This window comes from Saccostrea cucullata, unplaced genomic scaffold, assembly GCF_032062105.1.
Source record: "Saccostrea cucullata isolate Sc308-1 unplaced genomic scaffold, CSIRO_AGI_Scuc_v1 ctg11932, whole genome shotgun sequence".
NCBI lineage: Eukaryota > Metazoa > Mollusca > Bivalvia > Ostreida > Ostreidae > Saccostrea > Saccostrea cuccullata.
The window spans coordinates 1-64,439 of NW_026935396.1; the positions used below are offsets into that span (position 1 = coordinate 1).

Here is a 64,439-nt window from a genome sequence, read left to right on the forward strand (position 1 = left end):
TTTGTATCCTTGGCGTGGATATTTGGAATCTCAAGACCTCATTATTTTTCTTCTACGGACGGATTGCTGCATTGCACTTCCATTTAATAAAACAGTATAATACACACGTAAAATTGCAACATATGTTCACCACATGTTTTGAGAACCATTTGCTGAACATAAGTTAAACTTATGTTCAACATATGATTTTTCCGCATTATGTTATCATATGTTTAAAACATATGTTGAACATATTGCTCACTCAAAACATATGCATCGTTTATTTGTATTTCCGAGAGATCAATCAGCAGAAACTTTACATTGTAGACTCCATCCGTGCCTTAACATAATTTCAAATCATATGATCATATGATCCAAGGGGCTGGTAAATCAAGAAAAGGTGTATAGAAGTGCTCAAGGTAATTAATTTTTTATGGTAATATATTTCATTTAATAATGCATGTCATTATCATGGCATTGAGACTTTTTAATTCTATAATAATTTTCTATTCATCTTTTCAGAAGCAATGCAGTCACTGTCAGGAAAAGCGAGAATTGTGTTTAAAAAAAACTGAAAAATAAATGCAGGATTAATGTTTACAAATTTGTTCTTTTAATTTCTTATTGTTTTCATAAGAATTTTAAGGACAAGTTTTATATTTAGTTTACATCGCAATCCAAGGAAATACCAATTATTGATATAAAAATGTAAGAAAGAAATAAAATCAACACACAATGTTCATCATATGATCATACAAAACATGAATAACATATTTTAAACGTATAATCAACATATGTCCAGAAACATGCTTTAACCATATGTTGCTCGTTTTATGGCAAACATATGTTTCGGAACATATGTTAAACGTATGTTCAACATATGTTGAACATACGTTGCAATTTTACCTGTATACATAAAATATCTAGCAATATTTCTGTGTCTGGCAGATGAGCATTTCTATTTTCTTTTTCAATGATCGTGACAACAACACGTTAAATAGCGTTCATACCACAACGGCAATTGCGAGAACGGTGAAAGGCTGCTGTGATCACGGTGAGGGAAATTATTGGACGTCATGGGAGACCAATACACCTTAGAAGAGTGTGTAAGAGTACTTAGACGCAATGTGATTTGCTGCAGAAGACCTTATAGAAAGGGCTAAACTTAAACAGAATCACCGACATTACAGATTGCAATGGGCCAGGCAAAATCTAAATCAATGCCAGAATTTGACACTTTTTTCATGAGTCTTGATTTAATGTTAGCAATTTACACGGCAGATGTCGAGTTCACCATCCTTTACAAGAACATGTTTTGACATTTATGTACTTGAACGCAACAGATTGGGGAGGGGGGATGCGTTATTGACTTGGGTGCAATAAACCACCATTTTCGTTTGCAACTGGCCATTTTGAACAAACCCTCACCGCTAGGAGGTACGTGAACAAAATTATTCAGCCTATGTTAGCAACATGATTGCAACAACCTAGACAAGACAATAGGATTATTTAAAAAAAATGAATAAACAGGACAAGACGGCAAGGTTAACTTAAAATTTTCTGCAAACGACCGGAAACAAAGTCTTTGATTGGCCCGCTATGACAAATAAATGTATATATTGAAAGTGTTTCCCCTTATTTGCACTTTCTCTACGTAACTTCATGGATTTCACGGATTTAGTAATTCCGAATTATTGGTTATCCGTAATTTTCTAGACGTTGCATTTGTAACAGTATAATATATATATATTATTATAACAGTAACTTGATCCGAAGGATCGTATCACGTCGAGTTGACAGGCGCGGATCATCAGATCTAATGAGAAGCGAAGCGTCGAGTTTGATCTGATCATCCGCGCCTGTCAACGAGACGTGATACGGCTCTTCGGATCAAGTTACTGTTATTATGATAAATTTATTATATACCCCCTCATACTTAGCAAAATATAGCAAAAGAAAACTTTAGAAATCAACTGCATTAACATTTATCCATAAAACAAAGCATAATAACAAGGGACATTTTAACGCGCAAGAAAAATAACGTCATATTTCTGCGAATTGCGTCATCAGTTTCAGAGAGTGGTGATATGGATTCAGAAAACAACATGTTGGTGATCCGGAAAATCGGATCACGACGTCACGTGATAGCGTAAATTCAACAGTAAAATTGGGTGATATACATTAGGTATATAATAAATTAATGGACCTATGCCCGTAAGAAAGTCAAGTGAGCTGATCCCGCCCCGAATGCCATTTCTTAGAGTTATTCCTAGAGTTATTTGTTTTATTCCTTTTTACTTTTGTATCACTATCATAAAACAGATAAAGCATATTTTTGAGGGTGTTAGCAATATTACAGTTCTCCTCAACCGGAACGTGCGCCTAGGAAAAGAGTCCTTGCCGTGGAGAACTGGAATCTACCTATGTTTTTAAATAAAAATGATAAATAAATGTATATATTGAACATGTTGAAAGCACAAACTAAACGAGTATCGAATGTGTAACAGAATAAATGTAATGGAATATTTTATACACTGTACGGTTAAATTGACCTTTTATTTTTTTTTAGAACTTATATTACAGCTTTGATTATCTTTGCTTTGCTGGAATCTGTGCCATTTTCACATTTTATGGTTATCCCTTAAGAAACACCAAGCCTTTTTTTTCTCCGCCAAAGAATTAATTTCTCGGTGAAATTCTTCCCTTCAAGTGCTAGTTAGAACTCTCTCTCTCTCTCTCTCTCTCTCTCTCTCTCTCTCTCTCTCTCTCTCTCTCTTCATTGATTTTTATATTATATTACTGTAGATTCTTAAATGTGCACGTGGAAATAATTATCGCATAATTTCGCCAGACGCAACAATCGCGATATAAAGATACTCGCTTTTATTTTTATGGTTGTGAAATCTATCTAAAAACCCTTGATCAAACGTTCGCGAATTATTCTTCTCGCGCTTTGAAGTTGAAAATCCCATTCGCGATAAAAGTACTCTAAAAAAATAAGGAAACTACAGTACCTTTGTTCTTGCTTTCACATATAAATGCTTTTAGCTTGTTACAGTCTTCGGGGTATATGTTTAGATCTGTTCTGTTATAATACAAACAGAACATCCCGTCGTCTAAATCCATTGAAGCCGTTCTCACAGGTAAAGAACAATCCAACGATTTGCAGGTCTCAGCAGTATTGCCTTGATTTGAAACTCGTAAAAATCCATTAAACCAGATTCCACTGAAAACAAAAAATAGAAGTGTAAGCCTGAAACTAATAATTTGTAACCGATCACAGTGATATATATTAATTCTGTTTTTGTTTTCTAATCTCATATGGGTTGATATTGGTCCTTTTGTACTACGAAAGTCCATGTCCTAATTGAATCTGGTTTAAAATTAACAAATAAAATCAATAAATATTTTCTAATAATTTTATTACTTCTTTTTGATGATAATCTTCCTATATGTGACGTTAAAGTGCATGCGACATTAAGTAAATGTTTCTATTATGACGTCATCTTAATTATGACGTCATGGTAACGTCAATGTATTGCAATGTTCAAATGATCAGTCTAGATAAACAAGTCAACGTGATTAGAGGTGTTTTTCTTTCTATCTGACTCAACATTTGGTGCCATGACCATTGGGAAAGTATTAGCAAACTAGAAATGGATGTGATCAAGTTAAAGGCACAGCGTTCAGGCCATCGTGGAGTAATTACCAAAATTTTGAGGAGAATTTCTGAAATTGAAGATGAAAATGGAAAAGCTGAAATGATCAAGGTACTGGAGGAGAAGTTGGACACATTAGTGAAAATCAACAGCCAGATTCTACAAGAACTAGAGAAAGAATAAGAAATTCAACTGGAGATCGAAGACTCAGATGAGTACATGTTAGAATTAAGACTGAAATAAGCAGATTTGACAAAGAATGGAAAGGCTTCTGAGAATCTTAATCAATGTACATCTAGGAATTTAAATGTAAATGCTCCACAGTTCATTCCAAGCAGTGAATCAGTAGAACTTAACATAGGAAAACCTACCATTCATAATCATAAACTGCCGAAATTAAACCTGCCAGTTTTTTCGGGAGATTTGCTTGAATGGCAAACATTTTGGGATTGTTTTGAGACAAGCATCCATGGGAACAACAGTTTGTCTAATGTTGAAAAATTTAGTTATTTACGATCGCTGCTATGCGGGGAAGCCCTTCGCTCTGTGTCAGGATTCAGTTTGACCAATACCAACTACAGACAAGCAATAGATGTTTTATTTGAGAGATACGGACAGAATCACAAAATCATTAATGCCCATATCCAGAGTTTGATTGATTTACCCTACCTAAGCCTAGTCCTGGCAGTTTGAGAAACTTCTTTGACAAAATGGAGTGCTTCATTAGAGGATTAGAAGCTCTAGGAACTGATGAAACCACCTATGGGACAATTTTGACTCCAATGATTTACAACAAACTACCAGCAGAAATTCGGAAGAACATTACCCGGGACAAAGGAGATGATCAATGGGAATTGCATTCACTGAGGAGAGCCATCAAGAAGGAGCTATGTGTTCAAGATGCTGGACAGGCTGTGCAATCAAAACAGGAAACACAGGAATTCATTCCAACAGCTAACTTTGTTGCAGTGTCAAGTCATAAAAGGAGCAACAAGCCGCAAAATTATGTGAAGCAATGCTTATTCTGCAACGGAAATCATTCACCAATTAATTGCCATAATGTCAAAGACTACGATAAGAGAATTTCAATCATCAAACAGAAGAAAGTATGCTTCAATTGCTTCGGAAATCACAAAGTAAGTAAATGTAAATCAAATTTCAAATGCAAGAATTGCAAGAAGTCTCATCACACAAGTATCTGCAAAAAATCGCATTTACCTAGAAGTTCCCAAGAGAGAGATGTCACAAAGTCTGAGAGCACACAAGCGAATTAACCAAGTCAACGAGAGCAATCGTTCCAGCTTCATTCTTCAACACAGGTGACAGCCAACACCGAAGTGCTACTGAAAACTGCTGTGACACCAATTTGGTATGGAAATCAAGAAATCAGCTGTAATATATTGCTTGATGAAGGGGCTCAAAATTCATTTATTACAGAGGAGCTAGCACAGAAACTTGATATCAAATCAAATGGATCCGTTACCCTAAGAATTTCAGCATTTGGAGACAAGAATAGTGAAATTAGTCATCTAGAGAAAGCAATGGTACAACTGGAAACACAAACTGGAGACAAAATTCCAATGGAGGTCATCATAATTCCAAAGATTGCAGCTCCAATCTCAAACAGATCACGCGTTAATATCAGAGAACTCTCATACCTTAGAGGATTAAAACTGACACACCCTGTTAGCACAGAGGAACAGTTCCATATTTCAATGCTCATTGGTGCGGATTACTACTGGAACATAGTAGGGGACAAAATCATTAAAGGAAATGGACCCACCGCAGTAGAATCAAAGGTTGGATATCTTATATCTGGACCTATCCACTCAACAGGACTGATGGGGAGTGCTCATGCTAGGATACAATTTGAAAACCAGATTTACGATGTTCCCCCTAGAGGCATATTTGTTTCAACATTTTTGAGAGAGATACAAAAAAATGATGAAGGAATTACTAGCACTGAAAACGATATATTACCAATTCCAAAATCATATCAAGGTGACTCTGATACAAGCATAATAAAGTCAAGGAATCCTCAGAGAGATCCCAGATTTGTACCACAACAGATGGTAGGATTCTGTACTGTTTTACATGAAGTCAGCAATGAGCAGTATGGAGACTTTGAGAGCGATGACAACAGACACCAATATAGTTACAGGATGAGCGACGAACCAAATGAAGTATTAAGACGTAGGGAGAAAAGAGTTCACGTACGAAGAGGCAGGGGAACACACAACAGACTTGTCAACAGAAGGCAATATCACAGAATCCAAAGGACAGGAACTACAAGCAACAAAATCAAACTTTGAGACGTTGTCCAAGTCCGTGATGATTTCATAAAACGCATCGATAAGAAGCTTGCTATAGTGGTGGATCTCATTACTGGTGGAGATGGACTCACAAGATCAGCAGTCTTACGTTTTAGTAATGGAACCATATCCAACCGTCCAATTACGAAATTATATCCCCTTGAGCTAAACGAGTCAGATTCCAAAGTGAGGAGGAGTGAAAGACTTTCCAATTAATTTTTTTTTTGTAAAACACAACGCGAAATATGAACTTTCTATTATTGTAATTGTGATTATTGACATTTTGCGGCCCGGAGTATATTGATGATAATCTTCCTATATGTGACGTTAAAGTGCATGTGACATTAAGTAAATGTTTCTATTATGACGTCATCTTAATTATGACGTAATGGTAACGTCAATGTATTGCAATGTTCAAATGATCAGTCTAGATAAACAAGTCAACGTGATTAGAGGTGTTTTTCTTTCTATCTGACTCAACACTTCTATTCCTTTCGAGAATAGTTATTTTTCCAATGTTTTAGTTTAAGAAGTATTTTATTCATAATATACAAAGAGTACAATATGAATATGGATTGAACAGCAGGCCAAGGGCCTTTATTAGTTCTCTCCATTTCAGATCAAGGTACACATGGTATAATTAAATTACTGTATATATTTTAAGTTCAACAAAACATGTATTGTAAATTAATGATTTGAATAATGATATATTACATTCGAAGCGAAATCGTTGATAGCAGCACTACAGGGAAAACTTCGTGAAGTAATAGCATTCAAGTTATTTCGGAAAACACGATATTGAAGATGGAATCTTGAATCTATTGAATAATAAGGATTTGATTTTAATAGGATTATGTGTATTTTGACATGAAGAATAATTTTGAATAAAACGAAAATGTTCTTTTTTACGAACTAGAATAAAAAATATCGTAGCAAACAATAAAAAAACTTTTCGATATCAAAACTACATTGTTTCTTGGATTGTAAGTAAATTCATGCATTTTATTATGAGACGATTTAAGTCCCATCCTAACCTAAAAATCTGTAAAGGGTAAGGGTATGAATGAAATATAATTGAATTTAATTGAATACTAATATAATACTATTAACATATTCTTGTAAAATTGTATTACCTGTATAGCTCAGTGTAAACCTATAGGGTTTAGCACAGACACATTTTAAACTTAGAAAATATTAATATCATAATCATGTTTAGTTTTTAGCAGTGAAAATAAATTGATATAAAGGTTTATTAAATCAGAATGTATATTATTAGTGACGAAGATTCGGTGACTTTTTAATTGGAAAAAGGACTTTTAGTTCGTAAACAATTATCATCTTGTAAAAACAAATTGGATTTTGTTGTTGTTCGAATGCACTATAATTTGGTAGATCATTTTGTAATGAAATTGATCCGAATAGACCAATCAAGTCCATCGATAGTAAGTAATACAATTTGAACGGAAATACAATGGTATTATTAAGAGTTTTGACTAAGAGCAATAAAATTGGGAACTCTGAAGTAAATAAGTAAGAGAGCTTAAGGCTAGAACTCCTGTGGCGCAGAGATGGGGACTGAGCCCATAAATATCAATAACATCTATTTACCTACATTTGAGGGTGGTGCCATGTTGGGGTTCATAGGTCAACGGACAGGCATACGGACAAAGCGTAGGTGATTAGTGATGGTGAATTAGCCATTGAAATGTATTATAATACCCGGGATCATGGATACCCACTTAGCACAAAATACCCTGCTTTGGTCAGAAAAGAGCATTCCCGGTTTTATTCCTAAATTATCAACTCTCTCTTAATCTATTTTTGGGAATAATTCTTTTGGACTTTTGTTTATTTATTTATTGAGAGTTCAGTCTTCAGCTCTTTTTATTTTGGACGGACCCTTTGGACAGTTATATAAAAAGTGTATTGGTCTTTTCTGATCATATTTCAGGAACGAATATTTCTGAAACTATACGATCACGGAAAAATTGTAAATTGGAATTATTTAATAAACTTTTGAAATCGACAAAAGAGTTGTCAATACCTTACATCGTAGAAGTCAATTTGGTGCTCGTTGACCAGGATTTGCGAAGTACTGTAAATCAGTTAACGTTTGTGATCAAACTGAAAAAAAGGACTGTGAATTAAGTTAATGCTCGGAACCAGGCATGGAAAAATATTACGAAGTCGATTCGCTACTAACTACCTAGGCGATGCGAAGTATAACTAAAATGTCAAACGCGGAGGGAAAATGTGGCAAGGTAGGACGTAAATTTCTAACCCAGAAGTATCTGTAGCCTGACCATGTTTTGATTTTTTAATTTGATTTTTCCGAAATATTTTTGGCTTCTTGCTTTGGTTTGCTTTAAAGAATATTTTTAATTTATTCAGGAAAAGTTTCAAAAATGAAGGGAACATCTGAAATTTTATGTAAAGTAAAAAAACTTTATATTGTAGTATTTATTCCTTGTTACAAAGAATAAAAAGTAAATGATATTTGGAAAATTAAAAAAAAATCATCTTGATATTGAATTTCTACACAAGGAAGGCATTTAATAATTTTGTACATTTGCAGTAATGGTAGTTCGCTTGTAATCAATGTTGTTTAAAAAAGAAGAGAAATTATAGAGCAACTTCTTAAAATAGACAGGCAGGAGAAAATGGTAATGAAGTTCACGTCAGATTTGTCACATTTTTTAAATCATTGAATTTGAAAATTGACTGGATTTGATTTGAAGTTTTGAAATCTCGAGAAAGGTGCAACACTGAATCAAACAATACGTTGGGATTTATCGTGGACTAACTTTGAGGCATTTATTTTAAAATATGTCGTTGGTCTGATACCAAGGACGGTGATTACGTCTGACCCAGTGTTAATGGGCCGTCATAAGTGTTTGTACTAATCCTGAGTTAAATTCGCTGTGAGGATGCGATTGTGAAAGGGATAGTACCGTGTTTATTTTTTGAGAATATCGACTGTGGATATCACGAGAAGTCGTGGAAATGAGGAATACGACAGGTGATAGCAGTCATTTTGAGATACTTACAGATGAAGAAAACGTTGGTGACTAATGATGTTTGCTGATTTGTGTTGTACTTTTGAATGGATGTATCAAGAATTAATAAGTCAATTACAAATTCTGACGTTGAAGAACAAAAACGTTTTTTAAATTTCGGACTTAACTATTGGACTCAAAATTTAAAAGTACGGGATACGCTGATGGCTTCTAATTTGAAGGACGATACTATTGTATTGAGTGGTGATAATTGCACTCCGTCATCTACTAAATCGACAGGACTGTATCCGCTGCGTGAACTTCAAAATTAACACGGTGACCTATGTTACTTTTATTAGTGTGGAATGTAGCTAAATTTTGATCTATACTAAGTGTGGAATGAGAACATTGATTCCAAAGCGAACAAGTTTAGTGAGGAGTAGTGAAGGCGCCAGTAGTGAACAGTAGTAAAACCATATTTCCACGTAGAGTTGTTAGGTAAACATATATTGGATACATATAATGGACCTATATAATCAATGTAACCGTATATATTGGACATTATTTCGGGAACAAGAAGAAGACGTCCGCGAACTTCCTATGCTGTGTGACTACCGTATGCAATTAACAATAAAGAAATCGTGACTAGATTATCTTCGAAGACTGTGGATTTTGTTTAATAAAAAGTGAACAGTGTCGCGGGATTAATCCTTACCTTGTGAACGAAATAAACTGTGACTAAGTTTAAAATTATGTTCCGGATCTAACGTAGAAATTTCCACTGGACAGGGAAATTTCTTAGTGTGTGGGGACGAACGTAAACCTATAGGGTTTAGCACAGACATATTGTTTGAACATTTTAAACTTAGACAATATTAATATCATTATCATTTTTTTGTTTTTAGCAGTGAAAATAAATTGATATAAAGGTTTATTAAATCAGAATGCATATTATTAGTGACGCAGATTCGGTGACTTTTTAATTGGAAAAAGGACTTTTAGTTTGTAAACAATTATCATCTTCTCAAAACAAATTGGATTTTGTTGTTGTTCGAATGCACTATAATTTGGTAGATCATTTTGTAATGAAATTGATCCGAATAGACCAATCAAGTCCATCGATAATAAGTAATACAATTTGAACGGAAATACAATGGTTTTATTAAGAGTTTTGACTAAGAGCAATAAAATTGGGAACTCTGAAGTAAATAAGTAAGAGAGCTTAAGGCTAGAACTCCTGTGGTGCAGAGATGGGGACTGAGCCCATAAATATCAGTAAAATCCATTTACCTACATTTGAGGGTGGTGCCATGTTGGGGTTCATAGGTCAACGGACAGGCATACGGACAAAGCGAAGGTGATTAGTGATGGTGAATTAACCAATGAAATGTATTTTTATATCCGGGATCATGGATACCCACTTAGCACAAAATACCCTGTTTTGGACAGAAAAGAGCATTCCTGGTCTTATTCCTAAATTCAACTCTCTCTTAATCTATTTTTGGGAATAATTTTTTTGGACTTTTGTTTATCTATTTATTGAGAGTTCAGTCTTCAGCTCTGTATATTTTGGACGGACCCTTTGGACAGTTATATAAAAAGTGTATTGGTCTTTTCTGATCATATTTCAGGAACGAATATTTCTAAAACTATACGATCACGGAAAAATTGTAAATTGGAATTATTTAATAAACTTTTGAAATCGACAAAAGAGTTGTCATTGGCTTACATCAGTAACAAGTTAAACCACCTGTCGTAACGATTCCAATGTTTCAACCTGAATTTATAATAAAACAAAATATAATCAAATTATGATGATAACGTCGTTCCGTAGATTTTTCAGAGCAGTGGGGGTTATACTGAATGCCACTGTATAATTTAACAACACAATAATTACAAATCTATATAGAATCATTGGTCCGTACTTCGCGTTAGTCACAAAAACAGTGTCTACTCACACATTGATGGATCCAAAATTAATATTACTGAGCTATAATGTCACAAACACAGGATCGTCTATCCACGAGGTAAACAAAACAAACTTCCGTTGACTGTTAACAATGAAAAATAATGTCCGACTCTAAAAGTTCCGGAATATCGTTAACGATACACTCCCACCGACGTTTCTTGACAAGTTCACAACTAATCTCATTCATCCACTGGTAGTATAACTACAAGTCTATGAACAGATCTGCGAATGACAGTGTCAGTACACCCGTCATACTTTGCACCTAGCCCCACGTTCTTGTATCGCACTGTGACGTCTCGTACCTTTCCGTCTGTTCCAGGCTCTGCCTCGGCAATTTTAGCAAGTTTCCACTTTCCACGAATTAGATTTGTATCCTGAACTAACACAAGATCACCCTGCTTCGGATTTCTCCTGCTTGTATGCCACTTCTGTCTCACAATAAGAGTGGGAAAGTAATCTCTAATCCATCTTTTCCAAAAGGTATCAAGCAGCTGTTGAATGAATTTCCATCTCAATAATGGATTGCAACGTTCTTCCATTTGCATCTGAGGAACCCGAACAGTGGATCTCCCTAACAGCAAATCATTCGGGCATAAGTATGTTCCTTCGTTTTGGTCACACACCTTGGTCCCGATAGGTCTCTCATTTATTAAATTTGCAGCTTCAAACAACACAGTGTGCAACTCTGAAAACGTTAAAAATAAATCCCCAACAGCAATTTGCAGACAGCGCCTTACAGAGTTGATTAAGGATTCACTACAACCATTCTCCCATGGAGCATCTGTAGATTTTAAGACATTCCATTCTACTTCAAACTTATCCAATCCCTTGCCTGCAGTAACTAGCTGTGTGCCTGCATCAGAAATCATTCGCTTTGGATTGCCATGAAGTGATACAAATCTCTTGAATACAACAAGGAAACTTCCTGTGTCGTAACCTTCCGCCAAATCGATGTACACACCCCTGCAATTGAGGCAATTAAAACAATACCCCATATACCTTTCCATGTGTTCGTCTTTTGACTGTGTCACGTATGGTATATGGTCCAAACATATCGACGGCACAATTATAAAATGGAGGTGCTGGATTCAGTTGGAATGAAGGTAAAACACCCATCTGTTGTTGTATTGTTACTTTATTCCGCTTTCTGCACACAACACAGTTATCCTTCACTCGTCTTATGATTTTTCCATCTCCGGGAATAAAAATATCTGCTTCTGATTTTTGCTAACGTCACCTCCAATCCTGCATGATCTTCACCATGAACACTGCGCATAACTAACTCCGCAAACCGACCCTTGCTTGGCAGCAAAAAGAATTCTTTCTGGTTCCATGATTGTTTGATCCATTCAGCCATGCGCTGTCAAACGCAAACAATCCCATCTTGATTGATGAATGGCCCAAGTCTTTGAAACTTCTTCATGCAATCATCTGGTAACTTTTCCTGTGCGTGCTTAACCCAACTCCTTTCTGCTTCAACAGATGTCCCTGAAGTGATCTTGCTACAAATACCTCAAAATGTTTTCCATTTCACAATGGCTAAAACCATGCTGGTAACTCGAAGAAGCTTCTTCAGACTGGCAAACCGCTCTATGTCTATTACAGCACATCCATGGGAAGAACGATTCTCAGAAGTGATTGACATCGTCACCCCAATAATATCAGGTATCAAATCGCTGTCTATGGTATTTTCTTGACTTACTGGCCAAAATTCAAATGGAGTTCTCAGAAAATTTGGCCCGTTTTGCCACTTACAGTCAGTCCCTAAAGCACTTGCTACTGCAACCCTTGTAGTCATGTCGGCAGGGTTCTGATCTCCTTGAGCCCACCACCACTCAAAGGTATCAGATGTGCTTTGTATTTCAACAACACGAGTTGCCACAAATGTCCCAAAGAGATAACTCTCTCGCTGTATTTGCGCTCTTACAATCATGGAGTCGACAATATGCACAATCTTATTGACTTTGAAATTCATTTCTGTTACTAGTTTTTGATGCAGCCTAGACGCAAGCACTGCTCGACAGATTTAAAGACGAGGGGTAGACAACTGCTTTGCTGGTGCAATTCGATTCTTTGCTATCACTAGGCTCGATATGTATTTGTCATCTTTGGTATGTCATCTGATATAGGCACATGCCTAGGCTTGCTGACTTCCATCCAAAAATATAACAAGCATTGGATACCTTCTGTGTTTTCCGGCATAAGGCATCTTTTGAATGTTAAATTCTGCAAATCATATCCTGTAAAGAACTGATCCCACTTGGCCCTCATATCTTCATTCATAGGCTCACCCCATCTAATTTGATTTTCTTTGGAACACATGGTCCTCATTAGAATTTTTGCAGACAATACATATGGAGCAACCAGTCCAAGAGGATCATATATGTCTGCAACCTGACTTAGAACCATCCTGCGAGTTAGACTGTCCGGAATAAGATGTAATTGTCCATCCTCGATATCATCCTCTGTGTGCTTTCCACGTCTTTTTGGCGAAAAGTTCATCAGTTTTGCCTTGAACATCCAGACATCATCTTTGGGTAACCAAGTCATTCTAAGAATGTTTTCCTGCTCGGCACATAACACATTCAGTCCTGCAAAGTGGTCATCTTGATCACCAGAAACAATCCTATGTTTTACATGAAATCCTCCACAGCTTAAAAGTCTTTCAGTGTTCAGAATTGTTTCCTTGGGCTTCACAAACATTTCAACATAGGATCGTCTATCCACGAGGTTAACAAAACAACTTCCGTTGACTATAAACAATGAAAAATAATGACCGACTCTAAAAGTTCTGGAATATCGTTAACGATACAATACCTTACCTGCTACATGTAAATAAAACACAGAATTAAATTGCATACTTGTAACCACACAGAAGGTCAACATTACCGCTACATCCCACAGAATTTCAACTCATTACCGTTACATTTTTTCACATTTTCGATCGATCATTACCGCTACATTTTTTCGGCCGAAAATAATTCATTACATATTTATTCACTTCATATTTATTCAGCATGGTACGGTACGGAATATGAGATCAAACCAACAGAATTCAGTTACAAAATAAAATGAGTATGTAGTCTGTGACAATTCGCGGGAATAGCGGATAACATATCGGTGGGTTTCAATTTGGTAAAAATAAGACTTTCAAACACTCCAATTGTGGATATGTGTCGACAAAATTGCAAAAGCAGGTGCAAAACATTCCCTTGATTAAACCTCGCCTGCTGAATATATTTATAATTGTGATTAAATTGTATTTCCTTACCTGCTTAATATGTCATCCTCAAATTTCAAGAATTCATCAACTTCCTTTAATACTAGGTCCACCATGTACAAATCAGCGAGGACTGAAATGTTGGCTAGAGTCTTGTTTCTCTCTTGACAAACATCGTATGCTGTGTGCCATGAAGCCTCAGGTAGGTGGACCGTGTACCTACACTTTGGATCGAATTCTGGGGAAAAATTTCATGCTTTTTTGTTATCAAGTAATTGTAAAATATAAATTATTCGTATACGTTTAATTATGCTGTGGTTAAGTATGTTTAATTTACGAATACGAAAATGCTGTAAGAAGCATTGAATCAGATGAAAATAAATCAAATTATTAATAAGATTGTAACACTATTTAGAATTTCTAAAATTACATTAAAATATATTTTTTTATAAAAGTGAAAGCTTAAAAGTATACACGCTATAACTTGCGCCAGTTAAAATACGATTGGAAATTGATATCATTTGTTTATCAATAAAAGTTACGAAAATACTGTAAATTACACCATTAAAATTAAACGCGTTACAAAGTTATCAAATTATAATTATTTATTATCCTGCAAGGAAAGAAAAATAGCTATTTTTAAATAAATCCATCACGTGACGCCGTCGCTACTTTTAGATTGATAAACACACGTGGTGTAAAGAAAACAAGGTAGGCCGTTTGAGATACTACTCACTTTTGACGTGGATGGCAAGCGTCTTACTCTTAATGGTACTTATCTTTTAATGTATTCAGTATCAACCATCTACTCCGTTATGACGCATATTAACCTTTTATTATAATTGTTGTCAAAATGCAACATTACCTCGTCTGTGGACATGCGTGTCTATATACAGGCCTACTGTTTACGCACTTCCTTCATCAATATTCATGAAAAGACTGAATTCTTAATTCCTAGATATGTTTAATTGTTTTGTTATTACAACGACATCTATAGTACAATTTTGTGGAAAGTATTTTTTTTTTCATTACACTTCATGTGTTTTAAATCATTAATCATTTTGTTTCACACAAAATTCGGCGTTCATACAGCGTATATGACTTTAATAAGGAGCTTAAATTTATGTATGAATCAAGGAAGGCTGTGTTAGATTGCTGACTGGCTATCATACATTGCTATTTGGTTGTTTGGAAATGCTGGATGATTTAGATAGTTGGATATCGGTATTTAATTGAATAGATTAATTGGGTGTGTTAGTCATAAATTTACTGAATGACAAAGTAGGATTCCTTGATAACTGTTTGTATTTTAGTCGCTTAAAGTCTGTTTAAGAATTCTAGATGCCTGTGTGAAATTAATGGAATTTTTTAAAGATTGACGAATCTTAAGTTAGGTTACTGAGTGGCTGTTTTAAGTTTCTGGATGTACTAAATTGCCAAATAGATGTTTCAAATTGCTGGATGATTGTTACGATTAATGGTCGGCTGTGTTACGTGTGCATGATGCTAATTCGAAACTTTAGATTGCTAGATAAGATAGAGGAATGGTTTCTTTAAATGCAAAGAATGAAAATAAAATATAATATTACAGAAGTAATTTTTAAATATATTTGGTCACTATTTTTTTCATGTGAATCTAATAAATCTAATATTATAAATTTTGAACGTTTCAAATTGTTTTTCAATGATTTTTTTTTTATACGGAACAGATAACTTACCCTTTAGACAAATTACGTTATTTAGCACTGGAAAAATGACGATAATTCCATAAATGGTGAACTTCATCTGAAATCAATAAATTTATGAAAAGTTATAAGAAAACATTCATTACAAAGATATTAAGGAGGCTGGAGGGTCATCATATAAACCACAAATTAACCGCCAGATTTAACTTATTTCTTTAGATATGGTATCTTAAGCTGTCATCTATCATTTGGCATAGAAAAAATTAGTGCATTTTAGTTTTAAAATTTGATCATATTGTATATCTTTATATGGAGCTCTTTTTTTAAAGAATATCGAAATAGTCTGAACATGGCTTCCTCCCCCAGCCTCTTTAAAGTGTTTTTAACTTTGTTTTGGTACAAATGCAGTATGAAAACCATCTAATTTTTTCCTCTTTTTTTCTAAATTAGAATTTATTAAAGAATAATGGATACTTCATGACCAATATGTTATGGTTCAAGCAGACGAGACTATCATTTATATTATTCTAACTGTATTTTATAAGAACTTAAATTTACCTCTACGTCTGGAAATGCAAGCTGTTAACTTTGTAAAGATTCAATCTTTTAAAATCACAAATCATTTCAGTGTTTAAAATCATCAAGTTCTATGGTCGATACAATGGCCTTGTCAGCAAATACAAATTATCACTAGTTTAAATGATGGGTGATAATTTTAATAATTTCATTATTAAACCATTATTTATACACTGCATTGTCAGACCGATTTTTCATTCTGTTCGCGCCCCGTGGGGATTCGGGTTAGAATAGGTCCTCAGTACCCCCTTGCTTGTCGTAAAAGACGATTAAATAGGGCGGTCCTTCGGATGAGACCGTATAAACTGAGGCCCCGTGTCACAGCAGGTGTGGCACGATAAAGATCCCTCCCTGCTCAAAGGCCGTAAGTGCCGAGCATAGGCATAAATTTGCAGCCCTTCACCGGCAATGGTGACGTATCAGTGAAATATTCTAGAGAGGGACATTATACAGAATACAATCAATCAATATATCATTCTGTTCGCCTATCATGACAATGGGCACACGGCGGTTGCGACTGTTTGGCAGGAAATGCTCACTCCTCAAGGGAAGATGATCCTAGCTATTTCGTTCTTGTACTTACTTCAATTCATACCTTGACTCGATATATAACTAAGAGAACTAGAAATAAAATACACCACAGAGCCTGCCACACCTGTTTTATTTTGGATTCTTTTTTTTCTGTCCTGGGGCCTGTTTTACAAAAGAACTTACCACTAAAACCAAAATTTAATTTTGCTTTAACTTTCTGATTTACATTAAAATGAAAACGGTTTTAAACTTTTTCAAAGAAATATAAATACATAATTTTACATATTTTACACATAATTATCAACTTTGCAGAATTTTTTAATCAACTTAAGTTTTGGGTTCTAGTCGTACGTTCTCTTGTAAATCAGGCCCCAGCAAACAACTTAATCGTATGATTTCGACTTTTCGGTTGACAACTATTCAAACAAATTCCCCATTTCTACGAGTCTTCTTAACTGCAACTGGAGATTCGGCTTTTTAGCATAATAGGACAGAGCTGAGTGGCTTAGAAATTCTGTAGATTATATAACGCGAATACTTGATATCCTCACTGAACACATTAAATTAATATTGTTTGGAAAACTGGTCAGTGTTGTCCGGATGCTTGAATTGTTGAAACATATCAATTTACTAAAAGCAAGACACTCAGGAATATGCAAAATATAAATGATTGATAGTAATATAATAAGAAGACACCTCTTTTCCTCCCCCCAAAAAATCGTGATAGAATATATAAAAAACGTAAAAGGAAACATTTTTAAATTGCAGTCATTACAAAAATATTTCAATACTTCGTATAATAACTTACATTTTACAATGAATTTAGTATCCCCTGATGAGTTTATTTACTTTTTCCTTAACGAGATCTCCTTTAAGTTTTGTACACTACACCCCTTCAAATACGATAATTATATGATAATTATAAAGCCTTGAGGCCATGATGTAAAAGGAGAACGTTCTCTTTTTGGGTTAACATAACTAAGGAGGAACCAATGCAGTTTTTATATTTTAGGCGATTGTAAATGTCCAGTAGGTGTATATTAAATAGGTGAATTCGGTCGAAGTTTTACATTTCTTAATCAAAGTTCCAAACTTTTAACTATAGTGAATCAAAGTTCCAAACTTTTAACTATAGTGAATCAAAGTTCCAAACTGTAATAAATCAAAGTTCCAAAGTTTTTACTTTGGTACTATTTTCAACTATAGTAAACTATCGTTTAACATAGTAATTATTTGCTAAAAAAATCCGTCCAATCATCAAACTAGTAAATTATAAAACCTAGATAATCTATGAATAAAAACCCGAATTTGTTAAGGGATCGCACAGATAAGAATTCGATGTTTTTTTAATTCTGTAATTTTGAATTTTTTAATAAGTTACGCTGATAAATCGGAAAAGCTATGGATAAAACTTTGCTTTCATTTCTATTCTATAGACTTCAATTGGCTTTAAACTATAATAAGCAATCCACATCAATAGATGCCATTATATGACATCTATAGATATCAATAGAAAATTAATCCTTAATAAACAAGGGCAATGATCAACACTACCTTGGGGAAATTAAATTTCTATTTGTAATCATAGTTATGTTAAAATATTCTATGTATTATAAAAAGTGCTGCTAGAATCCTACTCTCCCATTACAGAAATAATTATCCAACACTTTTGTGTGAAACCTTATCAAAATAACGGCTTGATGACAATTTTAGCATAAAATAAAATATCTTAAATCAATAAAAAAGATTACTTATACTTACCACAACTGCAGAGTAAGTCCACTATGCTTAACAAAGGAGACCACTGAGTAAAAAAAGGAATTTCTGACATTAGAGTAAAAAGAAGATGCTAGTCCAAATGCATGTAGTCATCCATGCCTAGATATAACTTCTGTAAACAGGTTTGGGTTAAGGCTAGTAAAACAAAATGTAGGTAACAAATGGTTATCAATTATGTAGCATCAATCGATGTGCACTTAATCTGCAAATTTTTTTTCAGAACTACAAGCATGTTTGTATTTGGCTTTTAAGCACAAGTGGGTTTTTTTATCGTAAAATAATCACAGAGTGAAGAGTTGATCCTCGGGTTACGGGTTCGAAACCACTCAAGGACATGGCGACTGGTCCTTCAGATGAGATGGGATGGGTAGGATGGATGTACAAACCGAGGTCCCGTTTCACATTCGGTGCTGGCACGAAAAAGATCCCTCACTGGTGAATGGCCCTGTGTTCAAATTTGCTACTTTCCAGAGGTGTCGTCTCCGTATGAGTTAAATATTCTAGAGATATATTGTCTAAATTTGTTTCCGTTCATATTTCTGAAATTTTTCATTGCATGTGATAATAATTTTAGATAATACATGAACTAAAATACACAATATTTTCATGATGATGTTTAAATAAAATTTAACTTTCTTAATGATATTGCAAAAAACAAAAGAAATTAAAAATTTTCTGCAAATCACCATTTATTTACTTTTTTGCATAAGCTCTAAAAATAATAGAATTTTACATTCTTAAATTTATATTGAGTAATTCTTGGTCATTTGGTTCATTTAGAACATTTTTTTTTTATTTAATGAATTGTTCTTCATAGCATTCTGTTTCTGTTATCAACCCCCCCCCCTCAAAAAAAAAAATAAACATCATCCTTAAGGATTCCCAATACGCCCCTTCTTGGCCAATTATGTCCAAATTCTACATTTCAAGTTTAATAGCATTGGCATAAAAATGTATTTACATTCTGAAGCACTTATGCTTAAATATGAGAAGAAAAATCATCACACGTCTAAAAAATTAAATACTGAATATAATGAAACTTTAACTTTTTTAGATCAGACGTGCCGATAAAACAATAAATATATGGTAAATTTATTTAATAGTTAAGAAAAAAATGAAACGGCTTTTGTTTGACTGCAGACGTCAAAGTCGATAGCAAAATCTTAATCACCTTAGATCTTAAGGACGGGAAATATTTGGATTTTACAGAAGTCGGATAATTTTACGCAGTACAGTTAAGTTACAAATGGAAATATCGGCGATTTTTAAGACAGACTAAAAAACATACTATACAGGGGTAAGCGATCCTTTTTAGGACTTCACGGATCTTAAAAATGTTATGTTGATCAAATCTACATGCTGAGGACCCTTAGATTATTTTATTTACACTTTTCACGTGATGTCGGACTCACGGGATTTTGTCATGTGTACTTGCAGTTTAGAGATCATCTATTATTTCCAATATTGCATAACCAAGTTAAAAAAATCAGTTTAATTTATAATTCATTCCAACACTATATGTAGTTTGTGAAAAGTACTGCAAACCAATAGATTCACCTATTTAATTACTAAATTTATTTTGTTGGAGGAAAGTTGAATATTTTGCTGGTCAACTACAATAAGTAAAGCTGTACACTGTAAAAAATAACTGGTAAAAGTCACTAAGAAGACTAGTAAATTTACTGTCCATACAATCACTACCTCAAAATACCTTTACAAGGTATTGTGTAGATTTACTAGATAACATTAGCAAATCGAAGAATTTATAAGTAACTTTCACTAGGTATCTTAGAATCTTCACAACCCTTTTCATTATCTTAGCAAGTAAACAGAGTGATTACTAATCACAAGGAATATTATACTAGGCACACTACAGCTAAGTAAATCAACTAGGTATTTCTATCAGTGTGATTAATTTATTTGCAAGATTTTATGCGGTTTGCAGCACTTTTAAAATATCTTAATGCTTCTTGTGTTTATAAGTAAAAAAAACTTGACAAGATACATTGAGGGTATGCCTATGCAATAAATCGATTTATTAGGGCCCTTGTATTACTTTTTCAATGAATCTGCATACAAACACACGACAGTATCATTTGTGTTGAGTATATACGGACAGTATATCTACAAAACAGAAAAAAATATCGTATCCAAGGTAACGGAATTTTACATAATTGCAAATAAAATTTTATTTGAGAACAAAAGATATTTTTATTGTACAAAATGTGCCTTGATCTGCCTACACTGTGTACAAACTGCGTCATTTTCGCGAGATGACATCACATTGACAAGTGCATTGCAACCGATGCATTGTTTATATATTGTTTTCTGTCTTTAAACAAACGACAAAACTGCAAGTTTCGTATAGTCTACAGCTATCCAGCAAATTTAAATAGCGAAGAATTTCATTTTGTGGTATTTTAAAGACCTTAAATTTTGTGTGACGACATAATAAACATTACCCGCATATATTAGGCCCCGCTTCCTTATTGTAACCTTTACTGTGATGCAAAGTCTGTGGACCACAAATTATGCAACAGGTAGTCTAATTTAAAAAAAACTACAGAAAAAAATAGGTTATAGAGAATTCGGTTCTGAGGAATTCTCAGTTATAGAGAAATTTTTATGAATCCTTTAGGCAACCTTTCATTATTTTTCTCACATGGTTGTAAAAAAATCCATGCTTTTTGAGCCATAAAGATAAAATCCCTGTGAGTTCCTGATAATTAAGCTATCTTTACAATTTATTTGCATCGTTCGCAAACAAGACAAAATAACTAAGGACATTAGCAACGCTTCTGTGTTTCTCTAAAACACGTTCTCTTACGGTGACATGCATATACTTTGGCTGAAAATGCAAATATAGAAACAAAACATAGAAATACCAGCACTGTTTTTTTTAAGTTTTGAGTTACTTCCCTCTACATCTAATATTATTCATAATGATCAAGAAACTGGCTGTTTGTTTCTATTCTATGATTTACTTCATTGGAAATAAAATGTCATAAAACATTTTTACATGGATTTATTATTAAGTTTTAATGATGCCTTCTTCACATAACCTATAGAAACGTTCCCATCCGGTCTACCTAGCTATCACCACCTTCAGCACAATATTATGTCACATCTTTGCACTTATAATTCCTAGCATGCATTCACCTATTCTAAATGACGACCTGTTGACTGTCTACCCCCTCAACACAATATAAACAACCCCATCAGTGCTTTTCTTTCACTGCTCAAGAGTTGAATACATCCGACAAAAAACACATGTGCTTTTGTTCAACTCTCAGTCTATAACATACATGCACTGTATCGGTATGTCCGTCCGTCTGTTCTTTGGGGTATCTATCTCTTATCCGCAACTTCTCTTATACAACTGAGTGAAATTTAATGAAACTCTCAGAGAATCTTTATTACATATTGCCATTGCGCATCTCCTATTTTAGTTCTTAATCCGATACGTATTTTAGGTTTACCATAGCAAAACATGGACATTGCCATTAAATGTTTACCTATGACGTCACATATACATGTAGAAGCATCTCGATAATATTTGATAGGACGAGTTATTCCGCTTAACACGTTACCGTAAAACAATATATAGAAGCACATGGACATTATGGGAGGCGGGAGTATCATTTAGTGAGCTCATTACTCACAGTACCTCTAGTTTGTTTATACCGCCCAGAGAATTTCATATGGGAGAACACTCTCATTGACTGTTTTTATAAGTGAAAAATCTATGTTTTAATCCCTTTTTCTCTGAAAACCCTGCCTTGACGATGACGTTAAAAGAAATACGTAACATTTTTGCCGATTGTCAAATATAAACTTAGATGAAGAGGTCATCTTACACAAGTGAAAAAATAATTATTTTCACAAATGACTTTAACGCCTGCATAAAAATTTATTTTGAACAACATTCATATTTGTGAATAAACGAACGACATTGTAAGTGTAAACTGAAAAAGTCTTATTCTATTGAAACATTACAGTATTTAAAATAAAAATTTGCAGGTGTTAAAGATTTGATTCTGCAACATTTTTTAAACGTTCATTGCATATTTATCGAAATATTCGATCTAGATCTTTCCATTTGATTAACTAAGCTTTAGATCAGAAATACAAATGGTTACATTGTATAAGCATCATCCAATCAGCGAAATCTTTTTCAGTGATGAGCAGTATGGGAATTTAAATAATAAATTTCTTTTTTGTTTTTGATAATAGTTTTGATGCATTAGCATGAGTAATACGAACGTTTCCTGTTCACTTCACTCGATGACAATTCTTCACGGAAATACCCCGCTTTTTGATAAAACTCGGACATTCCATGTATTTCATAGATGCATTGTTTTAAACACAATGAGAGAATCAAACTTTAATTCTCTTTAAAACAGAAACAATTATATTGGTTGGAATGTTTACAAGTACATTTATATATTACATGTATTCAGAAAGGGACATTAATCGTTGTCATAATATTGCTGTTTTATTTGTCGGTAAACTCAGCATTGTAATACCCTCATTGTCTCTTGCAAAATATTCAATATTCATGTACCTTTGTCATTTCAGCAAATGGATGAAAAGATTATTTCGTCTATAGTTTTTTTTATATATACGAGTTTGTATTTTCCTTCTTATTGCATGCCGAAAAAGCATTCTTTGAAGGGTACATTACTACTAATAATGAAAATTTCTTCAACGCTATATATGTAATGAAAGGGATGTCTTTAGACCTATAGAATTTTCATTTGATTTTTAGAGAAAATGTTATAAATATTAATGTCTATATCATCTTTTTATTTGTATGTTCAAAAATACAAAATTATCAAAGAATGACTGCACTTAAGCTATGAGAGTTGGAACCTTTTTGTCTACCCATTTTAAGCTTAACATTACAATATATCAATAAATTAATCTATGATTAATGTGCAAGCACATTCTTGTGATATTTATTTCTAGAATTTTTTGTCATACATATTTCTATAATTACAGAAAATGTAATTGAAAAGAACATGTAAAAGCCTTAAATTCCGGAAATTTGAACGGGACCACTTTCGAATCTAAGGTATCCGCAAATAGGCGGAGTCATTTAAACCGCATGGTTGTGGAATGTAAACATTAGCACATATGATTTTTTTCGCACTACGAATTTAAATGGAGAAGAGAGAGATCTTGTTGATTTCAAGGGGCACAATTATGAAATGATTCTGATGATAAGGGATGGGGTAGATGTCTCGCTCTACAGACCATAATACAGAGGCGACATAAGCCTATAGATACACGTACTTACTATTGACGCTGTCAATACCAAGATTTCTTTCCAAACACCCCTAATGTAAAGCATAAAGTTAAATAAGAGACATATTATCTTCAAACCCTATTAAAATTTGCGCAAAAATATCCCATAGTTTGAAGTACAATAGATACTATCACAACAGAGACTTACACACAATGAAATGTTCAATGAAAGCGTATCGAACAGCAGAATGTCACGTGATTAAGATGATTATCATATCAATCGTTGATGCACGGTGACCGGTTAATTTAGTAGTTATCTCGACCCTAGCTTGGGGATATTTTTTTTAAAATTAGATATAAGCCGCAACTTGACCAACATTGTCCTTTGGATATGTATAAGTTTAAGTTAATATACACATTCTGTGCAAATAAGAAAAATGGACAAGTTGCGGCTCGATGTAAACAAAGTCGTTGAAAACTGGTATGCATATGAATAACAATAGAAATGAGACAAAACTACTAGACCCCCGTCTCAAAAGCTGGTGTCGCTCGTCATTGTTTATTACTTTCATGTTATATAATATACCAAAACCTGCTCTTAAGATATTGTTTAATACCTATAAAACATAAATTGAATGAATTTTGGAATTTTATTTTGCGCTAAACACAGGGTTCCAACTCTCAAAGCTTAAGTGCAGTCATTCTTTAAGTTTTATTATTATTGTTATAAACTAAGTAGCTTATTGTAATAAATTTCAGTGAAATCAAATACTATATTTAAAAGGTACGTAGAAAATCAAAGAACAGTGCTCGTATTTTTGCATCTTGTTTCTATATTTTTAAAGATAATTTGAGGAAAGAATGGGTGTATTTTCAAAAGTATTGTTGTTATACATGTATGTTAAATTTACAAAAGTTTTGACAAACATTGTGTACATTTATTAATTCAACATTCAATTAAAAAAAATGCACAATTAAATACAAAGAAATAAAATCATCATCCAGAAAAAAAATGAAAATGAATATCTTTTCAACATCAATTAAATGAATAACAAATTTTAAAGAGAATACATGTATCTTAATTGTTTGTTACGTTTATATCAAAATATTTTTTAAAAAATGAAAAATCATTTAACCTGTGGTTGATAAAGAACTCAGTTCACTTTATGCATAAAATGGCCCTGTAGATATTCCAATTGATTGATAATCACTTGATGTTCAATTTGAATCATTAAAATAGAGACTTTGTGCTCTCATTTCCTATTAAAAATGTTACCGTAAAATTTCACAGTCTTGGAGAACTGGCTTTATGAAATTGCAATGTACTTGAATTTTAAGGTAAAAAGGCATATTTGAGTACTTTCAGTGAAGAAAATTAATATAAGCGCACTCTCTGATCTGAAAAATACATATTTTATAATCCTCAGAAACAGTTCTATCATTTATATATAATCACTTGCTAGCTGGATATTTTTCATCCGATGTAACGCTCTATATTAAATATCGAAAAATAGCTATAAAGATTGGCCGGTTTATAGACTTTTTCAAACAATTAAGAAATTGACGCATAATGCATTGATAAGCCAGAAAATTGCGTCATTTTTTAGATACGCAATCACCAAAGATCTAATTAATATTTTACGCGTTGTTATTAAAACTAAGCATTTTTTTCAGAAGTTCAAAGGGCTTCGTTCTTTCCTTCTAGGAAAGACATGAGACCGTTTATGTTTTTACTTATATATATATATATATATTCATTAACGTCAATTTAATGTTCATCTCTTTTCTAGGTGGGAATGAATTGCATAAAAATATTGCTATTATAATTACTCATGTATCTTATTATTCGTCCTAATTCACATCCATTTTTTACCAGACTTAAGAATTAGTAGCCTTCACTTCACAAAGAGACCACGCCCCTTTTGCATTACCACTGGACAAATACAGATTGACGTCTCTACAGTGGGCGGGGTCTGGGCAGTCACAACGAAACACACAATGTGAAAAAGCGTCGGATACGGCCTTGTTGTCTGTCAGAGTACAGAACTGGGTCGGTTCCTTGATAGCTCTGTATGATACCTAGAGATATTGGAGGAAAAATCAATTACAAAATGAGTAACGATTAAAAGGTCCATCATTTTGTTATATGTCTTTTTTAAATCGTTTTCCTCTGTAGGAACGTGAATTGATTTTTTAGTCATATCAATGTCCATTAAAAAAAAATAAATTTAAAGTCAGCACAATTTTGGGGTAAGAAAAATATTTTGAAAACAGAGGTTGACATGTGTTAGTATTTGTTAAAGGACTGGATTATTTTTTTACTTTTGGTGTTTTTCACTAACATGAAGAAAAGTAAATAGGTAAAGAAAACATAAAGAAGACTCAATTATTTAGTTCTCCATAGAGAAAGAGATATTATAAAGTTAATATACTAATGAAGGTTTATATCATTCTTCTGTTCAGTCATATTAAATTTTGAAATGACACTAGTGATTTTGCAAAATTATTGGGTATGTCTTGGAACCCATTCAAACATCCGAGCATCGCATACTGAAAATGATACTCGGTTACTCGGATGTGTTTTTTTTATTTCAAAGTACATATTTATCAAAAATAACTAAAATTTGAATGCAGTATATAAAGACCTGTAAAACACTCGTTATCGACTTTCGCTGTGAATACACAGTAATTACTGACCAATCGCTATGTACACAGCTGTTTTCCCTACTGTCGTCCTTAAGTTTAATTAAGATGCTTTAATGAATTGTTTTCACAGTGCCAGAAAGAGTTATTCCTCTTATCACAGAGTCAGTAAGAGTTGTCTCTCTTATCAAATGGTCAGTGATTTGAGTATTGACAATAAACACTGACTTAAAGCAATTCTTATCTTTGTTTAAAATGAAAGAAAGATTACAATTTTCTTTTTTTTTAAAGAAACCATACTTCGTTTTTAATTGTACATATATAAATCTGGCCTTTTCTCCTGTATGAAAGATATTTCTCTCCAACTCGAATACACTATTTCAAGTCTCTGGTGAACTTAAGTCATGTACAGTTGATTCTATTGCTAATTTTTGTAAGCCTTTACTTCTAAAAAGATCATTATTTTCATCATCATACTAACCTCCCTAGTTTATCAAATAGCAAAGAAGTAATTGGAGTTTAACATCATATATTTGTAAACGTTAAAATATGCTCTTTATTTTACATATGAGAAAAGAGAGGTTCATCTTATTGTTCAGTTTAACATGGAATCGCCATATCACCTCCCAAGTGTTCTCAATGTAAAACATTTTTGTGTATTTGTAAGATCTAATGTTGAGTTCTTATTGTGTGGTGTTCTCTTTGTGTATGTTTTCCTTGGGTACTTTTAGACCATACAATTACATAAAATTCTCTTCAAAATACATATATTAAAATTTAAAACAAAAGTGTAGGTGATTATATTAACAATACAGTAAATAAACAAATATTAGAAACAAATTTATCACTTGTTTAAAACTCTAAGTAAGATTAAAGAATCTCTGAAAAATCTATCCAAAATATAAGGTATTTGTCAGCCAGTTCACTTTTCTTTTCTTTAAATGCAAATATGCTTTTTCAGAAAGTTTTACACTTGACGTTTCTTTTGTCATATTTACCTGAAGCATCCGGAAAACGGAGTGCCTGTTACATGAAATTCCCATTCCCGATATTGTAATATTGAAAGCCTTAGCCTTGATACCGAAGACTGGTTCAGTCGGCATCCTCATCATTAAGAAAGGAGTAAAGTCTTCTTGTGTTGGAAGTGGAAAACATGTGCCCTCATTTTCATCTAAGACAACCGCCATTTTAGATTTTATGTCTCCATTGAGATCGTTAAAAATCTCAATTGACTCCCATCCTTGTAAGTAAAAAAAATGTATTTGAAATCTTTTCTTTCGTTTTGATTTCTTTTCCTCATCTTATAATTGTTTAAATTTGCTTACTGGCGTTTGATACATGTAATTTGGTAAACAAAGTGCAATTTTTCTAGTAAACAAATAACTGGAAATGAAATTCGGATTGTCAAAAATAAAAAATTGGAGATCAATGACGTTTTATGCATATCCTATAACATGTATCACCACCCAATTTAAAAAGTAAATGTATGAGGGTTGTCCGTAAAGTTCGTGGACAAGTTAAAAAGAACTATATGCGGTATTAACCAACATTTGCCCCCCAAAATCAAACTTTGATCGAGTAATATTTAATTAAGTCCTTAAACAGGGGAGTATATGCTGACTCCAAAGCACTGAATAATTTCGTAAGTAATGACGTCATATGTACGTAATGACGTCACAAATATGACGTAAATTTCAGTTTTTTATGAATTTTGCAGAAAAATGTACATATTTCGTTGATATTTTAAATAAAAGTCACCGAGCGCATGTGTGTTCAGGATAAATATTTTGATATAATGTCTAGAATGATAATATCAATGAAATATGTCAATATTGTTCCTGAACACACATGCGCTCTATAAATTTTAAAGCTTAAATTGTTGAAATTTTGTCCATTTTGTCCTCTTTCTGATAAAGAATATAAAATCGGACTAGTTTGTGACGTCATAAAAACAGAAATTGTGAATACACTGCTCTGGAACTATTATATTTTCTGTTAACTTATATTTCTCGTACAATTTATTGAATTCAGCACATTTCAGGAAGTTTTCAAAATTTGACTTTTGTGGGGGCAAACATATGCCATATACCGCATATAGTTCTTTAATAGAAGTTGTGACATTGATATTTATTTTTGAAATGTTTCTAATCCTTTACTAAATGCGAATTGAAAAATGTAAAAATTTATTCAATTTCAAATGTTTAATTACAATTATGGGTTCATAATTAGTCTTGGAATGGGAACCCGGAGCACCGCAAAATTTTAATTACAAAAATATGTATCACTTTATAAATTTCATTTGTATTTTATAAAATTCTGGGGAAATTTGAAAGAATTTTACATTATTAGGTTGACAGAAACTATCACGTCAACCCTGCAAAATGTGAACGTTCAAAGTTTCAAAACGGATAAGCAATCAAAGTTAGAACATATTAAGACAGGATCGGAATTGTTAAAAAAAAAAAAAAGACACGTTTTCGGAATAGGTGGAGCAGTGGACAGTGATAAAGTGATCGTCTTTACACGGACAGTGGTTTGATAATTGCACGATATATGAGACAGGCATTGTTAAATATTATTTTATGAATGAAACCAGAACATATTGTGCATATATTTATGACTTCTCAAAACGACATATGCAATTGTTGAGTTCAACGCTGGCTATGTTGAGAAAATTTTCATGTGCTCGTACTTATTTTTTGACGCCGGGTAAAGTCAAGAATTTTCGTTTTAGTGCTCCGGGTATGAGTGTGTGTCTTTTTGGTAACTGATGAAAATACAATTATTTGTGCTTTGTTTTTGTAAAAAACATACATATTTCTAAAATGAAACATGAATTTAATGAAAATAATAGTTTCATATATTTTGTCAATGTTTGTCAGTATTTATATATGTTGTCCACGAACTTAACGGACAGCCCTTATAAACCTTCTTTCATCTGGATAGGAAAGAAATATATAAATAACACATGAATATTTATCGTTCCTCTCTCTATGGATAAGATGTGTAATAGATGATTTGATTTTCCTTTCTCTATTGATAGGAAGTTATATTACTTAAAACCCGAACAAGAGGAAGAACCACTGCCCTGATGTTCACGAAAAACTCACTTTTTATAGATGATCCAATGCCCTTTCCCATGTAATCAGTTTTCCTTTAAAATCTATAGATGAGAACACGACTCCCAGGGGTAGAGAACATTTTGCTCTGATTAGGTACAGTTTTTCTCTATATATAACAACTTTGTCCCCCCCCCCCCCCCCCCCCCCATCCCGTCAGGGTGAAACCCTTGGCTTGAGGTTGTGGACGTCACATTCTTCCTAACCATACACTTCGTTTTGCAGGAATAGAGAAGCTTTTAAAACGTAACTTTTTAAGGGGGACCTATGTCGTTCTACGTCAAAGTAGCGTTATGTGACGTTCACAATAGCGACGTTTGTTTTTACCTGTTGACTTTTGAAACCGTGATATAGGCATAGCACTGTTAAAAATCAAAAACGTACACAATTTACAAAAAGAAAATTTATTTATCATTAATAACAGTTTTATTTGATTTATGGAGTTTGTTAATATTTATAGAATTTTCTTCCTTTGGTTGATAATTCCTAGCAATTTCAGTTGTGAATAAATACCTCGATGATATACTGATATATAAGTGCAAAAAGATAAGGTAAAACTTAGCAAAGAAAGCGGCTTAAATCAGGGACAGATGTTTAATTTTATGTTTACCATTAATTGTATTTTCTGGATACACCTAAGTAAAAAAATTAAGAAATGTACCTATATTTGCTTATTGATTAGTACATTTAGATTTAATTGTTTAGTCATTCCTAAGGTGTTGGTTGTTGACAGGAAAATGGGGGGCATAATTGGAATGAAGAAGAAAAGAATTAGCCCTATTAAATTGTTTCTTATCAAAACGAAATACTCGTTTTTCACAGAAAAGATTTATATTCGTATGTTTATCAAAAATCATGCATAGACCAGATATTTTCCTTGAGGCAAATTTTAGAACAAAGCAATGAATGGAATGCTACGCTGTATGCCAATTTCACCGACTTTGCAAAAGTATTTGACAGTATACAACGTCCTGCTATATGGATGATCCTCAGACGGCATCCCTAACAAGATCATATCCATCATTGAGATGCTATACAAGGACTTCCAGGCAAAGGTGATCTGTGGAACTGAACTAACAGACAGCTTCCCAATCCAAACCGGGGTACGACAGGGATGTCTGCTTTCGTCATTTGCTGTTTAGTTTCTGCATAGATTGGGTTATGAAAATTACTATCAGTCAGACCAGTCGAGGAATATCCTGGACATTTCAACAGTCACTGGAAGATCTTGACTTTGCAGATGACATCGCTTTACTATCACAGCGATATAAAGATATTCAAAGCAAAACTGATGACCTGGTCAAGTTTGGCAGACAGATTGGACTTAAGATAAATGTGAATAAAACAAAGTTAATGAGGATAAATACAAAGATAGACAAAGAAGTCACAGCAAACAACAACAGAAAAGAAGAAGTAGACAATTTTACATATCTTGGCAGTAAGATCACAGCCAATGGAGATTCCATCATGGACGTAGAAAATAGAATTTCAAAAGCTCGTGCCATCTTTGCCAACCTACTGAACATCTGGAAATCCTCAATTATCAGATCCAAAACCAAACTAAGGATATTTAAAACAAATGTCATCGGAGTCCTTCTCTATGGATCTGAGCAAAAACTGGATACCTTCCAAACAAGATGTCTCCGTAGAATACTGAAGATATTCTGGCCAAACAAGATCACCAACAAAGAGCTGTATGAAAGAGCACACAGCTGCTATATCTGACCAGATTAAAGAAAGACAATGGAAATGGATTGGCCATGTGATGAGGATGAAACCATCAGAGATACCAAGGGTAGCCCTAAAATGGACTCCACCAGGAAAGAGAAACAGAGGGCGACCAAAGGAGACATGGCGACGGTCGGTTGAAAAGAAAATAAATGATCAGGGGTGGACTTGGGGCAATGTACAGACAATGGCAGCAGAGAGACAGAGATGGAGGTCCTCGGTGCAGGCCTTATGTGCTTAAAGCACGAAGAGGACTAAGTAAGTAAGAAAGTAAATATGTTTGTCAGTGCTTACTTACCTATTTTAGTGGAGAAAGGTCAATATTTATGACACAAGTGTGCGAAAATAAAAGAAAACGTCATATTTCTCGTTTATTTTATCATAAAGGTATACTTTTTTTCTTTGTTAAACAGGTCTGGACGATTTTTAAATATGGAAGTCAAGAACGATAACCGAAAGTTGCTATAAATGTACATCAAATACACGTAATTATTTTTCTGTCCAATCAGACAACAGCATTTTTACACACCCCAAAACATATTTTAAAAAGAACAAAAAGATAACACGTGCTTTTGTTTTTTTCCTCAAAAAGATTTTTTTAACAAAAAATCTGTAGAAGTAAGATGAAAACTTTTGAAGAATAAGGTATTCCCCACATTTTTACCGTGAACAACCTTGACATTTTTATCTCGGTAAAGAAAAAATAATAATGCACGATAGAATGTAATCGTTTACAGAGGTATAGATCGCACCGGCAAGTTTTTATTAGGTTCAATTATAACATTTACCAGAATATATTATATGATGGTAAATATAATTTTGCTGAACCGTCCGATTTTCATCGATAATGCTTAAATTCCATGTGTATATATCAACTCACGCAAGTGTTTATCGTATGGAGTATACACATATATAGTTTTGCATTATCATGGGTTTCATGAGCGCCGAATACTTAGCTATGCAGACTTTAAATGGGCATAAGGCAAGGCGTTTAACGTGGAGAAAAGAGAATCCTGAAATTATATACACTAATGCATTTTATCCCAATATCTTACCTCGCACATCAGAAACTGCATGGACTACTAGTATTCTGTAATAAACACTCAAAAATAATAAAGACTGTTATCTTTTCGATAAGATTTTTATGTCAGGCTCTAAAAACTGAAAATGTACCGTATTTATATCATTTTTTTGCGTAAGTAAACCTTTGGGATTGCTAACTCCTAGAGACAGATTTTTTTTTATCCCACTTAAAACGTATTACAAGCTTTCAAGTCGTGTTTGTTCACGGTAGAATAGTCATAAATATTATATTATTCCCAAATGCGCATAAAGTTTACAAAAAGTTTGTTCTAAAAAAATCTTTTGAGCAAAAAACTTAAAAACCACGTGTTTTATTTATTCTCTCAAGGGTTTGTCTAAATGCTGTTATCTGATTGGTCAGAAGGATTTGTGCCTTGTTTATTCTGTGTATTAATAGCAATTCACGGTTCTTGACTTCCTTATTTAGAAATCGTCCAGACCTGTTAAAATAAAGAGATGAATCATTCCTTTCAAAAAATATGAATTACAATATTTTCACACGAAGACTTTTTAAGATATTACCAATTATGCATATTAGAATTATAAAAAACACGACAAGAAAAACGGGGTGATACTTACATTGTGATCCATATTATATTGTGAATTGTTTTAATTCCACGGTGTTAAAATTTCACGATATCTCAAAAAGTGCCATTTACGATGGTTTTAATTTCACGCTGCAAGAAATTAATTGAAAATTTCCTATATGCAATTTAACATTATTAAAAACTAATAATGATATTCACAATGGGTTTAATTTCGCGGAAAATTAATGAATCGCGAACATAGCGAAATTAAAATCATCGTGAATATTTGCCAATATTAATCAACAGTAATTTTTTAAGCTAGATGAATTACAATAAATTTGCCTTCATATTAAAGATACAAGTCATATAAATTGAATAATTGTTAATTCTGAAAGTGATTTGACATTTTTGGTTCTTTTTAGAGAATATTTTGGGTAGAACAATAATGTCTTAAATTAATCTATTTTTTGCATTTCACACTGTTTTTGCACGTGCTCCTGTGTAAAAGCAAGCATATAAAGGTATTGTTTTTAATACCTAAAAGTTAAGAGCAAGTGGTCAGGAAAGAAATGTCAAAGTTTTGAAAATTTCACACAAAGACTTTTTGGACATAGGTCCACCCTTATGGTACATTGATACTTTGATAAGAGAGAAAACTCTTAATGACAAAAATGTCTATTATTCCTTTAAACATTTGTCAAGTTTAAGTGCCTTTTTTGTCAAATTTTGCCCCGCAAGCCATGCTATAAATGTTTGCATTTTATTCAGCATAAACATTTCCTTTGGAAAATCATAAATTTTAAAGAAAATTTTCATATGGGTGAGCAGAGGGTTTATGAACCATAACCATTAATTGACTGTCATATAAAGTCTAGAGTACTATGTGTCAGTGATGTTTATCTTATCGTTTACAAGCTTCATTATAGATTTTAAAGCTATATTCTACGTAGTACAGTTAAGGTGCGCAATGGAAATATCGACTAAATTTTGTATTTAAAAATGTATTCAAAATCGGGATAGCGATTATTTTTAGTACATTATTTATATCGGATAATTGTAATTACATATAATAACTACATATCGAGGACGATTATATTTTATATTTAGACTAGTCACGTGATGCACATTTACTTGCCGTATTGATGTTACATATAAATATCACTAGTGCAAGGGCATAACGAAGTTAAATTTCCAAGTTAAGTATATAGATATTTTCAGCACGCATTGTAGTTTCTAAAAAGTGCTGCAATCCTGTCTAAATTCTGTAATTTCATTGTTAAAATTATACTTGTATGACCGTATGCTATATATTTTGCTGGTCAGCGGCATGAAATATTGATATAATTAAATTGTTTTTAAGATTACATCAGGATCGCAGCACTTTTCAGGTACCTTAACAGTTCTATAGTTGAAATGTAAAAGCTTACTTTGATCCATAGAGTGTATGCCCTTGCACTAGATCGATTTATTAAGACCCCCCACATTACCTTCTGATGTATTTGCATACAAATATACGGCAGTGTTAATTAAATACGTAATGTACAGAAAATATATCAATAAAATAGTGAAGAAGACATTAAATTCAAGTAATTGACCCATAGAATATCTGTAAATAATATTTTATTTAATTAGAGAATACATATTTTGTTGAGAAAATATTACTTAATCTGTCTCTCGCTGCATACAAACTACGTCACGTTGTAAGAAATGACGTCATATTGACAAGTGTATTGCGATCAGTGACATGTTTATAACTTGTTATGTGGGATTTAACTAACGACAAAACAACACGCTGTAGTAAGTTTTTATGTAGTTTGATGATTCCTTACTGGTTAAATTAGCAGATAAACTCATTTTGTGGTATTTTAAAGAAATGTTGTATGACGTATATTGTGTATGATGTCATAGTCAAGTTTTCCCGTAAAAATTAGGCTCCGCCTCCTTTTTGTAACCTTAACTGTGCTGTGTATCCGTAAGCAGCATTCAAGAGGGATAAAGATGACAAACCTAAACAAAAATCGATAGGTCACCTGACAAACCTAAACAAAAATCGATAGGTCACCTGACAAACGTAAACCAATAGCCAGAGGTCACCTGACAAACGTAAACCAATAGCCAGAGGTCACCTGACAAACGTAAACCAATAGCCAGGGGTCACCAGACAAACGAAAACCAATAGCCAGAGGTTACTTGACAAACGTAAACCAATAGCGAGAGTTCACCTGACAAACGTAAACCAATAGCGAGAGGTCACCTAACAGCAAGAGGTCACCTGACAAACGTAAACCAGCACCGAGAGGTCACCTGACAAACGTAAACCAACAGCAAGAGGTCACCTGACAAACGTAAACCAACACCGAGAGGTCACCTGAGTAAACCAATAGCAAGAGATCACCTGACAAACGTAAACCAACAGCAAGAGGTCACCTGACAAACGTAAACCAACAGCGAGAGGTCATCTGAATGTCAAAGCCATTCTAAAATATTAAATATTAGGCATGCTCTACGCTAACTCATTAAGAATTGTAGCGTGGTTACCTTGGGAAATTATAAAAACCTCTGGTTTTGTTCTTGTCGGAACTGGAAAAGATTTTCTTCTATTAAAGTAAAAGATAAAAAATTCCATGTGCATGCATAAAAATATATTGTAAATTTTTATTGTATATAATTTTTTTTTTTTTTTGAAATAAAGTAGTCATTATTTAGAAACGCTTTGATTTAGATTTAATACTGCATTCAATAAAGGCTAAAAGATGTATATAACACATTTATATATGAACAAAACTCTTACAATTCGGAGATAATTAAAACTTTAAGCTGTGATTTATTCAAAATTATTTGCATAAATATGTCGCTACTTACCATTACAGCTATTCTCTGGAAGTACCATAATTTTCTTTGGTTCTAGATTGAATGAAGAAATGTGAAAATAATAAACATCTTAAATGGTCAAAATCAAAAAAAAAATTCAACAGTAGAAGAATAAAAAATGAAAGCAGGACAAAAACTGACATATAGAAACAAAAGACGTGGGTTCAGGTACCATTGAGGAGTAAACATCCCTGAGACTAAGACATATCCTTACCAGGAAGACGGAGTTTTCCGTACTCGCTTGAGAACAATATTACTATTATAGTATTAAAATCAGCATGCTATATATTCTATATACATGTATATGATTGTATATGCAAAAATAAAAACTGTAGAATTAGAAAATTGACGCATTGAAACGATCTTATTGAAACCTCTGTCAAATTGATTTATTTGTCGCTAATCTACCTTAAATAACCAAGTCTTTCTGACAAGGTCACTCACATTGCATAAAAAAAGCCATTTGCAAGATTAGTAAACAGTTAAAGTATATCATTGAGGGAGTAAGCAAGATTCCAGTTCTCCAAGACCAGTATTATTTCCCGAGGCGCAGCGCGCTAACTCTTTCAATGACATACTTTTTAACTGTTATTATACCGATACAAATAGAGGATAACGAATGGAGGGGAATAAGCTTCAAGACTTACAAACGGGGAATTAGTCCAGTAACATTAGACCGATACAAAAGTAAAAACTAGAGGGTTATGGATAACCGTGGAATTAGCTTCATAAGCAGGGGAAGCTCATTTAACTAACGCATGGGGAATTCGTCGATTCACCGAGACTTTTAGGGAATTGTTCAAATTTTACTGCCTTACTTGCATATAGGAAAAAATCTGTTGAGGTATAATAATAATTATTATATAATGCTATATAATAGGTAAGGGAAGTTGACAATAAAAAAAGTTTAAGTAATATCTTGATCATAAAGATTATAGTTTATTATTGTCATCGATGCCTTTATATTTTGTAAAAGAAATCATCTGAAACAGATGAGAAAGATTCCGTTAGTCTCTCTTATTGCGTTTTAAGTGAAATCAATCAAATTTGCATATACATATAAATTGCAATGAATGATTATTGTCCTGTCCAGTAGAAGTATTCTTGACATAATTTGTACACATATGACGTTCTCTCTGAAGCTCCTTATCAAGACACTGTCAATTATACCCCGCCTTTTTGTTGATAGAAATCAGTAGGTGTTAAGTCAACAAAACCTATAGATGTTTAGTTGACAACGACTTATGGGTGTTTAGTTAATAGGTGTTTTTGTGACATTTATCTCTCTCTCTCTCTCTCTCCACACTCTCTATCTCTCCACTCTTTCTTTCCCCACTGTCTCTCTTTCCCCACTCTTTCTTTCTTTCTCCCCACTCTCTCTCTCTCCCTCTCTCTCTCTCTCTCTTTCTTTCCACTCTCTCATTCCCCCTACTCTCTCATTCTTCCCACTCTGTCCCCACTCTATCTCTATTTGTTATCAGTACAACTTACCTGGACACCATTCTGCAAAGGGTTTAGGATCTGATGCTGGAAATTCTAAGGAGCTGAACTTGAAAAAACCTAAAAATTAAAAAAAGGATGTAATAAAACAAGACAAATAACGAGAAAAAGAAACTTTATGACTAAAATTAGATCTAGTTAAATATTTTAAAGTAAGTGAGAGTAAAGGCTGTTCTCTGGCCATATTGGAGGTAGGACAATGTGAAATGGAGGAGAAAAAGTCGACCACGCGGGTTTGTTAATGCAGCACACGGATCAGAATTCGGCGAATTAACACTTTTTTATAATATGTAATAGGGTGAATTCACCATGCATCGGATACCCTTGTACTTCAACAAGTTCTACCGATATCGCTACCGATGGAAAATTATCAAAATGAAGTTAAAAATTTAGTTTGTGATTAAAATAACAATTTAAGACACAATTATATGCCGTTTATTGAGAAAATATCCCCAAAAAGCGAGTTTTTAGGAAAAACTGAGAATTCACCATGGATCGGACATTGTTTACCATGCAGCGGACAGACGGTATGGAGACCGGAAAAATATCATATCTTTATTGCAGTGCTTTAAAATTCTTGATATGGATATATTTTCATCTTTTTTCTAAGAAATAACCCTCAACTTTAATTTAATCGACGATATTATTGCCCAAATGTAGAACGATTCTAGAGACCCCACTCTGCCTTAGAAACGCTTTAAAATGCTTATAATGCCGTAATTCGCGCCTTTTTCTTATGGTTTATCATACTCTAGTTTGTAGAAATAAACTGAGAAAAATTCCAGACGTCATATATCGGTAACTTGTATTTTGACTGAAAATATAAAGTTTTTATTTTCTTTTTCTGCAAAAAACAGCTGTCCGCTGGGTTCTGTATGAAAATGGTAGTGCTTACCTTTGCATCGAAAAGTGTCCGATGCATGGTTAATTTGTGTCCGATGTACGGTAAAAATAGCATACTAGCAAAAACCAGCTCTAATAAGAATTACTGTAAACAAACATTGAAGTGAAATTTAGTTATAATTTATGTAAAATTACCAATCCCTGACAAAATTCATCAAAGTCCGACTCGTTCCGTGGAAGTCGATTTTAAGAACGATAACTCTAAAAATTGCAAAATCATAAATTTCGGGTTATTCCCCTTTGATGATGTAAAATATGACGTAACTTCAAGGCCATTTTGCGGGGTATCTTTATCACAACATGATAAACACAATCGGTATCATTCAAAAATTTAAATCTTCTTCTTTATGACAGAAACAAATAAATACACAGAACTCTTAAGCTGAAAGAGAGTTTATTGCCTGAAGTTGTCCGAAGCAAGGTATGTGTCCGATGCATGGTGAACTCACCCTACTAATAAATCGGAAAAGTCATGGATAAAACTTTTGCTACTATTATGCATTCTATAGACGTCAATGGGATTTATACCACAGGAAGCACTACACCACGACGTCACCTCGTGACGTCTATAATTAGAAAATATGCCTTAATGAAAAAGTGAAAAGTTCAACACCGTTCAACACATGATTACTTTGCATTATGTTATATAACATTAATTAAAAAAATTACATTAATTTATAAAACGGTTGTATTTTTGTTTAATGTTCAAGGAAATCGGCAGGTTTTTTTAGATATCATTTATAATTTTTAAGTAGAATTCAGACAAGGTTTTATGGATATGTCGTTATATAGACGCATGAACATACTATATTTTTAATTCAAATTGGACATAACTATTATATAATTAGAGATAAAGGGATTCAATAGAAAACTCTTACTTCTTCTTGATATGAGTTATGAACTTTAAATTAAACTGCCAATTGTTAGATGTTTTACTAGAATTAACATTTTGACTGGACAAACAGAAAATCCACTTATAGTCCCTTTTATAGTCATCATTTCATAGGTTCTTTGGTCGATACAATGACCTTCCCAGCAATAGAATTCATCATTGAGTCAAATGCTGACTGACGTTTTTCATACTAATTGCTAGGCCATTATTTATACACTGAATTGACGACGAATTTTCCAATATTTCCCGATCATAAGAAGGATCACACGGGGGATGTGACTGATCGGCAGGGGATGCTTACTCCTCCATGACACTTAATTCAACCTCTGATGTTTTGGAGTTCTGATGTTTGCTCTGCTCCTATGTTGTATTGTTTATGGACTTTAATATCGAATACCGTTACCGTTCACGGTGGCTCAGTCGGTAGAGCGCTCGCTTCGTGATCGGGAGGTCGTGAGTTCGTATCTCGGCCGCGACTGACCTAGTCATTAAAATGGGTAGCAACTGCTCCTTCGCCATGCGCTCGGCACTTTGAAGTGAAAGTTGCGGGTCCTGCGGATAAGACCTTAAAAACCGAGGCCCCGTGTCAGCGGCAGGCGTTGGCACGATAAAGATCCATAACTGCTCAATGGCCCTGAATGCTGAGTAAAGGTCAAAAATTTAAAGTTTTTCACCGGCATACGGTGACGTCTCCATATGAGTGAAAAATTCTCGAGAGGGACGTTAAAAAATATACATTCAATCAATCAATCGAATAGAGTTCGTTATCTCCATATCATTCTATCATTCATTATCTGACCCAAATTTAGTTCATCTATATTTTATTACTTAATAATTCATATATTTTATGTAAATAAAAATAAAGTTGTGATTTTTAGACTTGAATGAAAAGCAGTTTTATATCGCTGTGTCACTTATACATGTATGTTCAAAAATTTACAGGGAAACAAAATGTTGCAGTACGTACATGTAATTTATTTGAAACAAATAAGGAGAGGAACAGAACAATCCAACGATGTACAATCCTCCACGCTATAGTTTTGATTAGACACTCGTATAAACCCATTAAACCATATCCCGCTAAAAGAAAGGATAATATAAAAGTGTAAATTAAGAGGTTCGATAATCATCGATTAATTAAAGTATTGGGATATCAAAAAATAATCTCAAAGTCCAAAGTTTGAATACAATTCAGAAGTACAGCAAAAACGGACCTATATGTGGGATCAGATGACATGGGAGACTAAGCATCCCTAATCAATTTATGACATAAATATAATACAGGTACATACAATTATAAACGAATATTCTTATATGAAAATAAACAAACAAATGAAAACGAACAAGTTAAAATTTCATAATTTTATAATCTTTTAATTTGCTTATATAGATCATCATTTAGAGCTGAAACTGAAATCCCGAAATATTTTGTAGTGGTAAATTGTAAAAAGTTGTGGATAATTATGTGTTACACACAGTGCAGCCGATGACAAAATTATTTGCATTGTAACCTATGACAAATCTTCACTCCATACACGTATTGTTCTCCGTCCAAATATTGTCGTCGGTTAAATGTATGTGCAAATGAATGCTTTTTTTCATCTATAGAATGTATGAAAATGCATAAAGTACAATTTTTCTACTTTAAATGAAATTCTACTACATAAAATATAAAAACAACAATCATGACAATTGGGCATATAGGTCAAAACTCCAATGAAACAACGCACATAATACTGAAAGCCGAGTAAGCTCGGAGCTCTTAAAACATCAGAAAAGCGATCATGAGTCATAGGAAAATGGATATTCTCAGTTGAACAATCACACCCCACCCCCTGCATGACCAGGCAAATTCAGTGTGAAAAAAATTGTTTAACAGTTTGTATGAAAAACGTCAGGCTGCATTCAACTAAACGATATATTTTGCTTACAAAGTCATCGTATGGACCGCAAATTCTGCGAATTGTTGAGATCGATGTTACAATTGAATCATTAACGAAGTTGCAAATAGTTTGCCTTGGTATTTTTTTTACATCGTTAGTTCGCATTCGTAGAACATTTTTAGCGCTTTGAATCCCATGGGAGGTCTTTTGCAGTTGATAATTTTTAGTATAACAAAAACAGGGAAGTTAGCGATTGAAAATTAAAATCATCGCATTTAGTATGTGTTGTTCGTACGTAGAACATGTTCTAGTATAGCGTACCCACATTTTGTCATTTACGCCGCGGGACATGTCTGCAGGACACGGAGGATGTTTGAATTTAAACCTTAGAGAAAATTTTCATCATCTTTTTGGAACAAGTAGTTGAATAAAAGCAATCAGTGTATGTCAAATCAAATTTGTTAATTAACTGACAAATTTTCTTTTTCCCCACGGAGAATGTGCAACACTAACTTTTAATTGAATGAGACTTTTATTTCAAGGAGTGTTGATATCCATTCTCTTTACAGAGGTCATCAAAAATGTTATGTCTAACTATGATATGAGAACACGATCCTGTAAAATATCTCAGAGATACATGAGAAGATTGCTGACAAGGCAAAATTAGACGTCATTCCCAAATATAATTTTCTGCCAATGTGTTTAAACCTTGATAATGCTTTTTTATGTTACATATTATTGTTTAGAAAGAACCTTTTATTTTCGTATTAAAGATACTATATGTGTATTATCAGGACTGTACTAGAAATGAAGACTGAGAAACTTATTAAACGTATAATTTCTTATTAGAAGCAATTTCTGGCGTTACGTCTTTCGAGTACTTGTATGTAAAATTAGAAAATACGTTTGCAATTGACCACTGACAAAGTAATTTTACTGTTTTCATTACTATTGAAAAGGCAACTCTTTATAATGTCAAGAACTACTGTAACAACACGATTGATTGTAAAGACTGGACCTCACTTCCTTGACAGGAATGATGTATAACAATAGAACAGACATCGGAACCCACTAGCAATTTTTTTTAGGAACTCTGTATAGGTATGAAAACAAAAATATCTTTAAAAAGAGAAATATTTCTTTAAAAACAAAAAAAAATATCCAACATTTTCTAAGAAAAAAAAATGTACTGCTATTCCTCCCTGACTTTAACTTGTCTTTTTTTAAAATGCTTTTTTTAAGACCATGTGATAACACGCATCACCCTGATCCTCCTTCCAGCAAACGTAATTATTTTTTGGATGTTTGACTTGGATATTATGTTTTAAGGACAGATGACACAAATATTTTTTTTTGTTTTGGAGGAGACTTAATTTCATGCCACAGGTTTAGAGAAGTAAATTATTCTTCACAAAAATTTTCTCCTTAGAACTGGAAAATGAAGTACACTGTAGACTTGGAAAATATTAATAATATTTCAATAAAATTACAAATATATGTTTGGACAAACACACTTAGCAAAGATTTACAGTTGAAAACAATTTTCAGATTATGTTAACTTGGTGCTAAGCATGTAATATATAACCTTTAGAAAAATATACCAAGCCAAGTGAATTTTATAAGGAAAACCAAAATTACAAAAAAAAATAATAAAAATTAAAAAAAATTACACATGCTGATTTTACCCATTTTGTTTTTTTAGATGAAATAAATATTTCTTCAAGTTTATTTTCATTTTTAGCACCAAAATAACATTTTCTGAGATTTGTTTTCACCTGTTAACCTTAATTAAGTGTGATTTTTCCATATTTGTTATTTTGTTGAAATATTACTAATAATTAACAAGTCTATTTCATTTTCTAGTTCCCAGGAGAAAAACATCTAAGAATAAGTAAACTTGTGATATAATATAAAGTTTTCTCCAAGAAAAAAAATTGTTTGCACCAACTGTCCTTAAATACTTACTCTCTGAGCTGTAAAAAATAATAAACTGCTTCCTTAATTTTGTAATTCTTTTGATACTCGCTGCTTACTAAATGCACTTTTATTAAGCTGGTGTACTCTAAGCTTAGAAAAAGACAATTACCAGGATTTTAATAGTATTTCATGCTGTTTAAGGAAACACCGTGAAATTAAAATGCATATTTCTATATAGATTTGAATTTGTTAATGCATTTTCTTTTTAATCATTATTTGAATAACTATTCTTTTATTTTGGTCATGAACAGATTATTGCTTTTCCGTTTGATGTTGATCATAAGCATACATATTTCATAAAAATATATGCTTATACATGCCTTTTTATCGTCTTGGGGCAATATTTAATTAACTTTTGAATTGTTGATAAAAGAGATTGCGTAATATTTTCATATTTCAAAGAGTATTTATTTCCAATTTCAAAGCAGTTATATATTTGCACCTGCTTAAGGTTAAGATTTGCCTCGCTAGATTGATAGTCTTTGATTACCCGGATGAAAAGATTAAAGACAAGAACGAAGAGGAATCGATCTTATAACAACTTCTTAATATTCAAATCCAAAATGAAATGCCAGAGGTGGAATCAGGTGCATAAACTGATGAGCCGTATGGCTAAAAATTATTCAATGAAGAATTAAGAAAAAATATACCACGCCAGGTGAATTTTATGGCTCAACTCCAATATAAGGATAAAGTAGTACTTTGACTGAAACAATATCAACATATTCATACATCATTGTATATTGTAGTAAGTAACTTATTTCTACTTTCCACACATTGATTTACTGTCGACCGGGGACAGGTCGACTGTTGACAGTTGACACTTCTCTTATGCTCTAGTGTCGACCGGGGACAGGTCGACGGTTGACAGTTGACACTTCTCTTGTGTTCTATTTTTATACTTCCCTTGTGTTCTAGTGTCGACCGGGGACAGGTATTGACACTTCCCTTGTTTTCTAGTGTCGAACGGGGACAGGTCGACGGTTATACTTCCTTTGTGTTCTAGTGTCGACTGGCGACAGGTCGACGGTTGACAGTTGACACTCCCCATGTGTTCTAGTGTCGTCCGGGGACAGGTTGACAGTTGACAGTCCCCATGTGTTCTAGTGTCGACCGAGGACAGGTCGACAGTTGACACTTACCATGTGTTCTAGTGTCGACCGGGGACAGGTCGACGGTTGACAGTTGACACTTCCCTTGTGTACCAGTGTCGACCGGGGACAGGTCGACGGTTGACAGTTGACAGTTCCCTTGTGTTCTAAAAGACGGTTTACAGTTGAACTATCTATATGTTCGGGGACATTAACCCTAATCACAGCTATAAATGCGAAACTAACCCTAATCACCGCTATTAATACGAAACTAACCCTAATCACAGCTATTACTGTGAGACTAACCCTAATCACAGCTATTAATGCAAGACTAACCCTAATCACAGCTATAAATGCGAGACTAACCCTTATTACAGCTATTTATGTAACTAACCCTAATTACAGCTATTAATACGAGACTAACCCTATTCACAGTTATTTATTCGAGACTAACCTTAATCACAATTATGTATGTGAGACTAACCGTAATCACAGTTATGTATGCTAGACTAACCAACTGTCAACTGTCCCCGGTCGACAGTAGAAATGATTAAATGTCAACTGTCAACTGTCCCCGGTCGACAGTAGAAATGATTAAATGTCAACTGTCCCCGGTCGACAGTAGATGTCCCCGGTTGACAGTAGAAATGATTAAATGTGAACTGTCCCCGGTCGACAATAGAAATGGTTAAATGTCAACTGTCCCCAGTCGACAGTAGAAATGGTTGGAGTAGAACCGAATCACTACTTTTATATACACACAAGCTTCCGCATAGGGACTACATACCCTTATATTGGAGTTGACCCAATTTTATTAGGAAAAGCTAAATGGTAAAAATCAGTCTATTTGATATCGCAATAGTTTTGTCATTTTGATATTATACTCTTAAAATTCACCTGGCCTGGTATATTTTTCTTAAGTTTATATTACACTTTTAGCACCAAGGTAACATATTCTTAAATTTGTTTTCAATGTAAACCTTTACTGAATGTGATGTGTCTATATTTGTTTTTCATTGAAATATTACTAATATTTTCCAAGTCTTTTTCATATTCCAGTTCTTAGGAGAAAAAATTATAAGAACCATCCCCTTTTCTAAACTTGGAACATGATATTAAAGAAAAAAATTGTTTGTATCATCTGTCCTTAAAAAACATTTAAAATTGTGCCTAATTGCGTTTTGATTTTTAAAGAAGAAATTTGCGTCATTTTCATTTTCTAATATTCAAATAAAAATTAAATGACGTCACTGATATTTCTTATTATAAACATCGTGTTTGATTCTGATGCATTGAACAAAAAATGTCAAAGTGGGGGAAAACCGCCGCAACTAGCTGTAATGCATTTCGCATTTTTACTTCAAATTGGGGAAATTACTAGTAAAAAAGACATTTACGTTGATTAATCAGACTCACAATGAAAAGAATGACAATCAAAGTATTGTGGATATAATTTTTCGGTGATTTTGGGGAGGGTGATGGGTTATTGACTGAATTACAGAGGACAGGAAAACCGAAAAATGAGAGGTCGGAAAGAAACGTTTAAGTGCCGTCTGATGTTGTAAAAAGACAAAATATCCGTTATACAAAGCATATAGACACTGTCTTATTATGCTGATCAAAACATTTTGACAAAGGACTAAATTATTAAAAGAGTGTGAGTACGGTGGATACCAAGAATTCTTCAAGATCAGAATTTTGTAAGCGTGTTAGTGAATCTCCAATATTTTATTGGGAAACATTTTAATGTATGACGGCGTGTATCCATTATATGACGTCATTTAGAGGCGGCGACTACCAAAACGCAACGTATATAATACGATAATTCGATATTTTTAGAAAGATAAACCATGTTCAATTAAAAATTTCAGGTCTGATAAATTAAGCTTCAATCAATTATAATTTTGTCTACTAGTAGCAATTTTATTGAGGTTGTTTCTTTTGGAACAACCATCGTATTTATTTTGGTTCAACAACAGTGTTTAAAAAATATATTGTACAATGAAATGTTAAAGGAAATTTAACATAGAACGTAGTATGCGTAGTTCTGTGCTAAATTTTATTGTTATAAATATGGAATCATCAAAAAATTATCCTATGGACAATAGTCCATCTCCGTTCATTGTAGATTGAAGTTTTGTGAAAACAAAATGTGTTTGTGAAACACTGATGCCCCCGTATGGCAACATATAGCTAAGGTTAAGTTTTCTCACATGCAGATCAAATATTTTGGTACCTAAAGTAAGACCTTTTCACAAGAAATACAAATGTGAAATATAAAACACTAGCATTACCTATTCAAGGGATATGACCATGGTTAACATATTTGAAGTATGGAAGCCCTAGTCCTAACCCTTCAAAAATTATGGTCAAGGATTTATTTTTAGAGTAGGTTAAACTCCAAGGTCAAGGTCAAATGGTCAAGGTTCTTGGTATCCTATGAAGTGTCTTTTCACAAGGATTACATATGTTAAGTATGTTAGCCCTAGCACTTTCTGTTAAAAAGTTATAGCCAAAGTTAGAGTTTTTTTCATAAGTACAAAAATCTCCAAGGTCAATGTCAAAAGGTCAAGGATGTTGGTATCAAATGAAAGGTCTTTCCACAAATAATATAAATGTCAAGAATTAATGTTCTGGTGTATACTGTTCAAAAGATAATGGACAAAGTAAATCTTCAAAATTTTTGTGCAAAAGAGAGTCAAACTCCAAGGTCAAGGTCAAAAGGTTACATTTGGTGGTACCCCAAAAAAGGTTTTGTTACAAGGAATACATATGTGGTGTATGAAAGCCCTAGTCCTAACCCTTCAAAAATTATGTCAAGGTTGTATTTTTAAAGAAGGTCAAACTCCAAGGTGAGTCAAAGGGTCAAGGTTTCCGGTATCTTTCCAAAAGGTTATATATGTGAAGTATTTTGCCATAGCACTTTCTGTTCAAAAGTTATAGCCAAGGTTAAAGTTTTCATATAAGTAAAAAAATCTCCAAGGTCAATGTCAAAAAGTAAAGATAATTGTCTTTCCACAAACAATACATATGTCAAGTATTAATGTCCTGGTATATACTGTTCGAGAGATATGGTCAAAGTAAATGTTCAAATTTTTTGTGTAAAAAGGGGTCAAACTCCAAGGTCAAGGTCAAAAAGTCTAATTTGGTGGTACCCCCAAAAAGGTCTTGTTACAAGGAATACACATGTGAAATATGAATGTCATAACTCCACTAAATCAATAGTTATGGGCAAGGTTAAAGTTTTTGCGGACAAACAGACAAACAGACAGACAGACGGACACGACAAAAACTATATGCCCCCGAAATTTCGTTTACGGGGGCATAAAAATAACCAAAATAAAAAGTTGCAACTAAAATGATAAAAATTCATACGAATAAAATTTTTTTCAAGAAAAGTTGGAAAAACTCACAAAAATCCTGATGTGCGTTTCCTTTTTTTTAATCCATACTTTTGTGTATTTAATATGCACATCAAAGCAAAATGTTATCCGTTTTTTGTGTTTAAAATTTGCTATTCTGAAAAGTTTTTTGATCTTTGAATATCTTAAGCATTGTTATGCCCATCTTCCTGATACTCGCACTAAAGGTTGCTCTGTTTGATGTAATATTACACTATCTGATACCAAAACAACACCGTTTGAAGTTCAAAAAGGTCATTTATTATCAAATGACAATTTTGTAAAACTATTACAAAAATGAAAATGTAGTTTAATAGATTTACATTTATAAACCTTGCAGTGATACCAATATCACTTCGTGCAGCTTCCAAATAGATCAAAACATTACTGTATAAAATTTTTACATCAAAGGTGGGGTAAGGTAAAAATGCCTTACTTATTTAAAAGAGATATATGGACTTACGAATTTTCAACTTTATACACAACAATTCCCCACGACAAATTAAAATCCAGGCTTTTTGATATCATTGACAGCTGCTTCTTCAACAAAAATGGAACTCGTAAGTTTACTTACCTTGTCACTGGTCATTTGAAGAATTCTTTTGTTAAAACAGATTCTGATTGCACACATAAGTACTCTGAAGTTGACATCAAGAAGATGCTTGAGTTTCTGATTGACAATATCTATGTGGTTTTTGGAGACCAGGTATTCCAACAATCTATTGGAATTCCCATGGGTACAAATTGCGCTCCGTTATTAGCAAACTTATTTTTATATTCATATGAAGCAGAATTTATGCAAAATCTTTTGCGTGAAAAGAAAAAAACACTTGCTGTGGCCTTCAACTCGACATTTAGATATATCGACGACGTATTGTCAATTAATAATGATAATTTCCATTCCTACGTCGACACGATATATCCTGGTGAGCTTGAGATAAAAGATACCACAGTGTGCAACACTTCTGCTTCATACTTGGATATTTTACTTGAAAAAGACACAAATGGTAATCTAACAACCAAGCTATATGATAAACGTGATGACTTTAACTTTTCTATCGTCAACTTCCCTTACTTATGCAGCAATATACCTACATCACCTGCATACGGAGTATTTATATCTCAGTTGATTCGATACGCAAGAGCATGCTCTACGTATGAAAAATTTCTTAAACGAGGCAAATTATTGACAAGCAAGTTGATGAAACAAGAATATCAACAGTCTCGTTTAAAGTCATCATTTCGTAAATTCTATGGTCGATACAATGACCTTGTCAGCAAATACAATTTATCATTGAATGAAATGCTGACTGACGTTTTTCATACCAATTGTTAGTCCATTATTTATACACTGAATTGACCACGGATTTTTTCCGTTATTTCCTGATTATGACAAAGAGCACACGGCGGGTGTGACCGGTCGGCAGGGGATGCTCACTCCTCCATGGCACCTGATCCCACCTCTGATGTGTCGGAGGTCCGTGTTTGCTCTGCTCTTATTTTGTATATTTGTTTAATGGACGTTGAGATTGAATACTGTTCGTTATTTCCATATCCTTCATGGAAAAATATTGTCAAATTATTCACATCAATTAAGAACACTATAATTTTTTAACTATTAGGGAGAGGTGGGAGGGTTGTTCAAAAATAAACTTGTATTTCCATACAAATATGGCGCTGCCACTGATTGTGCTCCATCTGATACTGAGGCTGTTACAAAAACAAGACCGCACAAAAGTATTAGAGTTATCTCGCTTGTCCCACTTTCAATACACAAGAAATGGGCATGAAATTATTTATGAACATAAATATCATTTATGCCCATCTTCCTGATACTCGCACTAAAGGTTGCTCTGTTTGATGTAATATTACACTATCTGATACCAAAACAACACCGTTTGAAATTGAAAAAGGTTATTTATAATCAAATGACAATTTTGAAAAAACTATTACAAAAATGAAAATGTAGTTTGATAGATTTACATTTATTAACCTTGCAGAGATACCAATATCACAACATGCAACTTCCAAATAGATCAAAACATTACTGTATAAAATTTTTACATCAAGGGTGGGGTAAGGTAAAAATGCCACTTTCTGCTAATGACAGGCTTATCTGAACTGTCATCAGCAGTAATCACCACCCAACCCTATGTGCGAGTGTTAATCTTACTGCAATAGAAGTATCCCTAAAATTCATACAAACTGGATACAAACAATGAAAAATAACACATTACCAACATACAAAGAAACTTTGTCAACTCTTGTAAAACAATACCATATTATTATTAGGAATTGTACACAAACTTTGTTAGATGCATAATTTCATCAAAACTTTACTACTTCTTGATACAACCAGATGATCCTGTCATCATGGTTGAAAATGTTTTTTCTAAGCCAATGTCCTCTTTCCTGAAACAGATAATATGTCAAACTTGTTCACATATTTTGACAATTGTCCAAACCCTCATATTCTCTATTACTGGTTTGATATTTATTTTACAATAAGATGCTCTTGTCACCATGATTGGGTATAATTTATGACACAAGTAATTAACACACTTGATTGACATCAACCAAATAATTACTCACTATTTTATAGGAACTCAACTCAAAGTAGATTTGAAATGTCATGAATTATAATCTGACCAGATGCTCTTGTCACCATGATTGGGTATAATTTTGTGACACCAGTAATTAAAACACTTGATTGCAATCAAGCAAACAAATTAACAAATTACTCACTATTTTATAGAAACTGAACTTAGAGTAGATTTGAATTGTCATGAATTATAATCTGACCAGATGCTCTTTAACACCATGGTCATAATTCATTACCTCAACCTCACCTCGTGAGCAGTCAAAGGTTTACAAAGGGGATTCGAATGTACTTTTTGAAAGCGTCTGATGACCACCGCCCCATTGCTTTCATTTTTTTGCTCTAGAACTCCATTGGAAGAAGTCTTTGTTGCTGCTCTGATTCTAAAGCTGTGACCTTTATATCATTTACAATCAAACCCACACCAATTTAATGACAAACATAAGTGATTTGTATAATATTTCCGTGACACCGGTGACCCATCCATGAAAGTAAAAAGAGGACCAGAAGTTGGTTTTCGTAATTGAAAATATGTCCATGGGACCTGAACAGGACATACTGTGTTATCTTTGCTGTCATTTTCCACATGCAAAGTGTAAGATTGACCTTTACCATGTTTGAAAGTTCTCAAATTTAACCCTATTGGGCAGTCTGAAGTATTTTTGTAAAAAATGTACAGATTGTACTGTCAATAAATGACAATTTCTGTCTTTTGAAGCTGTATATTTTACAATGCTAAGAAAACAGTGAAAATGCCACTAAATATACACTTTGCATAAGTACCTGTACAAAATATAAACTTGTTGTATATTGTAAAGAAGCTATCAGCTGTTTAAGAATGATTGGTGTTATAGGTAACCAAGGGTCCACGAAGCTTGTCTTATTCTTGTAACCTTGTAAACATTTTTTCACTAAAAGTTGGGCCTTTCATATTCCTTATCTTATGTTGAAAACTTAATGCTGAAACATAGGTTGCCAGTAACAATAAGCTATAAACAAAATGATTTCTTAAGCTTCTGCTTTTGCTGGTACACCTTTCCTTGGCAAAGCAAAATGATGACACCAAACAATGGTAATATTCAATTGCCCTTTGATAAGTATTATGAGTTAATGATGCTAATGACTGATTTATTAGGTCTGAAGCTATTGATTCTAAACTTTGAGATTGTCCTCGTTGTTATGGCATACTACAGGGTTGTTGTAGGAAAATTTTTGTAGGGACTGTGGAATCTGCTGGCGAGAAAGATGATCAGCTAAAGCATTATCTAAACCCGCTACATGTCTTCCTTGAAATAAAATATTGTGTTAAAAATATTGCACTACTAAACGACAGACAGGAACAAAGATTGACTTTACTTTAGGTTTGTTTGTTGATGATGTGCACAACAGCATCATTATCCGTGAAAATAAATTAATAATAATACATCGATTTTCTAACTGATCTGCCCAAGGCTGAACTGCAAGTACACTGGGAAATAACTCCTTTTATTGTAATATGATAGGTTTACCAGGTTTTAGGCCATATACCACTAAAATACTGATTTCGTAAATAACCACAGAAACCAATGTTACTGGCATCCATATACAACTGTAATGAGTCAGAACTGTCCCATTGCTCTGATGAAAACAGTGATTTGCCATTTAAATGCTCCAAAAACAAACCACAAGCATTTAAATCCGCAAAAGCTTCCTTATTCAATCTCCTATGATGAAAAGGTTGAGTTAACTCAATTGACAGATCAATTAGCCGCCTATGAAATGGGCGTCCTGGAATGACCACTGAACAGGCGAAGTTAAACAGACCTATTACAGACTGTAACTCTAGAAATGTTATAGATTTTTTAGACTTGTAAATTTGTATTGGGTGTCTAGCTTTAGTTAACTTGTCTTGTGGTAAACATGACTCCATAAAAATAGAATCCAACTCAATACCCGAAAATATAAGCGAAGTGCAGGGAAGGACAGTTTTTATCTCCTTAATTGATATACCAATATCCTTGAACAAAAACATGAACTAGTCTCCCATGTAAGTCTAACTTGTTTTCACATACCCAATGTACTGCAGTACTGAATTCTTCAAATAACTGACAAGAAAATCTAAGTCTGATAGGGAGAGATTTGTCAAAATAGTATTCAATGTCTAAAGTAAAACCCAACAATTCCCAATCTGAACAATGTATTGGAATGATTTTATATGCATTCTGAATATCCAATTTAAACAACCCACAATTTTTCCCAAAAATGCGCATTAAACCTACTGCATCTTCTACCTCCTGATATTGAACAGATTTGAATTTATTATGAATACCAGAAACCCAGAATTTAGGCCAATGCCTCACTATGGATTTCTGAATTTAATGTTTGCTTTTTGGGCTTGATTTCACATTCCCCTTCTAAGTTTTCACTGATTTCAAAGCCTTTATAATTATTCTTATTTTTGATTCCTAACAAATTTCCAAATCAACAAATTCTTGCTTTTTATCTTAGAATCTACACCGAGACCCAATGGCCTGATGATACTGGGATTCTTAACCCCTGCGCTAAGCGATAACTCCTTAGATGCTGTTTGTTTATTAGTACCTGAATTACTTGGTAAAATTGCCATCTTCTAATCGGTTTGAATGATTGTTGCTTGTTGGAGTGTCACTTGCGACTTCCTCTTGTTGTAAATTAACTGGCTTTGTAACCACCCCCATAGTCTGTAGGCCTATTACCGGTACTCATCTCTGTAAAAGGATGTTAGCATGTATGCCTAATTTATACAAATCATGTCAAGAATTCAACCTATCTATGATTGATAAAATTATCAGCTTTTGATGAATGTAGCAAAATTATTGTTGATTTACTCATCCAAATATTAGCCCATATCAGGCAATAGGATAAAATTACCCATTAGACCTGACTCTAGGGAAGTTCTTTATACAAATTATTGTTTATATCTTAAAACAATCTGTGTAATCACAGTGCACCAGTGAAATATAGCTACACAATGTATAAAGAAACCATTGCAATATCACTAATTAATTCACTATCCCTGGTGAAGCATAGCGATAGAATTATCGCATTTGTAACTTGATAAAATTAACAAGATTCAGCACTAATGAAGAAGTGATTAAATTATCACTAATTGCGATAGAATTATCGCACTTATAACTTGATAGAATTATCAAGATTCGGCACTGATCAAGACGTAATAAAATTATCACATATTGTAAAGCATAGCGATAGAATTATCGCATTTGTAACTTGATAAAATTATCAAGATTCAGTAATACATTAAAATGCCACTAATTGTTCAGTAATGTGGCAAAATTACCACTCATACTTGAACATGTGGCAAATTATCACAGGCTCTTCTGCAACTCCTGCAGTAGAAAAAGTTTCCAGACTTACTGTTCTAAGTAAAAATAAATCCGATAAATGCTTGATCACAAGGGTCCCTTGCTGTATTTCCTACTCTTGGACTGGCTCTCTACAATGCATCTAATATGTGATTAAACAGAAAACTGCTAAAAGTAAAACATTGTGTCATATATGCATAATAAGTTTTTTTTTTAAATCATTAATACCCATTTTGTAAGCTGTTCTAAGTCTCTGTGTTACTAAGGCTAAGGTACATATACATGTATTGCCTGTTTCATAAATTTAAAATGCAAATTAACAATAATTGTTATATATGGCTATTTGACATACAAACTATTTATCTAGCTATCACTTGTACCCTGTAATATTTCACATTGCCAATATGGTTCATGTGTACACCATCACAACAGTTATTCACTACAGAGTTCTTCAAGCCCTTTAACTTCCAGTACACAACCTGCCTTCTGTTTTTAACTTCTTCTTTTAAAAGTTGTTTGCCAAGACTATTTACTTATTATATAAAACAACTCGGCAGTGTCTGATGGAATGTCTTGGTAACAACTGACACACATATATCTATAGTGTATTTAAATGATACCGGTTTAAAAACAAGTCACATGTCGCCATTTTTTTGACACTATTTCCCTTACCGCGGCTGATCGATATCGTTTCCCGCAATATGTAAAATTAGCTTCTGTGGTCGGTTCCTTTGAATCTCCTCTTCTAGCACTCTAATGTCCATACTTTGACCTATTCTGCCCCCACTAATTCCAATGACCAAAATCGCTACATTTTGTACATTAAATATAATTGTTTGAATGTTGTCGCTGATTCCTCGCATAATGATATAAGTGTCGAATGTGTGAGTCCCCAAATATTAATACAGAAATCTTGATGAAGGAAGAACACAGTACAAAACAATGATCGTTGGGACAACACAGGTTACGAATGATGAAAAATCGGAACGCACATAGGCCTTCCACTTGTGACAGGACCGAATTTCAAGTCTCGTCTTTTAACACTTACAAATGTGCTGAATTCCTTGGAAATCCAAAAGATCACACCACGAGAAGTCCATCAAATTTGTGCTATGGACAGGTTGTAAGCCAACTTACTTGTTCAAAAATAAACTTGTATTTCCATACAAATATGGCTCTGCCACTGATTGTACTCAATCTGATTCTGAGACTGTTCCAAAAAAGACCGAACAAAAGTATCAGAGTTATCTCGCTTGTCCCACATTCAATACACAAGAAATGGGCATAAAATTATTTATGAACATAAATAGGTCAAAAAGTTAAGATTGTTGGTATCAGATAAAACGTCTTTCAACAAACAATACATATGTCAAGTAATAATGTCATGGTATATACTGTTCGAAAGATATGGTCAAAGTAAATGTTCAAATTTTTTGTGTAAAAGTGGGTCAAACTCCAAGGTCAAGGTCAAAAAGTCAAATTTGGTGGTACCCCGAAAAAGGTCTTGTTACAAGGAATACACATGTGAAATATGAATGTCATAGCTCCACTAAATCAAAAGTTATGGGCAAGGTTAAAGTTTTTGCGGACAAACAGACAGAGAGAGAGACAGACAGACAGACGGACACGACAAAAACTATATGCCCCCGAAATTTCGTTTACGAGGGCATAAAAATTACCCAAAAAAAGGTTGCAACTAAAATGATAAAAATTCATACTAATAAAAATGTTTTCAAGAAAAGATGGAAAAACTCATAAAAATCCTGATGTGCGTTTCCTTTTTTTTTAATCCATACTTTTGTGTATTTAATATGCACATCAAAGCAAAATGTTATCTTTTTTGTGTTAAAAATTTTCTATTCTGAAAAGTTTTTTGATCTATGAATATTTTAAGCATTGTTATAATTGGTATCGCTGATTCAGTTTTTAAGGGAAACCCAATTTCCCTCTGTTCGAAATAGCACAGGCTTTTTAGAATTTAACAAGAAAAAAGAACTTCTAAATTCAGCCACCTTATCATCGGTTATATGAAAAATTATTTTCTTAAAAATAACATACACTGAAAATTATATTAAAAAAGCGTCTGAGATCCCGATTGATAAAATCGATGTGGTTTTAGGAGATAAGGTCTTTCAACAACCTGTCGGAATTCCCAGGTACAAAATACGCTCCTTTATGAGCAGACTTTTTTTTGGTATTCATATGAAGCAGAATTAAATAAAACTCATGAAACCAGAACACATGAGAAGAATAAAGTGCTTGCTATGGCCTTAACAATTAATAAAAGCTAGTTCCAGTCGATCATAAGTCGATACGATATATCCCTGTAAGCTTGAAATATGAGATAGCACGGAGTCTGGAATATTTATTAATATTTGAATAATGTTTAATAGAAAAAGATGTTGATGGTAATAAAACAACAAAGCTTTATGAAAAACTTGATGATTTCAACATCTTTATCCGTCAACTTCTCTACCTATGTAAAATCATCATTTTGCAAGTAAATACAATCAATCATGAAGTAAATGCTGAAAGACGTTCTTCATACCGATATTTAAACCATTATTTACACACTGAATTGTCTACGGAGTTTCTTGTCATTTCACGATCATGACAAGGATAACAAGGTGGATTTGACCGGTCAGCAATTGATGCTCACTCCTCCTTGGCTCCTGATCCCATCTCTTATGTTTAAATGTCTATATATTCACAATATTATCACATAGTCAATACACAATAAAGATACCGCCGAAACATGGCTGAAAAATTGCCGACTCGGCGTTTAACAATATTCAATCAATTAATCACAATAATGATAAAAATACTAAGCATTCTTTTCTTCAGAAGAGACGTTTCTATTTTAGTAAAATATTCTCAAAAGGGATGTAAAACAACATACAGTCAATCAATCAATCTTAGGTATAGAACATGGTAATTCAAAACTTGTTTTAGATATTAATTAAAGGGGCTGGGGGTTACAGCCATTTTCAGACTATTTCGATCTCCTGTAGAAGGAGAACTCCTTATAAAGATATATAAAAACGATTAAATATTAAAACAAAAATGTATGATTTTCATATTTGCCGAATGATAGATGACAGCTTAAGATATATGTATCGTGTCTTAAAAAATAAGTTAAATTTGGTGGTTAATTTTTTGACACCCCAGCCTCCTTAAACTTCAAGAATCAAATCATAAACGTCTGATTTTTTTGTCTAACCATATCTTCAAGGTTAATCAAAGAGAAAACTCGAATATTAATTTTATATCATAATAATTTAATTCTAGTTGTAACGCTGTATTTGCTTGGATAAAAAATTTACTTTATATTGTCAAAAACGCATCAATCCGCCTGACGTTACATTCAAATTTTGTACAAACTAGAGTCATTTCGTGAGAACAATCTTTTTTTTTCTTACATCAAATGAATGGAAATTAAATTATAAGCAATGAATGTAATAGCTTCCAATTTTATACGGTATAAACTGGATTAGGGCAGTTTACGCTTTATAAACCGCCAAGCGGTTTATAAAAAAGCTAATAAATTCATTCCTTAATTAAAACTTATCAACTGTGTAGAAAACTTGAAGCATTCAATAGCGCGGATGAAAACCGAATCACCAACTTAAAGACATACTCAACGTAATTTTGAATTATATTATGTTAATCCCTCTATTATTAAAGCGTTCTAATGACTTCGAATTCAAGACTTTTAAACGATTTATATTATCAATAAAGGATTGAATCACTAGGCCTGAAAAATTTTATACAAAAAAAATTAAAAAGTTATCGACTGAAAACGTATGAATGTGCAATGGTTTTGAAGTAAGAATACATTCAGTAAATCTTAAAAAAAAAGAGAAAAAATACAATACCCAAATTAATGTGAGATACTTTGAATTTGACCTCAAGAAGTGTGTAAATACATCTGGAAAATTGAGTAAAAAACTAAACATGAAAATAAACTTACCCGTATTGATGTTAATAATATCTAAGCTATCGTATTCAGACTCCCTAAATATACTGACACGCAAAAGAAACGCAACAAGCAGTAATTTACAAATGTTTGATTTTTTATCTTATGATTTTCAAAAGCGAATAAAATAAGGCTAAGATCACTTTTCAGAACATCAGGGATTTGATAAAAATGTTAAATGTTGAACTATTTACTTTACTAAGTAAGATATGACTGTTAAAACACCCCCCTCCCAGCCATTCAAGTAAAACGTGCAAGACTGCCCTAAACAACAATTGCAGCTTAGTTTCTACGAAACAATAGGTTCATTAATATCGAAATCTCAACGAAGGAATTATTCTTTGACATTTTTAAATGCCCGTTTTTCAGATAATTAGGTCGAATTTTCTCTAACTTAGAGCAGTGTAGTCACTCTTGGACTTCCGTTACAAGTACTATCCTTAATGCATATGATACGTAAGACCCTGTTGAAGCGAAATATAGTGAAATTGCGCATCAGCAACTCTCCATCACCTTTACATTGAAATTTTCCAGCTAGAGCAATGGAAATGCGTACATAAGTCATTTTCAAGTAGCCTTAGCATTGTTTCGGGAAACGAAAGTAGAGTTTGTTTTTTTGAAATATTGCTGCATTACTTATGACGAACAGTAAAAAACCTTTAAAACTCATTAATATTGCCAAATGTTTAGCAAAACATGCAATTTTTGATTTCTGTTTAGCAGACTAAAACTTGACTTCCGGTTATGGTATGGAAATCGTTCAACCGTTAATGTAATGATGTTCACCAAACTGAGTATATTCATACTTTTAAGATACAGAATTCTTTACTTTACATAATTATTTCCCCCTAAAATAGGGTGTTGCGTTTCTTTTGCGTGTCAGTATATGTTTTTTTAAAAGACGCTTTGCCTGAAAGGCGTGTATACTTAGAAAAATCAAAATCAACGAATCAGCTTATACTAGCATGCACTCTTAAAACAGTTGAAAGGTGAATGATGATGTGTTCGTCCATACCATAAATAAGCAAAAAACTTTTATTATTATGATAAAGATTATTTTCACTCAAACAAAGAACTGCACTGAGGGAACAAAGGTTTTGATAGAAAAAACACAATCATGTTACAATGCACATCTTTGTCCGTAAGATTCTCTGTAATTTTTTTTTGTTTTTGTTTTTGTTTATTGTATAGATTTATGCATTCACATTCGCTGTGTTTTCTATCAACGGGATAAAGGGGATAACGTGAAATAAATAATATTTATATATTTACATTTGTAAATGTTTTCCTTTAAATAACACTACTGAAAGCAATGCGTATCTATTTACTGTGTAACAGAATGATAGTTACTTTAGTTTAAACAGTCCCGAGTGTAACGAGATCCAGAATCATGGAATAAATGAATACAAAAATTTTGATAAAATTTAGATATAATTTATTGATGATAAGAATCAACAAAAACAACAAAATAGAAAACGGCGTGCAGTGGAATTCACCTGTAGACGTTATAGATAATGGAAAATAATTTCTTTCGCCTACATCCACATTTAAATGTATGTTTTCCTCCATATCATCCTCATGCATATGATTAAGTACTATGCTAAGCTACAATCTATTTCAACTGTTCTGATGATGATATCCTTCATGAAAAATCGGATAGTTCCGATTGAAAACACGTTTTTAAAAAATTAATGTTTTTATCATAGTTTTGAATTAAAAATATCTCATTTATACCTTGTCATATATCATAAGTTCCAAAAAATCATACCGGATGTACTTCAGTCTGCATTTAAGTACGAAACCACGCTCGGTATAAATATTATAAACCGAATAAATAGAGGGTAAAAATAAAAAGAATGAATAAAAAATTCCACTTTGAAAGGATTCGTTAATACATATAGAGAGAGATCTATTGTATTGAGCATTCATTTTATTAAAAGGCGAAACGTTGCCATTTTACAAGATAGAGCATGGAACACATGTACGGTGCTTTGGGGCTTACATGGTCTATCAATTGCAATTGCATATATGTAAATTAATTATGTTATATCACTAAAATTTCCCTTTTATTTTTTGCAATATTTGTTCTAAAGTCTTTAGGTAAAGAATTTTAGATATCCAACTTTTCAAAATGACGTCAGAACAAAAGATTTCTCAGATAGTGAAGATTTCTTGTTGCCAAATATTACAATTATTTACCGTGAAAAATTAGCAAAAATATACCTACACTAATTCTTGGCCGTTGTTCATTGCATAAATCACAGTCTCAAAGACACTGGGCGGTGACAACATCATTAACTTTTCAGATTTACCAGCTGCTTACACCTTCTTCTTCATCCTTCTCAATCCTCTGTAAATTGACCAATGAAATAAAGCGCCTGCAGAGTGATGCAGGATGGGAAACAAAAACTGTTTGTACCTTCATTATGATTATGATAACGTAATATTTGCTGAATAATTGTGGATCATTCCTTCAATAGTTTAATAGATCAGGTAAATAGACTTTGATATAACCATGAATTGCTTTTTCCTAGACTGAATTTTTGTCTTGCTCCTTAATTCTCCAGGCAATTTTTTTTCTCTTTTAGTCATCAAAGTTTTATTTAGTAGTTTATTTTGTTTTGGATCCTTTCTAATTTCGTGTTATAGTCTAGTTATCTTTAAGGTCCTTGGTCCTTTTGTTTTTCAGCAATTTTTTAAAATGATTTAAAACTTCCATGTCCTAATTGAATCTGGTTTAAAAATAATAAATAAATTCAGTAAATATTTTCTAATAATTTGATGACTTCCATTCCTTTCAAGAATAGTTATTCATCTAATGTTTTGAATACTGATATATTACATTCGAAGCGAAATTGTTGCTAGCAGCACAACAGGGGAAACTTCAGAAAGTGATTCCCTGTTCAAGTAATTTCGGAAAACACGATATTGAAGGTGGTCTTTTCAATCTATTGAATGATAAGGATTCGATTTCGATAAGATTTTGTGTATATTGACATCAAGAATAATTTTGAATGAAACGAAAAGTGTTCTTTTATGCGAAATAGAATAAAGAAATATAATAGCAAACAATCAAAAAGTAACTATTCGATATCAAATCTACATTGTTTCTTGGATTGTAAGTAAATTCATGCATGTTATAATGTGACGATTTAAATCCAATCCTAACTTCAAAATTTATAAAGGATAAGGATATGAATGAAATATAATTGAATAATAATATGATACCATAATTATACTCTGGTTAAATTGAGTACATCCTACTAATTATTTTTAGAATCGGTAGGAGAAGAAAGTAGTGCAGAAAAAAATTCCTTAATTTGCAGACGTGCATAAAAAAAATTGGGCAGATGTACTGAACTGAGCCTCACACTTGTTGATTAGGAGTATCTTTCCTACCAAAAAAGCTTGGAACATGTAATTTATCAAGAAGATCAGTTGAATCATTTCGTGTATTTTAACGCCAGTGATAATTCTGAAATTCCCCTACTTTCACTTTTATTTTTAGAGGTTCCCGCAGACAGACGCATTTTGCCGGAAAACGAATCTGACATGCCACCTCGAGATTTTAACCAAGGAAAGACAAGTTGATGTGCTTTGATTTGAGGGGTCACTCACTTCTGAGCGAAAATTAGGGACATCGCTATGAGAAGAAACGTTAACATTGTCGCCTATGGGAAAAAATTAGTGGACTGTACCCAAATGTTTTACCTTACCTGCTAAATTAACCACATAATTTAGTTTAAATAGCATAACCACACAGAAGGTCAACATTACCGCTACATGCCTTAAAATTTCAACTCATTACCGCTACATTGTTTTTCAAATTTTCGACCGATCGTTACCCTTCATTTTTTCGATCAAAAACAATTCATTACCGCTACATATCGATTCAGCATGGTACGGTGCGGAATATGAGATCATACCAACAGAATTCACTTACTAATTAAATGAGTATGTAGTTTGCGACAAATCGTGGGAATAGCGGATAACTTATTGGTGGGTTAAAATTTGGTAAAAATAAGACTTTCAAACACTCAAATTGTGGATACGTGTCGACAAAATTGCAAAAGCGGCTGCAAAACATACCCTTGATTAAACCTCATTTGCTGAATATAATTATAATTATGTTTAAAATGTATCTCCTTACCTGCTCAATATGTCATCCTTGAAATCCAATAATTTATCAACTTCCTTCAAGACTAGATCTACCATGTACAAATCAGCGAGGACTGAAATGTTCGCTAGAGTCTTGTTCCTCTCTTGACAAACATCGTTCTCTGTGTGCCATGAAGCCTGAGGTAGGTGGACCGTGTATCTACACTTTGGATCAAATTCTGGGGAAAAATTTCATGTTTTTTGTTATAAAGTAATTGTAAAATATAAATTATTCCTATACGTTAAATTATGCAGTGGTTTTTAAAAATAGATATCAGGTGTTACTCAACTTTTTGCATACGAAATTGCAAATTTGTAAGAATCATTGAATCAGATTAAAATGAATTAAATCATTAATAAGATTGTAACACTTTTAAAAATTTCTAAAATTACATTAAAAAAATATCAAAAAATAAAACAGAAAGCTTAATTATGAGCTTTATTTTATTTATGAATCTAGGAAGGCTGTGTTAGATTGCCGACTGGCTGTCATACATTGATACATGGCTGTTTTGGATTCCTGCATGTTTTAGATAGTTGGATATCGTAATTAAATTGAATAGATGAATGGATGTGTTGATAATAAATTTACTGAATGGCAGAGTAAGATTCCTTGATAATGGTTTACATTTTAGTCGCTTGAAACATGTTTAAGAATTCTAGATCCTGTGTGAAATTAATGGTTTTTTTTAAAGATTGACGAATGCTTACTTTAGGTTACAGAATGGCTGTTTTAGATTTCTGGATGTCTTAGAATGCCAAACAGATGATATAAATTGCTGGATGATTGTTACAGATTTATAGTCGGTTGTTTAACGTGTGCATGATGCTAATTCCTAAATTTAGATTGCTAGATAAGATAGTGGAATGGTTTCTTTAAAGGCAAAGAATGAAAATAAAATAATATTATAGAAGTATTTTTTAAAATATATTTGGTCAGTATTTTTTTAATGTAAATTCAATAAATCTAATAATATAAATTTTGAATTTTCAAATTGTTTTTCAATGATAATTTTTTTTTTCAATACGAAACAGATTTCTTACCCTTCAGACAGATTACGTGATGTAGCACTGGAAAAATAACGATAATTTCATAAATGGTGAACATCATCTGAAACCAATAAATTTGTGATTAGTTATAATAAAATTTTTATTATAAAGCCATTAAAGGTTTTTTTTTTACTTTGTTATGGTACAAATGTAGTATGACAACCATTTATTTTTTTTTTATTTATTTTTCTAAACTGGTAATGATTAAAGAAAAAACAGACTTCCAGTGTACAAATGTAATGGTTCCAACAGACGAGGCTATTATTAATATTATTTAATCTGTATTTTAGAAGAAATATATTTGCTATAATAAATGAAAGGTCCAAAGTTTTAACTAAAGTATATCAACGTTCCAAAGTTTTCACTATCTTAACATGAGTAAATCAAAGATGCAAACGTTTTACTGTAATAAATCAAACTTCCAAAGTTTTTTTTTTCTTTGGTACTATTGTAAACTATAGTAAGCTATTGTTTGATATATAGTATTTTATGAAAGGAGATCTGCCCAATCATCAAAGTAAGCCCAATATAAATATAAGTTAATAAATATATTATCCATAAATAAAAACTTTAAGGGATCATGCATAGAGAAATTCCGCAAGTTTACATTTCACGTATTTTATAATAAGTTATGCTAATAAACTGGAAAAGTCACGGATTGCTATCATTATCCATTCCATATATTGTAATAAAACTTACACTATAAGAAGCACTCCTTCACAACGTCATCATATAACGTTTATAAATAGAAAAGTATGCCCTAATTAAAAAGTGAAATCTTCAACACTACCTTGGGGATATTTAAGTTCTATTTACTATTATAGTTATGTAAACTAGAGGTACTCTGAGCAATGAGCTCAATAGCAAATTTTAGTTTCGCCGCCTTAGGAAATAATAAATTTGCTATTTCCTTCGTACCCATTCCATAAGTGTATACTATATACCTTCTGGCTTTTCAAGCGGAGATATATAAATGTTCTGTATTATAAAAAAGTGCTGCTATAATCCAAATCTCCCATCACAAAAATAACTACATGTATTCATTATCAAAATTTTCTACATTGCACACACGGCTTGATGGTAATTTTAACATAAAAATATTTAAAATAAAAAAAAATTATTATACTTACCATTACTGCAGAGTAAGTCCACTATACTGAACAAATAAAACCACTCAGAACAAAAAGAATAATTGGATTTCTGACATTACAGGAAATAAAACAAGTAGTTATGCTAGCCTAAATGCATGTAGTCATCAGAGCCTAGATATAACTTTTCTGTAGACAGATTTTGGTTATGGTTAGTTAAACAGAATGTATGTAAAATAGAATGTAGTAAAACAGAATGTACATTGCGAATTAATATCAGATATGTAGCATAAATTGATATGCACTTAATCTGTTTTTTTTCTGGAACTACACACATTTCAGTATCTGGCTTTTGAGCACATGTATATTATTTAAATTATATCATCATAAATGGTCGGTTAATACCAAAAAGAAGATTTCAAGGCATTAATTTATTTTCAGACTATGTAACCCCCCAAAAAATCCCTAACCCAGGGCCCTGAAATTAACCATTTTAGAAGAGGCAGCTTTCTTCATTATCAATATGTACTTAAATCAATGGCATAACACCCAGGAATAAAGCATATGGAGATAACGAACAGTATTCAATATCAAAGTTCATAAAACATTTTTGATTCTTGATAAGCGGACTGGAATGAAGATTACGGTATATCTCT

General features: G+C 33.0%; 1 protein-coding gene and 1 long non-coding RNA gene across 2 annotated transcripts; both read right to left on the reverse strand.

Moving 5' to 3' along the window:
* Positions 1-11,094: 11,094 nt before the first annotated feature.
* LOC134242674 (uncharacterized) lies at positions 11,095-12,272 on the reverse strand. The gene is made up of 2 exons (XM_062724771.1): positions 12,148-12,272; positions 11,095-11,878 (listed from the first exon to the last, which is right to left on the reverse strand). Exons 1-2 carry the CDS (start codon positions 12,270-12,272, stop codon positions 11,095-11,097), a joined length of 909 nt encoding a protein of 302 aa, XP_062580755.1.
* Positions 12,273-27,721: 15,449 nt separating this feature from the next.
* Positions 27,722-37,487, reverse strand: LOC134242676 (uncharacterized). Its single transcript, XR_009986900.1, has 4 exons — positions 37,416-37,487; positions 35,916-35,957; positions 35,592-35,633; positions 27,722-27,836 (listed from the first exon to the last, which is right to left on the reverse strand). It is a non-coding gene; the product is annotated as an uncharacterized LOC134242676 (long non-coding RNA).
* Positions 37,488-64,439: the final 26,952 nt, after the last annotated feature.

Bases quoted from the DNA above. Each gene is read 5' to 3' on its own strand.
- LOC134242674 (XM_062724771.1), bottom strand. From the start codon at position 12,272: ATGGCTGAATGGATCAAACAATCATGGAACCAGAAAGAATTCTTTTTG. The intron at 11,879-12,147 runs GTTAGCAAAAAT...CCTCAATTGCAG, and splicing joins CATGCAGGATTGGAGGTGAC to GGGTGTGTACATCGATTTGG.